Source organism: Empidonax traillii, unplaced genomic scaffold, assembly GCF_003031625.1.
Source record: "Empidonax traillii isolate 1590-97213 ecotype Southwest subspecies unplaced genomic scaffold, ASM303162v1 scaffold386:size1297806, whole genome shotgun sequence".
Taxonomy (NCBI): domain Eukaryota; kingdom Metazoa; phylum Chordata; class Aves; order Passeriformes; family Tyrannidae; genus Empidonax; species Empidonax traillii.
Genome location: NW_020955579.1, coordinates 1,169,971 through 1,242,059, shown reverse-complemented (window position 1 = coordinate 1,242,059; position 72,089 = coordinate 1,169,971). Strand labels below are relative to the sequence as shown.

General features: G+C 39.0%; 1 protein-coding gene across 2 annotated transcripts; it reads left to right on the top strand.

Moving 5' to 3' along the window:
• Positions 1–11,819: 11,819 nt before the first annotated feature.
• Positions 11,820–70,368, top strand: EGF (epidermal growth factor). Of its 2 annotated transcripts, XM_027893318.1 has the most exons (25): positions 11,821–12,450; positions 21,389–21,520; positions 24,475–24,674; positions 25,653–25,834; positions 29,436–29,666; positions 31,261–31,463; positions 34,714–34,839; positions 35,836–35,958; positions 37,586–37,708; positions 38,890–39,015; positions 39,974–40,110; positions 42,176–42,324; positions 43,911–44,015; positions 45,727–45,950; positions 48,919–49,086; positions 49,819–49,968; positions 50,381–50,527; positions 51,220–51,336; positions 52,337–52,462; positions 54,375–54,494; positions 56,300–56,450; positions 59,119–59,283; positions 62,861–62,963; positions 65,926–66,028; positions 67,522–70,368. In XM_027893318.1, exons 1-25 carry the CDS (start codon positions 12,324–12,326, stop codon positions 67,743–67,745), a joined length of 3,762 nt encoding a protein of 1,253 aa, XP_027749119.1. In that variant the 5' UTR covers positions 11,821–12,323; the 3' UTR covers positions 67,746–70,368. The 2 variants fall into 2 exon arrangements, with proteins under 2 accessions (XP_027749120.1, XP_027749119.1); XM_027893319.1 differs by lacking the exon at positions 65,926–66,028 and having other exon boundaries at positions 11,820–12,450; positions 67,522–67,649.
• The last annotated feature ends 1,721 nt before the right edge of the window (positions 70,369–72,089 follow it).

The window sequence follows — 72,089 nt, the reverse complement described above, 5'->3', positions numbered from 1 at the left end:
TTGTGGTGTTTGCCATTGTCTCTGGATTGCATCAATATTCCCAAAGCACTCCATTCCTGGAGTGCTGTGTCAGTCATTCTGAGTTAAGCCAAAAATCTGAGTGTAGAATTTTTCAGCAGAAGATTGTGCTAAATTACTGCTCAACATTAGGAGAGGAACTCTCTAGAATGGCGTAGGCATATTTTCATGCACAAAAGTGCTGCTTATTTGTTCCTTAGCTTGCTTGAGCATTCTATACTCTTTGAAAGAGGGGCAGACATTCCCTTTGGATCGGGTAATCAGAAGGAGAAACAATGCAAGCAACGTTTTTCTCAAGCCAGAAAAATAACGGCCTTTGTTCAGGTCAGGCACAATGATTGAATAGACATTATGTCCAGTGGCTATATGAACTATTTCTTTCAAACTGTAACAGGGACTTCATGAGGAGAGGTAACTAATAAAGTCTCTTGCTTGTTGATAGAAAAAAGTGACATTTTTTTTGTGTCTTTGTCAATGACTTAACTCTAGAGATTGCCTGAAAGTGAATTGATATAGATAAGTTTGGCCTGTCACAAGGTAGTTAGATTTTCAGTTTCTCACTACTGAAGATTCATGTAGAAATGAAATCTGAATCAAATGGTATGAGAGAAAAAATGGTGATTCCTAGAGCTCATTGACCATAATAAAGAAACTAGAAAAATGGTCATGAAAGTTCTTTTAAGGGATGATTAGCCAAAAAATATGCCAAAAAAAAAAGGGAATAATGGCTGAACAATTGCTTTTTTAAAATAAAAGACTGGAGAAGCACAGAATCAGCAGACGAACATTTAGAAAGGTGGTTGCTACAAGCACAACATAAACGATAACTTGGTGGCTGGAACACGAAAGAATAATTTTTAGCCTAACTCTCTGTGTGCCAGTCTGCCTTGAAAGAGAACACTAACTTGGCACCTGATCAAACACAGATTCTAAACTAAGAAAAAGGCTGTGGTGGAGGGGAATGCAGAAGGAGCAAAGGAGAAATTCCTACAGAAACAAACAAGTAAGATTAAGTAAAGAATAAAAACATTCTGCTGAGCAGTACACAATTCCCTGAGTGCAGGGACCTAATTCACTGTCCTGGGGCTCAGAAAATCATGAGTAAGAACTGCAAGCAGAAAGAATAGTGACAATTCACCAGTTCCAGTAATGGATCCAGGAAAGATCTTCAGTAGAGTTTAGAGAAATCTGGTCTGGGGGACAAAAGACTGTATTGTTGTACATGATTTTTTCTGTTGTATTCGGTGTTAATTCAGAAGCTGAGACAACTGCTTTGCAACAAGAGTTGTGGAAGAAACCTAGACTTAGGCTGAAGGAAGTCAAAAGGTTGACTTTCTGAGTCTGATGAGCCTACACAGGAAAGAAACCATGAGATTGACACCTTTGCCATTAACAGACGCTAACTGAACTGTAAAAGTTAGATGGGCCACATGTTAAGTGGGAATAGCTAGAACTGTTTTGGTGACAGGTGCCAGCTAGAAAGATATCTGGAGTGAACTTGGACAGCACTGCCTAAATGATTTTCAGTCTTACTGAGTATGATACTGAAACAGAAGAGAGAAATAAGATGTGTAGGGGATGTACTTTTATTGGATCTGTTATACTTAAAACATATCCTTGCATATCTTTCTGATGCTTCCCAGTTATAGTAAGCTCTGGGCAGAATGAGTTGACAAAACTTTAGCTATAGGAAGCCCATTACAGTACAAATAACTTGTGATTCATCAAAAGGGCAGGGGGATAGGCCTGGAGGAAGTTGAAGTCAAATGTCACCACCTAAAAATATAACTGAAATGATGAGATTTCTTCCTCTGAACGTCTGGAGTAAATTCCACAAAAGGCCATGCTCTTTATGAACTGTATGATGCCAACCTTGTGTGGGCTGGGGATAAAATATAGGAATAGGTTCTGAAAAGATGCTCTAAATGATTTATTGACCACATCTTGGGAACTGACATTTGACAGTGTTTCTGAGCCCACAGCCATTTCAGCAAATGCCAATAGCTCGAGATTTAGTGGGGTGGTACTCCAGTTACAGTGAGATGAATCCTGTCACACGTTGTTTCAGGCAGTGTTCAGACACCAAGAATAAGTTTGCATAAATAGCGAGAGTGTCTGGTGAGAGATTGGGAATGCAAGAGATTCAGAAGATGCTTCCACATCTTGGTAATTTTCAGCAATGTGACAGGTAGATCATAAGCCACTTGTGGGATTGATAAAATAGTAATAGACTAAGTGCCCTTTATTAATGTTTTGAATCTATCCCAAAAAATATTATACCAGATAAGTCTGTAAGGATGACTGACTATGTATTCAGGAAACCACAGATGATTGGGATTTTCAGCATAGCAAAGGAGCCTGTGGAGATGCAGCAGAATGGTCTCCTTTTGTCACTATACAAATCAGGTGTGTATAACTAACCACTGATGACCACAGACAAATGAAAACCATCTGTGATTTTTTGAATTAGCCTCAGTAGCCATCAGGGACCTGTGTTCTGCCTAGCACTTTTCTGCAAGAGAGAGGAGCTTTTTGTCTCTGTGCAGGAGTTTCATAGCAGTTCCACCATCCTCAAAGTTCAGCAGCTTAGGAGAAACAGCCCTGACAGCTGCCATAAAGTTGCCAGTCACAGAACTTAACATATACATTGCCTAAGTAATGATGCTGCAGAAAGGAAAAGTGACTGCCATTCACAGTGTAGCATAACAATTCCTTCTCTGATGCTGGCTGACTCCTTTTTCTAGTTTTGTAGAAATGCTGCTTCTTGGTAACTTTGCAATTCAGCTGGTCACAGAAAATTGCTTTGGGTTCAGCACTCCAGTCTCAAGTGTTACTTCAAATCCTAACCACGTTGCCTGAGCACTGGCTGCCAAGAGTCTTTTTGCTGTATCAAAAAGACTTTTTTTTTTTTTTTTCATAAGCTACTGAATAGTGACTACATTACTTCTATGAAAACTTCGGTGGGTTAGTCAGGAGAAATCCTGACATCTTTGTAGGTAAGTTCTCATGGTAAATCGATCCATATTAAACACACGAAGCTAAGATATGGCAGTATTTTCCTGTCTGCACGTTTGTCTGAATTAAACAATATGTTTAATCTGATGGATCCTGGTAAAACCAAAGAGATGTGAAAGATGAATGTTGTCATTTATTCATAGTGAGTGCAGCTGTAGCAAGAATTCTTAATAGCTATGCAGCAGTATAGGCAAAGCATTCAACCCTAAATGCTTATAACACTTTCCTCTCTTGAATTGTTCTGCACTTAATGGATTGTTTTTCATCTTATTACAAAAGCATTAGTAGTAGCTGAATACTTGATCCACAGAACACTATGACTTGAAGAACCTTTAATAACTGATAATTTTTGAAGGCGTCATTTCCTTCAAAAGATAGTAGTGGAGAAGTGCCTGTTTTTGGCGGTAGAGGAGAAGGAAAGCTAATGTCAATTGCTAGTTAATGTTTGTTACTGGAACCTCTGGTAGACTTTAGATTGAGAAAAGAAATGACCATGTTGTATGCTCACGCAGTGGCAACTTGTGTTTGGGACACGTGTAGAAGTGCATGGCATGAAAACAATATCCTGAAGCCTTAATCAGATTGTCCTCTTATTTTGCTTATTTTTTCTATATGTTTTAAAAAAATACTTAAGTGGACCCTGGAGAGCATATGATAGAGATATTCTCTTACCAAAAGACCTAATCTTTTTTGATTTCTGTGGGATAAAAGAGAAATGTGCTTATTTAAGCTGTGTTGACTGTTAAGACAAGAATCTGTCATTTCCTTAAGATAGGCTTAGTCCAGTGTTTTTCATGCAGTCAATGAGAGTTTAATTCTGACTTCAGTGAATTCAGGTTTGGTTTCTTCTTTATGTATGGAAGCAAAGAGTTATTACTCTGTTTATTTCATCCTGGAATGTCAAGATAAGCCTGTGATCTAGCAACATTTGAGGAGAGTCCCTGCCCTTGGTTTTGCAACAATTAATGGCTGTGAGCATTGAGAAGGTATGCAGGAAGGAGTGTCTTTGACTTCTGTGCCAACATACATGAGGTAGGTCCTTCTGTAGGGTTCTCTGGAGATATATAGATGGTGTTAGAATTTTACTGTTTGCCCCAGATGTTTTAGATAGTTAGGTTTATTCTTATGACACGTTCTGCCTTGCCTGCCAGCCCAGTTCTAAATAAGGCAGTCAAATGCAAACATGCAAATGGAGAAGTCTCTTTACCATTGGGAAACACATGCAGACTCTCAGAATAGATTTCCTGTGCCCCTCTCCGCTTACTAGAGTCTTATTTCATTTTGGAAAACTGGGTACCTCTGGCTAATTTTCAAAGCACTGCCCAAAAGGTACATCAAACCCTCTCCCACGGGCATTGCTGAGGAGGATTTGGGTGGATGCCCCTTTTTAGAATTTTGTCCTAATGCCCAGTTGTAATATTATACAGAATGGCCCTGAAATACTCTATTTTAAAATAAAGATGCTATAGTGGGGGGGATGTGTGTGTGTGTGTGCATCTTACAGGTGGTGATTTTGAATTAGCTACTGTGTTCATTATTATCGTGATTTTAGTTTGGTAACTTGTGAAGTGACTTGAGAGTGTGCATCATTTTTTATATAGTGTATGAGACAGTGAGCCTCAAAAAAGCACTCATTACTTTAAGCTAGCTGGTGTATTCCCACTGATGTTGTATGTTAGTTCTAGTAAAGTCATGGAAGCTTATTGTGTATTTTATCACCTACCACTAATAGGAATTTTATTATAAAACACTTAACTTGCACTTGGAAAAATAAAAGTTTCTACGGTATAGTGCAGTTAGTTTTGTCATAAAAGCAGTACAAATATTAACATACCTCCTTTGAAAGAAACATTTTTACTGTGATTTCCTGTATAGAAATAAACATATATTGCATTTTGAGAATAACAAATGATATTTAAAAGTTCTCAGTGCTTTGCAGCACCATGTGGGAAGAAGACTGGGTTTTTATTTCCAGTGCAGCCAGTGTACAATTCCAGATAATTTTCTTTTTTCCTTCTGTTTTGTGGCCTAATTTATTCTCTCTGTGTGATCTTAGTGTGAATAAATTAACAATTAATTTGCAATTTTGAATATGACCTTACATCCAAGAGTCTCAGTACGCTTTATAACAGCTATTAAATTAAATAATCCTCTTTTATGCAATAGAAACTATTGGCCCTTTTGCACTGCATGCCAAGGTCATGCAGGAGACCTGTACCAGGGATGTAGATGGAATGAAGGAATCTTTTAATACACTGGGCTATAGCATCCACAGAATTTGTCTGTGCATTCACAGACATTTTGTTTTACAAGTCTAATCGCTGTTGCTTTTCCTAGCTTAGTGTAAGGCAAAGGCTATGCCCACCAATACCTGCTGGAACCTCCGAAGGAGGTAGCTGTAGCTTCCAGGAATCTCCCTGGAATTCACCCTTGGGCTGGGCAGACATTACTTGCTGTGAGCAGCCAAGGAGACATTTTGTGAGGATGTATGTGAGCATTAGTGAGCACTTGGCTTGCTGTTTGTTTGTTGGTTACACAGTCGCTTGTATGCTGCTCTGTTACAAAGTGGTTTTCCCTCGCCTTTAGCGCTTAATGCACTTGCTTGATCAGTCCCTGGGAACAACCCTTTGTTAGGCCATTCTGTTTTCTTCCAAACTACCGTAGGAATAATACTGTTTCAGGTAATCTCAGGGGATTCCTGTAGAGCAGTAGTGTTTTACAGGGCTCCAGAGGCAAAATGGTTACTGCAAGGAACTGTTTCTCCCCTTTCTGAAATAACCACTATCAGCTGAGTCTGATCTGAGCCTCTGTATTCACCAGCAGTATGGGATCAATTTGAAGCTTTGAAGCGTTACCTAAAAGCTAAATATAATGTGGGCTGTTGCTTGTGCTTAGTACGCCTGCTTTTTTCTCTTCTGCTCTTCTCTCCTTGTCCCTGTTTAGATGGAGAATTGACAGCTGTGGCCTCAAGCAGGGTGTGTTTGGTAGCTGCAAGATTTGAATGCCAAGTTCTGGGATATCACTCGCAGCGGCATTTGGGTCTGTGATAGGCTCTGGCATTGCACTGCCTGCAGCTGTGAGGCTCTCTGAGGTGGTGTCAGGTCAAGCTGCCTCCTCCATGGCAGAGCCCCTTGCTGATCACTTGCTGCTTTCTGTGCCAAATGCTTCCTGATACAGTATAAGAAATCCCCACGCAGGACTCTTATGGCCAGTGTGGGTGGGGTCTGACCTGCATATATTGTTTTGCTTCAGTTCTGTACTGCACCTGTAAAATTGCCTCACACGGGAAATGACATTACATAAAAATCTTGCACTTCCAGTGCAAGCTTAATTTCAGAGGGCTCTGATCAAATTCTTTAGGAGATCCTTGATGCTCAGATACATATTAATCAGGACAAAGTTGATTCTGGAGGTCTCTTGAATCTGTTCTACAACTTGTAGGAAAATGAACATTCCCATCAGTTAGCAGTGTATTTTATTACACCTGCTCTTGGTTGCCCACTAGTTCACTGACAAATCCCTCTGGCACCAGCTGCATGGCCATGTACAGGAAAATAAAAAACTGCCACGAAGAAAACGTGGCTTGCAACGTGCTCAGGAGATCATCACCTCCCTCAGAGTGCTTGAGCCTGGCAGCAACTGGGAGCATCCTGCAGCCTGCTTGCAGGAGCTCAGTCCTGGGCACTGACATCATCTCTGGTAATTCCAGATTTTTGAGTTCACCTTAGGTGCTTTTGCTGTGGAAAGCTGACTCTAATAATGTCTGTTTCTTCTTCTTCTATTTATTGTCCACCTTGTTTGATTCTGCCTTTGAGATAAGCTTATGCAGATATGTGTTTCTGTAGGTATGCCAAACTGGTGTATTACATGCATCAGGTGAAATGGGGTTAACTGGACAAAGTGAATTGAATTGGTAAATGCAGTGATTCTCTTCCGTATAGCCAGCAAAACAGCCATAAAACAAAAACCATAAAATGTTTTTCTTGGTGTTTATTTTCTATGGAGCATCATGGTAAAATGAAGAATGAAATCTGAAAAGGTCTGTAATGAGGAGAAAAAAGTTGACTGAAAAAGTAATTTTAATTATTCACCTTCCCAGAAAAAAACTACCTTGATAAAAAAAGTAAAAATTGCAGTATCTGTGGTAGATGGGCTTCAAATAAGAACCTATGGACCGACAGATAAATTTCTAATCTTTTACTGGTACCAGTGTAAAAGGTCAGGAACTCCAAAAATCAGTGAAATCAGATTTCAGCCTTTGTTCTGAGAGATCTGCTAGAGCAGCTGTTCTAGAACGTGTACTAGAAATCACTTTGTTGTGAGGGAAACAGAGCTACTCTTGGAATGGAAACAGTGAAAAAAGATGGGGAGCATATATTTTTTGACCCTGACAGTGAAGTAATGTTACTAAGATCCTTTCTTAAATGTTCTCACATAGAAAGCTGCATAGACCTTATTAATGGTAGCAAAGTACTTGCTTTATCCCCAGTTTTATCTCAACTTCAGAGAACCAACTGACTGTTTCAACATGCTATTTTAACTACTCCTTATGTCTGTTAACATAGAGGCTTAATGTAGTCATCTAACATTGATAAATGTCATAAGTCACAAATGTGCTTTGTGGCTTCCCCAGAATGTTTTGCTCTTGTTCTGGCTGTCTGGATACAAGGGAGAGCATATCTAACTTTCTTTCTGGATCCTTCTGTGGACTGCAGTGTGGTCCAGCTGATGAAATACGTGTTCACTGTATAGCAGCTGGTGAAAGATGCCTGTTAAAATGTTAAATGTAAAAAAGATTGCTTAAAAAAAAGCAATGCTTAAAAAAGCATTGCTTAAGAAAGATAGTATCAGGTATGATTAAAAGTATGGCTTAATCATGGATGGTTTTGTCTTCTTCTTTTACTTAAGATCAGTTTGCAGTAGGAAAAAAACGTAACTGTTGCAGAAAAAAAACCATGGGACTCAGACCACCAAAAAAATCCCCCAATGGATGTTTGTTGTAATTGCTGCTGTGAAACAGTCAACTGGAAAGAGATTACCTACCATAACACTTGGTTTTCAAAAAGCTTGCATGATTTAAAGCCCCACTCTTTGATTATTTTCACTAGTAAATTAAATTAAAACATTCTGCTAACCAAGTATTATCTCCAAACTGTTGAAGGGATGATCAACATGCTTGAGGACAGAGCCAGAATGGCCATTGTTCCTCAGGAGGAGATTTTAGGCATTCCTGGCTTTGAGAGATCCCTGGAATATGCCACTCTCTCATGCTGTACCTCTCCTGCTCTGTCTGACAGGCAATTTAGTATTGCATAACATCTCTTTCGTCACAATTACAGACGATGCAGGCTGAACCTGCTGAAATGATATTAACAGTACTGAAACAAGCACTGTCCTGTCACAGAAAGTGTTGGTGATCAGTCAGTTATGCCCGTGCTGACCCTCAGATCAGGCTTCAGCAAGTATGAGTGAGGCACGGCATTCACCACTGATGGGTGTTTTTTCCCAGAGGCTGTCAGAAATCCTCAGGATCATCTCAAAAGCTGCTTGTGTCAATCAGCTGCTGCTCTGGTGGTGATACCTTTTCTGTCAGAATGACATGTACGTCAGCATGAATTCCCAGGGGCTGGCAGATTTCACTGGGCCATCGGAGAGGTTCTGGAAGCTGTTTTGTGGGATCTGAGTGTTCCTCGCTGCTCTGTGCTATTTGTACTAGAGATAGCCACTACACATTGCCTTGACTGTGTCAGTGAACTCTCACATTTAATAATTAACTTGTGTTGGTGGTAATTTGGATTACGATGACTATAAATATAACTTTAACCAGAGTAGAACATGCCTAAGGCCAGAATTAGGCTTTCAGAGGCTGACAGAAAAAGAAGGCCAAGTGCTGACAAGCTAGTGTAATGTGTAGTAAGCAAGAATAAAAACAAACCCATGATTTAAACTGTGCTAATTAATGCAATGTAGATACTGAAAGCCATGGGAAACTGTGAGAGGGCTCTGTTTCCTTCAAAATTTAGAAAGAGCCAGAATATACTATCCTTGAACTAGATTACAGCAGCTGAATGCCAAGGTAGGGGGAAAGACTCCCTCCATTTGAATCACTCGCTATTCTTTACCAACTTTGGCAAAGAAAGCCTTCCAAAGCTAGCCAAGATAGCGGTAAACCCAAGAGAAAGGAATAAAATGCTGATTTGTTGTTAGTTCATCAGTCTCTCAATTCAACAGGTCAAATTCAACTAAGTTCTTCACACTGGATGAACTGGTATAATTTTTTTGGACTGATTTGGCAGTGAGTTCTACAAATAAGACTGCTGTGCTATTTTTGTCTAATTTATCATACGGGTGCTAGGTTAATGTAAATTACTGTACTTAATATCTGTAGGTGAGCACAACAGTCTGCTTTGCAGAAACTCATTTGAACAACTTCTCAAATGCTAAATGACATGAGGTTTAAAGGAATTATTCTGTGTGGTAGGCTAAATGACTTGGTGAAAAATAGTTTGAAAAGTGTAGGTGTGCTACAGCCTGATGCATTTCATACTTTATTGAGAACTTTATGGTTTGATGTAAGGGAAGATAATTTCTTCCATCCACTTTGAAATGGATATTTACATACTTAGTCCTAGATCATATAATATCACATTGTTTGTCTGGTAGCTTGTTCTGGTCTGAATTATGTTTAGTTTTTAAGGGTAAAAAAAGTATTTCCACTATTAAAAGATTTTTCTTCCTGTTTTTAGCCATTCTTTTAGCTCAAGGGTGGCAAAATTAATGACTTTATTAAGTGCTCTTTACCTGACTGAAGTGAAGGGATCTCTTCTTTCAGAAAAGATCACTGTGGTATTGCTGTGTCAGACAGTTCTGTATTCACTTTTACTTTAGAGAAAAGAAAAGAAAAAGAAATTCTGGGATGAGCCTTTGACTGTATTTTGTGTAAAGGCAAAAAGTGGAAATGGAGCAGGGGGAGAATTGAGGGAGATGTTCAGAAAAGACAATGTTTGTAAATGAGAGGCTAAAAGAAAATGAGTCAGACAGAAATTGTTTCTGGGTTTTAAAAGGAAAGACAGAGCTTATTCATTTTGTCTCCTTCAGTGAGTTTGTCTGAGTCTGCCCTAAAAGAGGTCAGTGCTTGGACAGCCACTCTCGTGGTCTGGCAAACACTCTGCTGGTGGCTGCTCACAAAGAAGTGACACATTCCTTTTAAACTGGTTAGGTTGCCTGCTCCCAGCTTGAACAGTGACGAAAATTGTGTGAGGAGGAACCCATGGCTGCGCAATTAGCAAAAGAGGTTCATGTGGAACATAACACATTTCTTGGGCAGGGCCCTGTAATCTTAGATGGGATGGCATTATACTGCGCTTTCACATTGTTTGCCCTTTTGTATTCCAGGGGACTATTTGGAGAAGCAAATGGTGTTTGGCATGAGTCTGGCTCTGCATAATTTACATTACTGTTATTGTATTTTATAGCATGAGGATAGAGCTTAGGTTCTGAACAGAGTATATGGAAATGTGGCTGCCATTTGTCAGTCTGGATTTAACTAGTTGCATTAGCTGAAGCAGTGAAGGCTGAGAGACCTGGAAGTGCCTGCATGCAGACAGAAACGTCAAGAAACAGTTACTTTATTGGAGAGTGGCCCAATTTATAACAGGTTTCATGGTTCCTATTTTCTGACAGTGCAAGTCTGGACTCTTATCGATTCAGATAAGTATGGGGAGAGGAAGGGAGGGAAGGGGAAAAATTCCTGGAGATGGAACTTGTATAGCTGTAGGTTACCATTTGATGCTGCTGCTGTATCCAGCTGTTGTGTTAGTATTTATTCTGGCACAACACTGCAGAAATAAAATTTAAAAAATCAAAGGAAAGAAAAAAGTGACAAAACCTCAGAATGCCTCACAGTAGTTAGCTCAACAAAGCCTGGCTCAGTCAACCATTTAAACACCTGCTTAAATCTGAAGACATTCGAAATTCAGCAAATCTTAGAAGCACGAACTTATGCTTGTGCTCCAGAGCTTTGCTGGTCTGGATTGATGAAGTGGGGAAAAGGAGATTTTTTTTTTTTTCCAATACTGAAGAATTATGAGCTTAATGCACCTGGAATTTGTCTAGTTTTCAAACCTCAGTGGAACAGGTGTAAAAGAGCATTGCATCCCAACAGTAGCCTTAGGCAGCACTAGTGTACATACAAATGACTGCAACATCCATGTGATATGCAGGGTCAGAACATGTTACCCTGGTCTCTGACAGCAGGTATTTCCCTGGAAATACACAAAGGCCAAATTGAGACCTGAGAAAGATGGTTTCAACTTTAGAATTAGAAACACATACCCTAGATTTGAACCTGACCTTAAGCTGATCTGAATTTCCAGTTGAAATATATCAGAGAAACCAGAGGGATTCTTCCCTCCCCCTCCCCCCCGCCTTTCTTTTAGCATGAAATGTTTTGATGACAAAAATTGTTCCTGGTGGTACAACACATGATATTATTAAAATGAATGCAACTAATCATGACTGAACAGGAATCATATAAACCTCCCTACAGTCTCTGAGGAAAAAAACTTAGCTGAAAGCCACAGGTACTTCTCAAGGAGGAGGGGCTGCTTTTCTAAAGAGACTGTATTTATAACGGGTGGCTGGATATCTGCTTGCTGGCTTGGTTCCCTGTAGTAAGGAACTGACCACATTACTATTTGCAAACACAGGGTTCACTCAAGTGGTACTAAAATGAGAAGAGGTGGGGCAAGCAGAGCTTTAAAAAGAAAAGAGGAGTCCGTCCAAGTTTGAATGTAAAAAGCAACTGCGTTTCCGAGAAGGACAGTACCTGGAGATCTCGCTCCCTGCGCTCCACTGAGAGCCGTGGTGAAGAGTTTTCCGATTTTTAGGACTTAAACAGCAGCTTTGCTTGTTGCAAGGAAATTTGCAGTGATCCTTGTGAGCACTGCTTTTAAGCTGTGTTAAATTTGTGGCAGGAGGGTCAGGCATTTCATACTTGGCTTCCAAAAGAGAAAAAAAAAAGAAAAGAAAGAGACAGAGAAAAAAAGCCCTGATGTGTGCACCGAAGAAATCTCCCAGGAATTTCTTCAAGGTTGTAGTCAGACACAGTAAGGTCTAAAGTGACAAGAAAAGCAAGGCAAAGATAAAACTTGGAATTGTGATAAGATGTCTGAGTTTAAAGTGGGAGATTGCAGAAACCTTTTGGGATTGCATATGTTCCTCTTATCCTGGATATGACTGAATACAAGCTAGTTTTTCTTTAGTGACAACTCAAAAAAATCCTCAAGATTATGTTTCCCTTCCTTGTTGCTTTTTTGCCAGTGGTTTTTAAAATTGGCTTTGTCAACCTCTCAGCTCTGCAGCACTGGAACTGTCCTAATGGATACAGATTAAAGCCTGAAAACTCTGCTTGTATAGGTAAGTTGCTGAACATTCCCAGACAAAGAAAACTGCATTTGTATTCTCTCAATTTAGCTTTGTAATTTTCAAAGAGTTTTTTACAGACTGCTTGTGTGTTGTGCTGGCAGAACTGATAGATCAGCTTCTCAATATCTGTTGCTTCTCAAAATGAACAGACCTCATTTTTTTTTTCCCCAGAAATCAGCACTTGTCTGTCAGTTTAGACAGTATTAGAAGTATTAGAAATCAGGATTACATTTTCATATGATCATTAAAAAATCTGAACTGTTCTCTAGTGCTCAAAACTCCTTGCTATAGCTTTAGTGTCTCTGTAGTTTCAGTACACCGGCATGCATGTATTCATGCTTCTCTCTATATATATATTTGTGTACAGGTGTGCTTTTTTATTTCTATATGTATATAAAAAGAGTATTTTATTGATTATGTATTAGTATATCGATTATATGTAAGTATACTTAGATGTGGGTTAAATAACTTTAAAAACTCTTCTTTCTGTGCTTATTGGTGCATGTAGATGTGTTCATATTAATACGTCTCGTACAATACATGAACTGCAGATGTGCTTGATACTGTAGTACTGAAGTCTGGGTGAAATGTATGACGCTGATATTACTATAATCACCTCCAGTGATTTGGAGCATGTAAAATGCAGGTTCCTATTCTTTACAAAGTTCAAGACAAAGAATGACAGAACCCTTCTCCCTTCCCTGCTGCCTTGAGGTCCAATTTTTTTAAGAAATCCATAGGTAATGAAGTGGGTTTTGCAGTAAGGAGATAAGGAAATGCTCCGTAAGGATTCAAGCAAACAGACATAACACTAGGAGTTAATGCTTTTGCTTTAGATTCCCTGGGCTTCTCTTGGCTCTTGGGCTCTGACTCAGTACTTGTCGTGACTCTCGTGATGTAATAACAGGTGCCTCCTCTGTGCATTCTGCCAAGAAATACCATCTTGTAAGCAGAAAATAGAAGTATGCATGTTAAATGATGCCATATTGAGAGAGGAGGAGCTAGCAATTTTTTGTATACAAATTATAAACCTGACTGAAGGTTCATCTGAGAGCCAAACACACCTAGGGTGCTTCTACACCGATGCTTCAATTCAAATAAGAAGCATACTTCTGAAATTTATCTCCATATTACCACCTCTCACACTGAAAGCACTCAAAATACACAGATTGGATTCTCTTTAGGCAAACCTAAGCGAGGGGGTGTTCCTGAAGAAGAGCATCTACCCTCTCTGCTGTTAATGGCTGTTCAGTCCATGGGGCCAGACCAGACCCTGTTGTCTGAAACCTCAGTCTGAAATATATGCGGCCTGTATGCCACATCCTTAGCAGCTGTTGCACTGTACACAGCCTCTCCTACAGATGATGCTATTTACTAATATGTACTTTGCTTCCACAAGGTAATTAGGATGTTCATGACATCTACATTACTGAATTAAGAGCTCATGTATAACAGGAGAATCCTACTGAGATGAAGGGTGTTACTTGGCTATTGTTTAGAGTCAAAAAAGGACTCTAAATATTAACATGCGAAGTGCTGCAAAGACTTATTTTTTTATTTCAGTAAACATATTTTGCATATTGATGCACATTGCCATTTCATTAATGAAGACATAACCTGTCCTGCATGTCTTTTCTGTTGAAAATCAGCTGCTGTATAAGTGGAGGACTCTAGGTAAAGCACCAAAACAGATTGGCCAGTAGCTCAGCAAACTCTCCAAGAAATAGCAATAGAAGAAATCTTCTGCATAACAGCTAACGTTAACTGTGACATACTCTGAGCAATTCCATGACTCAGAATAAGTGAAAAATGAGATGTATTACGGTAATTTTTCAATTACAGACCACTGCATTACAGGGGATAAAAAAAAAGGTGAAATTTTGACATGAAATGTAAGACTGAAGGATGCTTTGGTGTAAGGGGTTTCCCTGGCTCTCTCCTCTGTGTACTGGATACACAACTGGTGTTCTGACCAGAAGACCGGACGTATGACATTCTAGTTCAATAATTATGTGAGACAGTTTCACTTGCAGTGAAAGCAAGTGGGAGGAAGCTGGAGGCAGGCTTTGAAGGTAATACTGGGGATAAAAGTGGTGAGTGGGAGATGTGACTCATACCACTGACTTCTGAGCAATGACAGCAAGCTGAATCGTGGCTTGGTGACCGTTCTGGGTGAGCTGTAATAGATATCCCAATTGTAAAATATTATTAATCATCTGTGACTGTGGTGGCAACCTGCCAGCCATAGGGACTACCCTGAACTGAGGAGGTGTCTGCTCTCTGTTACAGGTGACTTGCTAGGAAGTGTGTAGGCTTTTCTAGATTTGTTTTCCACACTGCCTCTACAGATGAAGGTCTAGGCTGTGCTCTTCTTATATTGCTACATAGCTCACTTCTTAATTAGTTCCTTTTATTTCTGTAATATTCAAAGATCCAAGACCTCCTCATCCTGTGGAAGTGTAGTGAAATATAACCCTAAATGTCACATAATTTTATACAGTTATTTTAAGAGAGATTATTTGAATCCTGACTTTGTATGTCAAGAGAGGAGAAACTTTTCAGAGGGGCTATGTCCTACAACAGCAGGGTTTACAGGAAACAAAGTATGGGAGAAGAGATCACAAAGTCAGAACAAAACTAGTCTGGTGAATGAATGCATGGATTTATTGAGAAGTTAGGGTAGAATTGGAAGCATTTCTGCATATTTTGACATTGCCATTTTGAATTAATAATTTATTTTAAGCTGATATTGGGACTGAGGACTCAGTCACCTTTAAATAACTCAAGACAAGAACATAGAACCTTCTACCGCTGAAGAAAAATTGTCTGGCCTACAAAGGATCCTACAAAGAAAAAAAACATGTGCATAGTTGGTTCCGGGAGAGCTTTGATTTCCAACATATTTGACAATGTAAGCATACATGGTACACCAGGGGATGGGCCTGTACCTGTTGGAATCTGTTGCCTGTGCCCTCCTGAAATACCACTTTAACAGCAGTATTTTTTATTCTCTTATGGTGTATAGATGCCTCCCCTACTCAAGACCAAAAAAGTTCTCCACATGGCACAGTTTATCTTAAGAAGACCATAGAACAGCCCCTTGCATTATCAATTTTAGAGTAGATACTAATGCCTGTTAGTCTTGGGCTACCCAAGGTAAATAAATTATCCTCTAGATACTGCAATACTAGAGGTATACTTTGGTTTCAGGGCTGATATTAAATATTTACTTTTTAAGTTTTAAAAGTGAAGAAAGATAGTTATTTTTAAAAAACCCAACAGTATTGAAAAAAGTCCTGGAAGAAGACAAACCAAAACCCACAGTATTGAAGTTTTGCCTAATCATAGGTTCTCTGCACATCTCTATCAGATCTTGACATTAACTGCTCAGCCCTTGTCACTTCTTCAGGGCTAACATGCTGCACATTCCAACAGAGCTAGAGCCTGCAATTGAAGGTGACAACTGCAGCTATCTAGGTCAGCTCTTTTGGTCAGATACTTCTTTCTGTGTCTCAAACTTTCCTCTTTTCTTTCTTACTGTTCACCTCTCTCCTACCACGGAGCATTGGAAATGAGGAATATTAAGTTATTACTCTTTGTTTTACATCTTTGAAGATGAAGACATACATACTGTTGAAACTTCTTGGCTGCATTCTGAGAAATATGAAATGCCAAAGCCTTATTATTTCACAGCTCTCCTTTCTTTGCAAGCATCTCATAAGGAGCAGTAAAAGCCAATAAAATGGGGAACTGCTTTTTCTCCCCCTGTCATGACAGGGATAAACCTGATAAGATGCCACTGTTTCCCTCTGTATTTCAGAAGAGCTGCATTCAAGGGGTGTTTGTTTCCTTGTTTTCAGTATTGTCCTCCAGCTAGCTCACTTCACATAATACTGCTTTGGGGAAAGATGCTTGTATTTTTACCAAACAGTATTCAGGAATTCTTGAGCATGGGTCTGAACCCAGAGACCAATTAATGAGAAGATTCATGAGAAGATTCACACTGAATTATCTGGAAATTGGATCCAGCTGAATGTGGAAAAATACTGTCTTCAGCTGTAAAAACTCGGATCAAAATAGGAAAGAGGCAAATATGTTACAAGGAAGGACAGAAATAGCATCACACATCACATGATGCTTAATATTGAAAAGGGCTAAGGGACAGACTCCAGGACCAATAACTAATACTACAAGACTCATTGTTTTCTTCAGAGGAAAATAGGAGTTATTCTCTTTAAAAATAAACTGATTACTTTCTAGTATCTAATTTGAAATCTGATTTTAAAGGGAGCTGGATGGCAGCATTTCATGGATGCCTCATGAACTAGGTCTTTGAAAGGGAAACCAATACTAGTATGTTAAAAGTTGCATGATCCAGGAAGTGAAGGTCCATATTGTGGTTACTGATTTACACATAGAATTTATTTTGAAGATATTGTAATTCCTGGAGATCTTTTGTGCCCTTTCTCTTTGAGATGTCTACAAGTGGTTTCTAAATTCTATTTCAATTCTAAATTTGATTCTATTTTATACTTGATAAATAATAAGCTTGCTCTTGCTGTCATATCTGTGACATGATCATTTCTGTGGCTCTGGGCTGGAAGAGTCCAGGAGTTGATAACCACCTTATTGTATTCATATTTTATTTTTTACCATAGTATGGAAGCATTTCACCACCTCTATCCTCTCAAAAATTGTGGGTGATAAGGTTGTATTTTAAGCCTCATTTAAAAGTGGAGAGAAAAGATACTGAGCTATGCATCATCTATTTTATTGTGGTCTGCTGGTAGCTGGAGTATCTTTTTCCATTTCTAGCTATTTTCTGTTCTTTGAGCTGTATGCTTTAAACAAAATAGATAAAAGGGATGGGCTGCTTTTTTTGTCACCCAGATGAAATTTCATTTTCAACTTTGTTGAAAAGATTATGGTGGTGCTAGATACAGTGGATTGAATTAACCCCCAGTCCAACTCGACAGGAACTAAATTTGTGTGAGGTTATTTGAGTAGACGTATCTACACGTATGTATGTATATAATGTATGTATTTGGGGCTATAATGAAATGCAAGTTCTAGCTCACTGTGGTTTCTCTGTATCCCTGCCAGGCATACTAATGCTTCAACCTTCTGCAACCAGAGCCTTTCTCAGGACTCTCAATAAAGTAGTATATTTGTATGCAAAGTCATTGAGAGCTGCCAACATCGTGATGACATGATTCATGGTTTTCGCTGATTCTCAAGGCATTTTTTGCATAAAGAAGCCTTTGAGAACTGAGCAGAACCTCATTCTTCCTTTCAGGGCTGGCTGTCAGGGCACTGCAGACAGCTTTTGTGTTCACTAAGCCGATTTCTTTCACAGGGTAAAGTTCCCACTGGGGGATGTGGTTGCCAGGACACGTAAAACAGCTACAGCAGGATGCAACTCCATGCTTTCCTTTGGCACTAAAAGTGCAGATGAAAGCACTGCTAGTTACACCTGATGGATAGTTTTGGGATCGAGTTCTCCTAAATCTTAAGAAACAGCTTTGTTTTGTTTTATGGGGTTTTTTTAATTGTTGTTTTGGGTTTGGTGTTTTTGGTTGATTGGGTTGGGATTTTTTTGTTTGTTTGTACTTTAAGCAAAGAAGAGAGTGTGCGAAGCATAGGATCCCCTTCTATTGTTAATTCCATAAAAGCCAAACATTCACAATACTGCTGCGTGTTTCACAATAGCACTGTCTCGTGGTTCCTCCTGTTTACCGCTGGAAGGGGCATTCTCTGGTGGCCGACATGCCACTGTGTCCCTGGCCTTTTATTGGGCAGTTATTATTCTTCCATGATAGCTGTTCTTCAGCTGGAGGGATGGCTTGCTTTTCAGTATGTGTGGGATTTTCTTTATTATGTGAGTGTTGGTGATGATGAAAATGGACAGGTCAGTAACCCTGAAATCTTCTCTTCAAGTACAGTTACTGGGGAGACAGTGTAAATTCTTGTAGCCTGACCAATGAGCATGCTCTTTCCTGTTTTGTACACTCATATAAGCTGGAAAATCTATCCTGTAAATAAAAGGTCATTGTCCTGTTACCTTGGTATGTAGCTCAGTAACCTGTGCTTGGTTAAAGCATGTCTTCCCAGTCTGATCTTGACTTTAGAATATCCCGCGATGTTTTCCATGCCTTCAGGGTTTTTCTGGGTAACTAGTTCCCTTAGTGAATTACTCTTCCTGTTAAAATGTGAATTTAATGTCTGAATTTGAATTCCCTGGCTTCAGTTCTGAGCCATCAGTCCTTGTTAAATGGTTCCTGATTATAGTATCTTTTAGAAAATATGCTACTTTTTCTGTGTGAAGGTATTTATTTATGGAAATCAATCTTCTTCCAAATTTCTTTGTGATATTCTAAGCATTCTGAGCTCTTTAAGTGTCTCACAGAAAAACACTTTTCCATACATTTAAATCAGGATTTTTATCCTTGTTGTATACACCTTCTAATTTTTTTTGGATCCTTTAATAACATATATCTGAGAAACACAAAGAGCATGACAGTATAGTCCGACCACTGCCATACACAGAAGTAATTTTTTTTCCCCACAGTCAGTATTTTTTCCCGTGTTTTTATGTGTTGTAATTTGAATTTTTGTACCCAGTAACATGTTAAGATGTCAGCTTTCTATCCGGTATGAACACAAACCCTTCTCAGAAAAGCAGTTCCTTATATAATCTGTAGGTCAGACCTATCATTTTTTATTCTTATTTAATGTGCTCTTTAATATGATTGAAAAATAGCTCAGCAGTGTTTCTCATTGCTTAATCAAACAACCTCTCTCTTTAGCAATTTCACATCTACACAGTTGCCTTTATCACCCATACTTGTCATTTCCACAGAGGAATAACATCAAGTTCATTTAAAAGCTACTATTGTCATAAAGGTATTTTGACTAACATAAACTACATTACAGCCTTTATCAACACAGTCTTGCAGCTGCTGCACACTGCTGACTCCATCAGGTTAACTCCATGGCTTAATCAGTCAGGTACATGGTTTGAAAAACAGTGCTCAGAGAGAGAGAGACAAGCAGTCTTCATGTCTAATATCGAGAGCAGCTGGATAATGAGCTGAGGTCACCAAAGCCCTCCCGTGTGGGCTATCAGAGAGCCCTTTAGTTTTAATGCCATCCAGGCAATGTTAGCTAGGAGTATCTGGTTTTAAAATGGTGACCTGGAGCTCGTGGTTTCTGTAGCCCATTAACACTTCTAAGCCAGCCAAACCTTTCTAGAGGGGATTTGGAGGAGTTACTCCTTTAATACTGTGGAGAATGGAATGTACAATCCTAGTACATGAGGGAAAATATTCTCCTGAAAGCTGATTGTTTGAAGAAAATTGGGGTTTGTGGAATTACATTGCTGAAAATGTTTCTGCTTTACCTTTGTAATCTGTTAAACAGAAATCAGTTGCATGTGCTCTGACTACATTTCATGCATTGCCAAATTAGTTTAATCTGCTATGTGGAACATAAAGTTGTGGGAAAACTCTAAAAATAATATGAAACCTTCCCTAGTCTGTGCCGACACATTAGGTGACTGTAAAGAATTTACAGTATTTTTTAACAACTTTGATACCTGACAGAGAAGAAACTTCTAAGCACTTCAGCTACATATAGTTTCTTAAAGCATTTAAAGGATACAGGACCCAGAACCATGGCATATCAGAGATCTAGTTGCTTAGCTCTCTCTAGGTTAGTGAGCAAGTTTCTTTTAAAGTTTGGTGAGTTGGTTAAATTTCTATTCCTTGTAGTTAAGGTGCTATTTATGCCCTTCTTTAAACTAAGCAAATTCTCATATAACACTCGCAGTCCTAGTTTTAGTTATGAATCCACATCTTTTAGTGACTTAATCAAATGCATCTCTTGAAAACAAAATTTGTTTATTCTTTTATTCCTGCATATGCAAAGTCAGCTGATAAAACCAGAACAAAATCCACTGACATCTAACAGAACTTGGGCAAGAAAAAAGCTGCTCCTTATTGCAACCTTCACAATAGTTGAAGAAAGTATACAAGAAATATGCCAGCATATGGTACTGCCAGATGTCAAGTACCTTGGGAAGTTGCATCTGTTTTCAGTAGGCACTAAAATTTATCTCAATTTTGTGGGACAGTTATCCATGGTACTGCCAAAGGGATTAATTTCTTTTGCCCTGTAAACCATGCTCCTCAGTAGTAATATTTTTTTTAAAAAATGAATTCCTTAATTTAGGACCTAATTAATAGTTACTGCCTCAACCCTGATAAAACACCATAAATACGGCAAATATCTTTTAATTTCTGAGGGCTCTAGCCTAATCTGCCAGCTAAAACTCCAGTTTTCTAATTAGTTTGCTTGTTGCCTTGGTTTTGGCTTGTTGCTGTCAGAATATAGCGGGAGTTTTAATGTTTTGTATGTGTGTTTGAGATTTGATTGAAACCACAACAAGCTCAACGTTGAACTCAGTGCTGTGTCAGTCTGCTGCTTTGCTGTTTTGCAAAGTCTGTTAATTTGTTGGCAAAATTATTATTGTTGATAAAGGGATAAAGATTGAAGGAAGCAGCTGCAAGCAGCATTTGCATAGCAAATAAGAACACAAATCAAGACAAGTCTGTTCCCTGTGTTTGGGCAATTAGAGACCAGAGTTCCCAGACACAAGGGAGAAGGGTATTTTCCCTAGACAGTCAAAGAAAACTCAAAAAACCCCCAACGCCCTCCAGAATCACTGTGAGCATGATGATGGACAAAACAATAACTCAGAAGCCAATGCATGAAGGAATACAGCCATCCTCATTTTGGTTTTTTAATGATGGGATATTAAATTTCGTAACCAATTTATTATTAGATAGCTATGTCAAAGACATTCTTTCTCCTTGCTCATGCTGTTTTTGCAAGCTCAATTTTCCTAATCTTTTTCAAACGCCTGTTTCAGATATTGATGAGTGCCTTGAAGGTGGTTTTGGAACCTGCGGCCAAACCTGTATCAATATTCCAGGATCCTACATCTGCACCTGTTTGCCTGGCTACTCTTTGGATATCGACAAACGGTCTTGCTATGTGAATGGTAAGGTTACTTTCTTTTTTGATGACTGAAGAAGAGCTTTAGAGATTTAGTTAGCTTTATTTTTCAAAGTGAACCACACCTGCTGGTCACTGCCAGAGAGCAATGGGTGTGCTCTGCTTCACTGATAAAAAAACTGTCTCTTCTACTCTGTGGGTAAGTGGCAAGGCCAAAAGTGGATGCCACAGAAGAGTGACGGTGAAGAATGGAAAGTATGGTGGTGAAAAGAGGAATGAAAATATAAAAATATGGAAAGAAATAAACCCAAACAACTACTTCCTTTTTAGCTTTCTCTGCATGCTCAGAACTGTACACTCTCTTAGCTCATCCTAACTAGTTCCGGGAAGACATGGCATTACAAAAGATTTTGCTGCCTTTGCCTCTTTCAGTCTAGTGGTGCTGGTGTCTCTCCAGTGTGTGTAGGTTTTAGGGGCAGTGAAACTGTAAGCAGGAAGCCCTAATTTTTGGTTTCATCCATCAGCAGTGCCTTAAAAAACATGAATGCTACTTTATTTTTCTCCCTTGCTCTGTCCTTATTTAAAAATAAATAGATTTTTAAATGTGGGAGATGCATTTAAATTTAAAAGTTTTTAGCTCTTCTAAGAGGAAAATATTCACAGTTATGGCCTTTGAATAACTTTCATTTTGCACTCAACTGATGCTACCCTGGGAAAAAAAAAATCTAGTTGGATTTTACTGATTGGTTTAACCCTATATTTGCATCTAGAGTATGAGGTGGGAGTGCTTTGGAGTACACTTCTTACCTCTCCACTTGGATTTACTGAACGCCTGGCTTTAATTCATGTCTGGGATATGCCACAGCTCCCTTCTGATCCAGAATCTCAGGTTTTCTTTTTTTGACTAATATTTACCTGGGACTCCTGCTAATGCAGAGATGGGATGTGATAAGGCAAGTTTCTGACCCAAGAAGTAGAAGATAGACTTGAGTCCCTATGCCTGTAGCCTTTGGCACCATGAACATGAAAAAAGTATTCCGTATAGCTCCCAATTTGCCACCAATGCAATTACTTCAGTTACCCCTAGAATCTTCATAATTATCAGCTACATCTGACTTGCAAAAACCACAACTGGATTTTTTATAGTCCTGCCTAAACATCTCTAGTCCCTTGAATAGATTTTTCCTATTTTTAAAAATCAGATCTTTCATGAACTCTTCACTTCTGAACTCAAGTGAAAGCAAATGTTACTTAACTGCATTATTTGTGCACAAATATCTTTCAAAGAACAATCCTACCTTCATATTGGAGGACTTCAACTTTTTAACACGTTATTACTAATATTTATAGCAACAATAGAAAGTGACTGATAGAAACATGGTGATGGATAAGGAGCCCTTATGCTAGCTATAAACCCTTCTAGGGGATGCACCAAGTGAAATACTATCATGTTTTAAAGATAGGAAACTCTTTGGTGTAGATATTGTTTATCTGACCATTAAACCCTTGATAAAATTAGGTTCCAAATCTGACTGCTGCCTCTGCAATAAAAAAAATTTGTTTCAGTTCCTGTTCCACTTATAGCCCTCATTCATAGGCACCTGATAGGAAATTCAGAGAACGGAAAGGACAAAACTGGAGTGTGTAAATGCTCTTGATCAACTAATTGGCAAAAATGCAGGTACTATCGCTGCCAAATTCCTTAGATAAATCAACCTCACTACACTTCACAGTTCATTTACCATTTACATGAAGCAAAGCTTCATTATTCAGATACGCTCACGTAGGGTTTCTCAATGTAAATAGCAGCAGAAAAAGGGAGTCATTACAATCCTAGGAGCAGCTGCTATAACTGGGTGATAGCTTTAAACTTGAGATACAAACCATTGTTAGTACAGAAACAATGTGCTGATCATCTTCCCTGGGTTTCCTTTTGGAAACAAAAGAAAATTACATCTTGGGTGCTTATCAGAACTTGGTTCACTTGAAGAAATCAAAATTGGTCTCATTCCTCTGCTTTGAAAGGAGTTGAGTCAACCAACCTTGCAACTATGACGAAGGTGAAACATCTGTCTAATATTTGTAAAGTGCTGATTGTTGAGTTTAAAGCATTGGGTTTCATGCTAACAGTAAAGACATTTAGTTAAAAAAGATGTGAACCTGGTCAATTAAAACCTATTTCATTTTCAAAAATTTATGTGCAAGAAAGCTGGTGATAGGGCAGTCTTGGTGATATGGTGCTCTATGGTGATACACTAAAAATAACAAAGGGCTTGACAAAACTTGGAGGGGTGTAATCAGCAGCCCCAATAATTATGCACTACTAATTGTATTTCTATACATATCACCTGGTTTAAGGATGTGTCAAGGGTATAGGGACCATCCTAGTTTGTTTGATTTTAATGTATTTTCAGTTACCCTTCACTCAGTATGAATACAGTTTTTGTCTTGAAGGAGTTGATGCTATTGAGTTTTGAGTATAGGTCTTTTGCTTTCCTTCAGCCCTCTGCAGCATAAGAAAAGTCTAAAGTCTTTAGCTTCTTCCTTTGCCCTGTCTTAGAATGTTTAATTTCCCTTCTTGGATAGTTAAACTGAGACTCACCTCTATGTGATGAATTCTTGCTATAGCACGATTATTTGAAGTGGTCTTCCACTTGGAGACACATGCATGGCAAAATTCTTCCAACCTCAGCTGGCAAGCATGCAGTGATTGTTCTGACCTCTGACTAGGCTGCAGGATTTGGGATTAGTGGTAACAACCATTGCAGTTTCAGTTTTCTAACTCAGATTTTTGACCTAATTTCAGTATTACATATGAAACGATCATTACATTTATATCTTATTGGTTCTCTGTGATGGACCTAGAAAGCTGTTATTAAAATATGAGATAGGTATTTCCTGAACTTTCTGTTTGACTAGTATATTACTGATGAGAACTTAATGCAGCAAAAATGCAATTCTTATTAAATAATTGGTCTCTTTTTGTTTTCTCCACACCAGATCCTGCACCATTCCTACTTTTTAGCCATGGAAATGCCATCTTTAGAATTGACACTGAAGGGACCAATCACGAAAGATTGGTTGCTGATACTGGTCCATCAACGCTTATGGATTTTCATTATGTAGAAGAGAAAGTGTATTGGGTAGACTCTGAAAGGAGACTACTTGAAAGAATTCACCTGAATGGCACAAAACGAGAGGTAGAGTACTCAGTTCTCTGGAATTCTCCGAATTAAAGGGCGTAAAACCCTCTATGGAAACCACCTGCTCTTTAGGTACAATTCTGCCTTTACTGTTCGCTGATTAGCACTTTATTTTTGCTGTTGCAGTAGTTCTGCTCCTGAGTCTAGGCTGTTTTACTGGCATTCATGTTTAGTGCATTCAGTATTTTCTGTGGATCAAGTGAAGGAGAGTTAAAAATGAAGGCAAGAAAATTCAGACAAAGTAAGGCTTTGTAGACATTAATGTTTCTATCAGTTTTAAAATAATCTCTGGCATTATGGAACTTTGTCTTCCAGATTATTGTAACACAAGCTGACACAAATACTATGAGAAGAATGTGCTTCAATTCCTGGTCATTTTTTTCTCAAACCTTTCATTGGTTTCTATGGTTGCATAAATACTTCTTTTGGCACTTCATCCTTTGTTCAGAAAAAGCTGTGCAGTTGATTGCATCTGATTAAGAAGGGCAGACAAGCTGTTGTGGCTGAACTTTAATACTGTAAGGGCCTTCTTTTGTTTGAGAGAGATTGCCAGTGTTAGTGTACCCACGCGGAGTCTTCACTGATGTACTTTCACTGACTTTCAAGGACCAGAAACCAGCAACAGTGTGTTAGGAAGTCTTCCATCTGTAACAGTACAGGTCTGGGTGCTTCATAGTGTGTCAAATGCAATAAGCTGTAGTGAAAAGATTACTCCAGTGTATTTCTTGGGCAGGACAGTTTCTCCTTTTGCAGGGAATCACTCTGTTAAGAGGAGGTATATTTTAGTACAAAGACCTAATGAAAGTGATGAAAGAATAAGAAAGAGAAATAGCTACAGGTCTGAAAGAAAATGAAGCAAGCAAGGGAATGAAAGTTTCAGTCTGGCATTTTATTCCCTATAATTAAAGCCAAGTTTGGAGTAGTCCTTAGGATGACTCTTGTTGTCAACTCTTTTTTTGTTGTTGTTGTTTGCAGAGACTATGCTACATAGACAAAGGGATTTCAGGATTTGCTATTGACTGGATAAATCAAGACATTCTCTGGGCCAATAGACAGAAAGGAACCATAGAAGTGACAGACATGAATGGGAAGAAGCGCCGAGTTCTTTTAAGAGATGTTGGTCATCCCACAAGGATTATCATTGATGCCGAACAAAGGTAATTTTAAATGGATTAGTAATTTCATTAAAATGGACTCCAAATACATAAAGTACTATGACTGCAGTTTCATGGGATCACAGAAATGGATTGTAAGGGGACAAAAAGATCATCTGATCATCTAGTTCAACCCCTCTACCATGAGAAACCCTTCACTAGACCAGGTTGCTCCAAGTCCCATACAGCCTGATCTTGGAACACTTCCAGGAATGAGCATCCACAAGTTCTCTGGACAACGTATTCCAGTGCCTCACCACCCTCTCAGTAAATAATGTCTTCCTAATATTCAATCTAAACCTGACCTCTTTCAGTTTAAAGCCATTCTCCCTTGTCCTGTCACAACATGTCCCTGCTAAAAGTCCCTCTCCATCGTTCCTGTAAACCCCCTTAAGGTACTGGAAGGATGCTACGAGGTTTCCCTTGAGCTTTCTCTTTTCCAGGCTCAACAACCCAAAATCTTGCAGCCTTTCCTCATAAGAGACCTCTGATCATCCCTCTGCCCATCTCTGTGGCCCTCCTCTGGGATCAGTGCAACAGGTCTATGTTCTTCTTAGGTGGGGTCTCAAAAGAGCAGAGTAGAGGGGGAAAATCATGTCACTCTACCTCCTGGTCACACTTCTTTTCATGCAGCCCAGGACATGGTTGGGTTTCAGGGCTGTAAGTGCACATTACTGAGTCTCGTCAAGCTTCTCATCCATCAGCATCCCAAGTCCTTCTCCTCAGGGCTGCTCTCTACACATTCTCCACCCAGATTGTATTTGTGCTTGGGATTGCCCTGACACAGGTGTAAGACCTTGCACTTGGCCTTGTTCTACTTCATCAGGTTCACACGAGGCCACCTCTCAAGACTGCCAAGGTCCCTCTGGATGGTATCCATTCCCTCCAGCGTGTCAACTGCACCGCACAGCTTGGTGTTGTCAGCAAATTGTCTGAGAGTGCACTCAATCCCACTGTCCATTACACCGACATTGTCTATTATACACCCAATCCCTCAGAAGCGCCATTTTCCACTGGTCTCCACCTGGACATTGAGCTACTGACTACAGCTCTTTGAGTGTGACCATTCAGCCAATTCCTTATCGACTGAGTGTTCCGTCTGTTAAATCCACATCTCTCTAGAGAGAAGGATGTCATGCTGGGTAGTGTCAAATACTTTGCACAAATCCAGGTAGAATGGCATAGAACACTCTTCCTCTTACTCCCTCCCTTGGAGTAGGAAGTTATCATAAGTATATTCCAGGAACCTCCTTGATTGGTTATGCCCTGCTGTATTCTCCCTCCAACAGAAATCAGGGTGGCTGAAGTCCCCCGTGAGGACCAGGGCTTATGAACGTGAGGCTGCCCCTATTTGCTTAGAGAGGACCACATCCACTCAGCCTTCCCACTCAGGTAGCTTGTGGCTATAATGTCACCTGACCCTCTACACCTTTAAATCCTGACCTGTAAGCTCTGCATTGGCTCCTCATCCATCCCCGGTTCTAGCTCCATGCTAGAACTGCCAGAGTCTGTCCAGCTGCTCACTGACAGAGTCTGTCTCCCCTGCCTTTCCTTCCTGAAGGTCCTGTATCCTTGCATTCCAACAGTCCAGTCACAGGAACCATCCCACCATATCTCTGTGATGCCAATATCACAGCTCTGCAGTCATGCGCCCATGGTAATAGCATGGGCTATAATCTTCACAGTCTTGCTATTTGAGTGGGATTTAAGGCCTGGACATCAGCCTGTGTATTCTCCCCCCCCCCCCCCCCCCCCCCCCCGGATTTACTTTTCAACGTAGCATTTATCAGTGTTGAAAATATTCACAAGTCCTCACACCCACTCTCAAACGCCACTGAAACACATGTAGCAAATGGAATTATAGGGACATATTCTCTGAACGTATGTGAAAGTTTGGGGAGACTCAAGTGTGGATATTCACCTAGGTGTGATTTACTGTGCATAAAAGTCTTCCTCATGTGCAAACAGGGAGGCCACTGAGACAGTAACAAACTGTAAAGAAAGTAGATTCCAAGAAGTCTAACGTAATTTTTATACCCTATGGCAATTTGCTTGTATGAAAACTATTAAGGGCTCTGTTTTTACTGAGAAGTGAAAGAAAACCCCCAGTATGTTTACATGCACAGGCCTAAATGTGGACTAAATCTGACATCAGCAATGTCTTTCTCCAAACATGTGCAACTCTCAAGTAATGAGAAACTCTCAAGAATATCAATGTGATACCCTAATAATAGAATTTTTCTTAGAATATGTGCTTAGATATTAGCAGTGATAGGATTTTTTTTTAAAGCAAATATAATTATTGCTATAGATTGCTTTACATTTTAATGGTGTTTAGAAATGCCAAAAAATAAGGATTAAGTCTAAAGAAAAATAGAGGACAAATACAATAAAGGCTGGCAATTACTCATGCTGTTTTCTAATCTTAATTATTCTTCTGTCTTTCTATTTGTTCTCAACATATCCTATCCCTACACTGATTTGCAAAAACTGTACACAGAGACTGTAACTTCCTTTGCTTCTTAGTTTCCTTATCTATAAAAAGTGAATCCTCACATTTGTCCAAGCTTTCAGAGTAGTGACATTTCTTAAATGACGGGTACTAGAAAAATGCAAGTAAATATTAATAAATATTAATAAACTGTTTAAAAATGGCAGAATAAAACTAGGCTGTCTTTCTGAAAAAGTGTTTTTGCTTATACACCGATACCTGTCATTACTATAGACTATGTAACAGTGAGGAAAAGCTATGAGGCAGAGACTAGTTCTTTGCCAGATCTAATACATTTGGGACCCTTAACAAATCATTAACAGTAAAGATGATTTTATGCTACATTGTTTTGTACATATAAATCCTGGAATTTTATGATGATAGGTAAAAACAATGATGTTTCTTGGAATTTTTGTCCACAAGGACCCAAGGGAAAGAATCTAAACCCAAACATTAAAAAATAAAATAAACATGAATTAGGGATAAGTTGCTGTTTTGGAAGAACTGCTGTTACCCTTAATCACATCAGTAAATCTGAGTTCTAATCTATGAATATCTTGACATACAATTAGCTTTAGTGCATAACTGGTTTGAGTATTGGAGCTGTATTTTGACTGTGTCTGCATTTAATAAGAGCATAGTCTGTCTGCTATAACCAGCAGGAAGATAGAAATGAGAACAATAATAGAAATTGTTTTTGAGTTAAGCACTTAAGCGGTGTGTTCAACTAGAAATTCTGGAGGTAGATTCCTTCCCTGGGGCAGAGGGCAATGCAGATCTACCTCAAAGACCTCCCTGTCCTCAAGTTTGCAGGTGTTCCCCATGGACTTGAGAGGTTATTCCAGTTTCCTTGTCTGACTGCATGGCTGAACAAAGCAGAGAGACAGACAATAGTGGTTAAGCTGGGCTGATTCCTGCTTGACCTACATGAGAGAATTCTAGTATCTCTAGCAGCACTAGTAGTTCTAGTACCACACTGAGAAATTTTGTACACAGGAGCAGCTAAACAAGGAGTGTGTAGCAGTGATGTGGTTGTGCAAATGTAGGTTTTTTTGTTGTGGGGTTTTGTAGTTTTGTTTTTTGTTTTCTTAACATGCCTCTCTTGCCTCTCAGGCTGTTATTTTGGTCTTCAGATGGTACGGTTTCCAGCATACACCGAGTGTCCCTCAGTGGAAGTGATATGATAAATGTTTTAAGAACCACAGAAAAAATAAAGGCCATCTCACTAGATTTGGTTGACACAAGGCTCTACTGGATCCAGCATGACCACCGGAAAGAGATTTCCCATATTGGATCATGCGACTATGAGGGCGGAGCTGTTCGTTTGCTCAAAAGTTCTGTTCGGTGAGTTTTCCTCAGCTTGTCAGAAGTAAAACACTCATTTCAGGGGTGTTGTTAAATTCTCTTCCTTGTTCTCCCTTTTATTGTGTCAGTTCATAACATGAGGAGTATGAAGTGTAGTGCAGATGGCCTGTAACTATAAATATAAAATTAATGATAGGAAAATGAAAAATGTCACAGTTGTAAGGATAACACTGCCACTCAGTACCCTCTATCTTCCAAGCTTTCTGCAAATGATAACTACTTAATCCTTAGAAATCCTCTCTGAGTGTTTATTAGTGGCCTTTTTCTGCAGATAGGAGAGCCAAAAGGAGAGATTAAATGATTTATCCAAGGTCACAGTGGGTGAGCTCAGGTGTCTGAGCTGTGCTCAAGAGACTGAACTAGTTCAGGTCTTTCTCTTCCTCCTCTGAGCCTGTCGTCATCCTTAGCTGCTGGGTGGGGAGGCTCAGCTCTGTGCTCAGACTCTCCAGCAAGCATCAGCAGATGTGTTGAAAACTGTCCTGTGCAAGAGAATTGTCCCGCTCTGATCCCCAATGCCAGGGCTCAGGGACTGGGTCGAGCAGCTGAGGGGGCTGTTAGACCATGTGCTTTGGACCTTCATGCTCTGTGCTGGTCACTGAGGTGCTCAGGAAAGGTTACCCTGTATCACTGTGACGTCTGTCTGTACCTCTGGGTGTAACAGGTATAATAGGCTGGGTGTAATAGGCCCACGTGTAAGAGGGATTGCCAACAGCAGAATGAGAAAAATACATGGTTTCGCTGCCTGCTGATTTAAATATGCAGCACCCTGTGTATGATGAACACACAGATGGTTTCTCCCTACACTGCCAGCAATCTCACTGGATTTTTCCTTACCCTCTTCCTCTTTCTTCCTCGAATTGGTTGTCATTCACCAGGGCATTGACACTTTCCCTTTAGCCTGGATGATACGGATTCTCAGTTTTCAACCTGTATTATGTGCTGGAAAGTGGAAGACAGAATTACTTCTTTCAGTGTCTTTTCTGCTCTCTCTCTTACTTAAAACTGGGCCTTTTTGTGGTTCCTGCTAGCTGCTATAACTGACCAGTGGGTGGAAACTACCTTCCTGCAATAGGAAAAGCAGCAGAACATGGATTTCAGAACACCCTAATCTTACCTCTCCATCTCCACCTTGATTTCCTTGGACAGTCAGAATTGTCAGAGCAGGCTCTGGGTATTGGGAAATGGTGGAACTTATCTGATCTACATCCTTCAGCAAAGCAGGTGACTATTTTAGTTGCTGGGTTCACCAGAAGTGGGGTGATACCTAAGCTTTCTCTTCCAGTTGAGTCAGTCCTGATCAATAGCTCATAAAACCTGTGAGAAATGCGGATTATCCATTTTGTCTTTATTTTTTTGCAAATTTACAGGATTATGAGTGCTGAATTATTTTGGGAATGTCTCCACACCTCATCTGATTCTCATAAGTAGACGATAATACGATATATTATAAATATGTAAGAATACAGAGAAAGATTATTTACAGTGAATTAGACTGAACTAGATGCTCAGAAAATGTTTGAATGAGTAAATATATAGGTAATGTGCCACTTTATGTTATCTTCTCTTGTTGTAGACATCAATTGCTTGGTATGTCTCTCTTTGCTGAGCACCTGTATTACTCAGAGTTGAAATCTGGCATGATATGGAGAGCCAACAAATATACTGGAAAAGTTGTAGTCACAATCAGCCTGAAGCCATCATTTTTTCCACCAGTGGAGATAAAAATAGTACATCCTTTTAAACAGCCAGGTGCAAGAACTGATTCTCAGGATTTGGGTAAGTAAAATGAAATGGTACAGTTGTATGCGTGAGAATAATAATGTCATACACTCTGATTCCCTACAGTAATAATTTTCTGTGGCAAAATTCCGTGCTTCAGTGAAGTAAAGGAAAAAGTTTCCTTTAACTTCAGTGATCCACAGTTCTGCTTGGTGTGTGTAAATCCAGCTGAGTACCAGGCTGGAGGTGTGCCAAGCATGAACTGCTCATTTCATTATTCTAAATACATATGCAGATAAATGTGACTTTCTCCTTCTCATCCCTTTGTTTACACAAAGGTGTTTTTATACTGTCCTGCTTGATGCACAAAGCGTACAGCTTTTTAATCCTCCACCTACATTATCTTCATCAAATATCTGCCTAATTCTGGAAGGTTTAATCTAGTGTGCATTTAAACACTTATTATTATGGCATTGAAGTATTTTAAGAACGAAGCATGTCCTACAGGGGATATTTTGGATGTCTCAGCTTGGCTGTGAAATGACTCAATTAAGGGTCAGCCTGTCTTAGAAAGGCTTGAAGTTGCTGTAGTAACTGTGGAGTAAGAGCTTCAAGTCTCTTTAATTGATATCGATGGCAGTATGAGTTGGTCGTCTTGCTGCCTTCCACTATATATCCAAAAATGAGGGTAGTTGACTATCAAGAGCTCACCTTCCTTGAGGATTCCTGCTGAGACAGTAGGAAGTGGGGGATGTCCAGGGGAAATAATGTCTTGTTGTCTGGTCTCTGGAAAGCAGACAGAGCATTCTTGCTTTAATGGAATAGCTTTTGTAACCAGTTTACTTAGATAACAAAAATAAGAAAACAGCATAGAGGCACTTCTGCATTGAGCAATGGTTGCAGAACTCCCAAGGGAAGATGTCCAGGGGTTTCCAGGGGTTCCCAGAGGCTTAAGTGATATAAAGACATGAGGAGAATGTAGTGTTTGTTTTTGTTTATATGAGCCAAAATGAAACTTTAAATATCTCTCTTGGACTATTTTTAAATATCTACTATAAAATAGGCTTTGTCTTTTTGCATGCCAGCCAACAGCTTCATATGGTACCATGCCATCTCTCATTTTGAAGACTGATCTGAGTTGCAAAATCAAAATCTCCAAAGGAATTTTTCTTTTCAAATGCTTTGTTTTCAGAGCAAAGAGCTGTTGAGATGCAGAAGATAAAATGTTGCTATAAATCAAGCTTACACTTGTAAGGAGAGGGAGCATCTATTCAGATATTGTCTAGAGACAATATCTACTGTGTGCTTACTTTGAGGAAAATGGTCATCCTGGCAAATGGAAGCACTTTCTTTGACACTTGACATTTGGGGCTCTCATACAGAGTAACTAGGGCAGGATATGTTTGTGGTGCAGACAGCAGCATCTCCACACATGTCAGGGTTGTTACACTGAGATTCAGAAGGTCTTATGAGGTCTCTTTGGGTGTCTGTCACAATGTTTGCCTATGCAGGAAGACAGAGAGGAAGCGACCATGACCAAAAAAGGTAGTTCTTGGTAGTGATCTCTTGAACCTCAGGAACTGTTGGTTGTGTTATGTGTCCTCTCCACAAGAATGTGCAGCATAATTTCATTGAAAATTTTCACTGACTGTGGGCACTTAGCTTCTATTCTTCTCTCAGAAGATTAACTACACTTCTTCCACCAGAGTATTCTTTTCACTGCAAAAAGGCTTTCCCCAATTTTTTTTATATTTATAGACCACATATATATATATATATATAATATATGCCAGTGTTTTCAAATGCCTTGCAGTATATACTCCTATATTTCCAATGTTCAGTGAATTTTTGTACAACAGTAAGCATTGTTGACAGTAGGCTTTTCTTTAAATTCCAAATAACTTCTTGTAAAAATGTTTGAGAAGTGATGGAGTAGAAAGAAGCTTAACAGCCTGAATCCAGATGAACCTTTTGGATTTTGCATGTACGTTGCTTGGCTTATCCAGCGCAAGAGTGGGGATGAAAGGAGGACTAATGAGCCTGGAGTTCAAATGAGATTTATAGCTGATCTTACAACAGAGAAACCTGGAGATAAAAGCATACCTAGACTAATTGGATGCTCTGTACAAGCTAAGAAAATGTACATTGAAACGTAGTGCCTGCTGTGAATTATCAAGACTTCTTTAAAGCAGATAAGTAGTGTGTTCCTTCAGATGAAAAGGGAGCTGATGAGAAGTGTGCAAGTGATATGATGTGATTTTTTTTTTACTTCAATTTGAATTATTTACTTTGGTACCTAAATTCCTCATGTATCCTCTTCCCTTTCTCTTTCAAATGATTTCCCTGGATTGGTCAGGGCTGACAAGTTCAGAGAAGAGCATTAATTCAGCTATGGGTTTGAGGTAACCCCACAGAACAACTTTGGTATGGCAGCATCACATTTTTATTAATGACTAATAAAATATCTTAATTGCCTCAAAATCTCAAAGACTGCCTCTGGAATTTTTTAAAGTATCTTTTCTAACAAATTAATGATATTCAGTACACTTCATTCCCATGAAAAAGGATACTTGAGCAGCTTTTTTTGTGAAGCAGAAGTAGGAAGCTTATGGGGATCTATTGGGCACTTTTTTCTGCTTTCTTTGAAGAAACTTTGAACATATCTTCTTGGAAATCAGAAAGAGTCTGAATTTTAAATCTGAGCTCAGCTGTTATAACACTTGTATTTCTCACAGATCCATTCCAGTACAAAGATTCTCTAGACCGTGCTGCTATTTTTTGTCCAAATGAAACACATGGTCATTATCATCTGTCCAGCTATTCTTTTTGTTAAATGATGGGGCAATAATTCTTAGTCTTCATATGCTATATCTCTGTTATATGCTATATCTCCTCTCTCTTTTCTTTTGCATGTGGGCTCTCTCTGTCATTCTCTAATTTCTGAGTGTTTTACGGAGTAATAATATACTACTGTGCAGGAATGGTGGAACATGAAACCTGCTACGCAGTTTTCCCTTTCAAAATCACCATAGGTATGCACCCAAACCAAACCACCCCTTACTTCAGGCTTTCTCTAGATCTGCTTGTGCAGAAGTAAAGCTGGAAATGATCATTTGCACAGACCTACTCTTAGTCTTCCAAGTAATTTCATTTATACGGTGATTTTTTTTTTTTTTGCCTGTTAATAAGAAGTTCCTCAGGTTGAGCAAGCAGACATTGAGAAGAAAATACGTCCATGATCATCCTTCTACTTGAAGGTTGGTATGGAAAGAACTCCATTACGCTTACACTGTATTTGTTCTTCCAGAAAAAGGAACCTGTGATTTGAATAAAGAAAAGTGCAGAAGAAGAATCTGCAGGCCAGACTCAAGGACTCATCGGTGTAAATGCCCTAGTGGCTTTATTTTAAGTAGAAATAAACAGTTTTGTGAAGGTAATATGTGAATCTCTCATCAGCTTTATTCCATCATGTCGTGGGTTTATGATGAGAGAAAATTCTTCTGTTCTTTTACTTTATCTTGAGTATGAAAAAACACTATAAGATTTTAAAAATTTCAGTTGCGTCATTTAAGTTTTGTGTCCTTCCAGGTTCTTAAATAGTCAAGAAAGAAACTTACGAATGTGTTACAGGTGCCATTCTTTTGAGAAACTTTGATTTTAGCCTGAGTAGGTAAAGCAGCTTCAGTTAAGTAGATGTTCTTCTCTGTGCTAGTTTAATTTTTAAATAAAAATGAAAACAGATATATCACCAAAGGTGAAATATTGAACAATCCTGCAACAAGATTATTACGACTTTCAAAAAGGACAGAAATTCTTAACATGTTTCTAAATGTTTTAATCTGGATTGTATTATTAAAAATCTAAATTTACTATTAGTAGTAGACAAAATAACACTTTTGGAAGCATCTTTTTCACTACATGACCAGATTTAATAAGGCATAAAGGCATCAAAATTCCTAGCTTACAGGGTTTACAAACCTGCCTGAGCAACAGCATTCCAGTTCTCAGGAAATTCACCAGGATTGCTTTCTGAATTTTGACTTCTAATATACTTCTATGTTTTGAGATTTCTACTTAAGTCATGTTTAAGCCAATTTTTTTAAAAGAATTTTTGTCTGAAGAAGGTGCCTAATGTAATTTTTTGGATGCACCACAGGATTTAAATGGCACTAAAATCTGTATGGAAAGGCAGAACTTTTGAAAGTTCTCTAGGCACCTATGCTGGACACATGCAGCCTGAGTAAGTTTTGCTAGGAGTTTCTTAATGCTGATTTCTTAATGCTTTTTTGTAATATATTAAGAAAAACATATTTTTGTAAAATGAATGCAAAAAAAGAGGTACTTTTTGCAGACTGTTTCTTTGTTTCATTAATCTACTCCCTGACACAGGTTGATGTTACTTGGATGCAACAAGTGTTTCTTTTGGCAGATATTAATGAATGCGGCTTCTGGAATCATGGCTGTACTTTGGGCTGTGTGAACGTCCCTGGTTCCTATTACTGCACCTGCCCGAGAGGTTTTGTTCTGCTGCCTGACAGGAAAACGTGTCATGGTAAGGAGCCATAATACATAAACACTCGGAGCATCACATTGGAGAGAGTCCTCATTTAACACTGGAACTGCTGAAAGTTTTGTGTGTTGTGTTGCTCACTTCTGATCCCTTATTATATAAAGTAGGATCAGCTTAAACTGGGTGAACCAATTTCAGATGTCATGTTTAAGGAAGTATAAGTTACACGTGAGTAATCGTATAGGCCTCTTCAGGGCAGGGGGGGGGGAAATAAAAAGATATCCAGAGAGACCTCTTTACTCACTTTAGGCTCTGTGACACATTCCAGGTGGATAAGCAATTATATCTTTTTAAATGTGGTATCTGTATTTGACTCACCGTGGTTATCCCCCATGAGAATTTTCCCGCTCCCTGAATGGGCAGCTTATATCATCATCCTTTTTCTTTTCAGCTCAGGGCCAATAGCATTGCTAATGTGTACGACATTAGTGGAATTAAATGCGTATACTCAGCCTACAAATGAATTAAGCCTTTCTAAATTAAAGTCTAGAACACCAAGTGTGAAAAGCATCCAAGCTTTGAGGTCTGGGGATATTCCCAATCACTTTTGAAGTGAAACTTATGCACAGACAAAGGTCCTTCTACCTTGTTTCCTTGGAAATAAAATACTGGTATAAGCTCCAAGTAGGAGTGCCAGTGCACACCAGTGAGTTCGTTCTGGACCATGGCAGAAACCACAAGCTCTGTTCAAAAAGAAACTCAAGATAGTTTCTTGACCCTATTCCCTGTACTTAAGCAGTCGCAATAGTCCAGTCCAGATTGGAGTTGCCCTGGAGAAGCAATATTTGCAACAGCTATGCACCACTGAAGCCAGTGTAAGCAGCTGATTCAAAGAAGCAGTTGTGGGAAACTTTCATTAGTTCCAGTCTTCCAGTGGGTGTTGCCATTTGGCACCAGAACTGGAATAATGAGGTGGAGCACTGCAATATGGAAGGTGGAAGGAGCATATCCTGTGAAATTGCATGAAAGAAATACTCAAAAAATTGTTGTCACTGCAACAATTCTAATGGAAAGTAAAGAAAAGCTATTGCCAGGTCCTTAGATGGTTTTGCCCTTACAGCTTCTAAAATTGACACTGCGGAACAGAGTTTTGTTTCAGGAAGGTTCATCTCCTGTTTTCATTGATTCTAGCTCTGTTACACCTCGAGTAGTAGAACAGTATTTTTTTCTCATTCTCTTTGTGTTTTATACTTATTCTTTCAGTATAAATTCCTTGTAGTTTTCAAAACCTGATCTATTTTTGATGAAATGTAAGAAACGAAGTTTTCAAAATTACTTCTATTTTGATAACACCTCATCACAGAATTTTGGAAAATGTAAGGCTGATAAGTATAATGGCTTCAGGGCTCAGCAATTTTGGCTTTCTCCTGTGCTATAATTAGGAGACAATGTGGGAAAAAAACTTGGAAAAACAAAGAAACAAAGGAAAACAAACCTCAGAAACACCATAGAGGTGTTGTACTCACAACACAACACTTTCATTTATTTCATTTCCTCCCCCCCCCCCCCCTTTTGTTATTTAAGAAAGAGTTAATATCCCTTTTTGGGGGCTTACTAAAAATTGTTATCATAATTTTAGATTTTTTTTCCCCTCTTTAAATTACTGTAGAGCTAATTTCCTGTACCAGTAACGACACTGAATGTAGCCACGGTTGCCTTCAAACGTCTAAAGGCCCCGTTTGCTTTTGTCCGGAAGGATCTGTACTCAAAGCGGATGGCAAAGCATGCACGGGTAAGTAACATTTTTTCTAACTGGAGTGACTGCCAGACTCTCTTTATTCTTAGCACTGAGAGCCAGAAGTGAATGAAGGCATTTTACATTCATTTTGCACAGCTGTAAATGATTGTACAAGATAGGAGGCAATAGAATGTCAGGTGCTCTGAGTGCTGAGATGAACAATATTCATCTTCATTTTTTAATAGACTTTTATTAGCAGCAACATCCAGTGTTTGCAGGCTAAATTCCTTTGTTGCCAGCACAGATCAAGGCATGTTACAGATTATTATTGCAAGAGACATCTAAAATTTATATTTGAAGGGAAATACATGCACAAAATTAAGGCTTGGGTGAAATATGAAGGAGACTTTTTGAAATCACGCAGCCCAGGTTCACAGTCACTTACCCCAAAATGGAATTTTTGTAGTCAGAATACTTGAAGCTGCTATGTTCACTAATCTGTCATTCTCCATTCCAGCAATTTTCCATATTCAGGGGACTGTAGCTTTTCAACTGTATCTTTTTAGTCTTAGGGATCAGGATGGCTCTATTACTGCCAACCTCCAGCCTTGAAAAAAACCCCTCTTTCCCTTTAATCCCTTTCATACATGGACAGTACTATATGCAAAGTTTCAGTCATTATTGCTGTTTTGCTAGGGACACTCCACTGAGTAAGCTCAGGTTGGCATTGAGAATATAATAGAAAAAAAATAAGAAAGGAATAGTTTCTTTTTATATGAACTCTTGGTTTGCTGTATCAGGAAGTATCAGTTTTCCATTCTAGCATAATTAACTGCTGGGGAGAGAATTTCATTAATTTGCTGTTTCTTTGCATGGAGTGCCCAGTCTGATAAAATTTATTACTCTGCTGTAGATGGGATGAGATCTGCATGGGAGAAGAAAGAAACAACAAACACATGGAACATGTCTTCATGTGTTCCACCCTCCCATCCCCTATCTTGTGTTGTAAATTTTCAGGAAAAACTCAGTGACAAGTTACTACTAATTTGTTTTCATCTCACTGGACTTCTGCTTTCAGCAGGAGGCCTTTTGGTAAATCTACCAGTCACTGAGATAGATGATTTGGACTGTAGAAATCCTGAGCAGAGTGGCTCATTCTCTTATACCTCTGATTGTGTTGTATTTTATTTTTTTTTAGAACGGCACAGTAAAATTTTACAAATGCTCTGTTTAAGGTTGTACATCTCCAGATAATGGTGGCTGCAGTCAGATATGCTCTTCTTTAAGCCCATTCTCCTGGGAGTGTGCTTGTTTTCCTGGATATAAGCTTCAGCGAGACAGAAAGCACTGCACAGCTATAGGTTGGTGTCTCGGTATGCCTGCATATTTCTGCCAATAAAAGCAAAACCATTTCTGAGTCCTTTAAAGTGGATGGCAAAATGAGGATCCCTTTTTGCACTGGTTTTAGGTTACTTTGTGAAACTTGGGAAGTATTAGTTTTCAGGAAAGATAACCTGTTTTGGAAATAAACCAGAACAAGCACCAGTACATGGTTCAGTCTCCCTTACAGAAGGTTCAATCTATGATCAAACTTCAGCATTTCACTCTGGGCTCCCTTACTGCAGAGGTCCATCCTGAACGTGCAGGTTTTTGTGCCTTCAAATAAATATGGGCATAGTTTCTGGCAAGTTTTACAGAACTGGGGCTGAGGTCCCTACATTTGGCAAAGAGGATAGGAAATAGTCTGCTGAAGGACTTTTCCTACAAGGATATTTCTCCTCCACTAGCCCCAGGAAGCCCAGGTATTGGCTATGCACATTTGGGTTTCAGACCCTTCTATTCCTTCTAAGAACCTGATGAGCAGCAAGGTATAAGCAACTGTCCGACAGAGAGGAGGAAAAAGAAGTTTGTGATTTGTTTCAGGAATAAGGGAAAAACTTTATATTTTGGAGGACAGCATTTTTCTTACTTTTAGTGGGAAAGATTCCCATGTGCAAAAGTCAAGCGTTCTGGCGTTTATGGTGATGCTGTGAAACGCAGAGATGATTTTGAGGCTGAGTCACTCAGTGTGAAATGCAGTGGGGCTAGTGACTGCCTTTATCAAAAATTTTGAGGCTGATGATGAAAATTTATATTCACATTTATCTTCAATTTCTGAGGCAAGTAGAACAGAGGAAAATTGCCATAATTTCTTTGTGATTCAGTTCCTCATTTTGTCTTTTACCATTACTTACTTTCAACGCTATCTAGGCAGTAATGCAAGTTAAAGATCACTTTGAAACTAGTGCAATTAACATACTGACAAATTTTCATCAACAGGTCCTAAGCCATTTTTGTTATTTGCAAATGGCCAAGATATTCGCCGGATCAGTTTTGATGGAACAGATTATACAAGTTTACTTGACTGGCAGATGGGAATAGTCTTAGCACTGGACTCTGACCCAGTGGAAAATAAGGTAAGGCATTAAAAATGAGAGGATTTTGAAGTGTTGCAAGGACAAATGGATTGGGCTTTTATGTGCCTTAACCTTTCTGCTGTCAGTGATCTGGATTACACGTTGCGCTGCTCATTGTTCTGTTGCCTGTCTAGGAGCACAATTGGTACAAGCTGCCAAACACTAGCTGAACAATTTCATCTTTTACACACTTACTGAATGTGCTTTGTACATTGTCAATGATAATTCACAGAGAATTTGGATTTCTAAATTCGCTTTGGGCAAGATTTCAATTTCAAAGAACTACTGTGTGATTGATAAGTTTTCTCCATTAAGATTGCAGTGTTGTTTTCTGAAAATACATTGTGGGATTTTTTTTTTGCTGTGTAGCGTTAAAAGCAATAGTATCTTTTTTTTTTTTTTTTTTTTTTTTTTTTTTTTTTTTTTTTTTTTTTTTTTTTTTTTTTTTTTTTTTTTTTTTTTTTTTTTTTTTTTTTTTTTTTTTTTTTTTTTTTTTTTTTTTTTTTTTTTTTTTTTTTTTTTTTTTTTTTTTTTTTTTTTTTCCTGCACAGGTAAATCCCTCGATCCCTATTAAATGTAGGAGTAATCTTAACACAAATTACTTCCCATGTCCTGACATTATTCAGCAAAACTGCTGAATGCTCACTGAGTTTATTGCTCTTACAAAATATACTCCTCGTGTATAAGATATTGCTGTTGGGAAACAGGATTCTTCCCTGCAGAAAGAGCTGTTTTTCTGTGTGGCTGTCTCTTTTCACCCTACTCCTTGCCTTCAGAGTTGGGAATAATAAGAGTTCAGCTGTGCTTTGCTAAACCTTCTCTGGTAGATAGTTATATTTGCCTGTGATGAGATTTATTTACGTGTAAAAGTGTAGAAAAGAAATAGTGCTTGGTACAGTGAAAGTTGATGATGAGCTCTGATAAGTTGTTGGAAGCATCTCAAGGCCCAGATGGACACAGATAAACAAATGTAAATGTTACCAGATCTGCATTTACAGGAGGAGCCTTTCAGGCACTTCTGGAACATGGCCACTTGTTCCTGAAATAGGGCCCTGCTGGAGCACTGGCAGTTGTTCTGTGCTGTGCCAAGTGTAAATCAGCTACCCCGGTGACACTGGGTGTGCACCCGTGTTCTCCTCCTGTGGGGAGCTCAGCGTGGTATGGGGTGGGCAGTACAGAGGTGAGGGGACATGCAGGGTGGCTGCCAGGCTGCAGCAACCTGGTCTGGTCAGTGAAGAGCAGAGCAGCAGGAAGGCATCCCTTTGTGCTCTCATGGTATTAAACTAGCTGGTTTAATGCTAGAGGCTCCCTCCTGTTTTGTTTGACCTTGTGGTTAGCATCGAAACAAAGTTATTTGTTTTGCATTTACCATTTCCAAGGAAAGCGTCAGCCCTGTTTTTTAATATGATTCTGCCATACAGTGTATAGCTCCCTCTGGGTATTGAATACAAGACAAATTTTCTTTCCTCATCCTTGGAAACCACAAGCCTGGTTTCCCCACCAGCAGAGAACCTTTCTTTCAACCCAAAACTAAGAAACCTCTTCTGGAAATTTTAGAGCCTTACAGAATAGACACCTGGTAAAAAATTAAAGTAACTGCAGGCTGAAAGAGATAAAAGAAAAAAAATAGAAGCAAATTATATAACTCCTTTTCCCCTTCTTAGCTCCTTGACACACATAGACTGCTACTATCTTCTCTCTGCTTCTCCTTTTTCAACATGAGCAGCCAGGGAAATAACAACACGTTTCTTTTTGCTTCCTCAGCTGTGCTTCATGTGAGGTAGCTGCTTGCTGACACAAACCCACAGGATATTCAGAGGGCTGTATATAGGGCAACTAGGATTTACAGCTAAGCACAAGCTGCCTGTAGAAGTCATTCTGGTTGAAGGACAAATGCCTTTTTATTCGGTCAGGGATCACAGGTTACCTGTGCAGCTTTTTGTGAATAAGCAGTTTGGGAAACTTTCAAGATGAAGAAGTTTTGGAATTTGAACTACTGGACAAGGGGAGTGGAGTAGAAAGTGAGATGGGAACTAATAACACCTTGCCTGTTTTTTATTTACAGATTTACTTTGCTCACACTGCCTTGAAATGGATAGAACGAGCTAATCTGGATGGCTCAAACCGTGAAAAAGTTGTTCATGAAGCTATAGACACACCCGAAGGCCTTGCTGTGGACTGGATTAACCGTAAATTGTATTGGACAGACAGAGGGTACACGCTCCACAGTGCATTTATGTTGAAGCATGCCATAAAATATTTGGAATAAATGACTGGTGATACAGAAATAGCTGAGATATCACTCTAATTCAGTAGTGCTTCACATTCTGATTGGGTAGTTTTAATCTCAAGTATATAGGGTTGGAAGGTTCTTTAAAACTGAAATGCTGGAAGTTCCCCTTGAGTCTGCTATTGTATTTTTATCTTTGTCTTTCCAAGAAGCAAGGGTTTGGATTCAGTTGCAAGGAATCTAAAGCATGTACTGCATATATACATATATGTATGTGCACATGTGCATGTGAATATATGTTTACAGTCTTATTTATTTATATACACTCTGTGTGTGTGTGTGTGCATATATAGGTATATCTTTATATATAAAAAAGAATATTACTGGATCAAGTATGTCTTGGGCAGAAGTCAGTGTTGCTGGCAGCTAGAATCATGCCTCTTTAAGCTATTGGAGAGTCTCTGTCAATTATCTCTGCTAAAAGAGGAATGACAGTATGACTTTAATTTCAGCTGAAACCTAAAACTGTATGCCGGGAGAAACAAAACTGACCTTTGCTGAAAAGGCAGTGCCGGATCAAAACACACAATGAAGACTCCTCGAAGAGCGGTCATGATGTTTCAGTATGATCCATAATTCATTAGTCAATAGAAAGTAATTTTGAATGTTCAGATCGCCCTCCTTCTCCCTCATAAATATGCTGCTAGTCCACTTCCTTGCTAATAGGTGCAATCTTGTCTACATGATTGTGTTCCCGTAGAAATATGCCAATATTTCTTGTGAAATAGAAAATTACGGTGTTTGTCTCTGTAAGACAACAGTCCAGGGGGGGAATCTGAGAAATGGAATTGGTAACTTCCTTTTCACTCACTGCATTTACCTCTTTGTATTGCATATTTGAAGGAATATATTTCTTCTTCCATCTCTGTGTGTAGGTCTTTCTTTGAAGCTTTAGGTAGGCACGGAAGGCTGTAGGCTTGCTTTCAGGTAGAGGTTGGTATTTGTTTGGCAAAGTGAAGGTTGCAGCAATTTTAAAATCAGTTTTCTGGAAAAAGGGTGAGTTGGAAGACTGGCAAGATAGATTCTATACTTGACTTGGCCATGGATTTTACGAGTGATCTTAAGAACCTTAGCCTCATTCTTTCCTGCAAAATAGATGTAAAATGATTGGGGATTTCTGGATGAAAAATGCTGCATTTAAAAAAATTCTTTATACATTTGATAATGGCATTTGGTTAGGAGCTGTTTTTCCTCATGGCTCCCTTTAGAACTAACATTTATCTATTAGTGATCATACTTCCAACTCATTATTTGCCCAGAGAAGGAGAACTTAATGTCTTCTGTAGAGCAGTAGGTATTTTATCATGCCCTGGACCAAATAATGAGGCTGTAACTTGAATTACTGGTTGATAAAACAACTGGACTCCCCCCATCAGCGGGATTATTTTCTGTCATTGTAAATTTATTTATTACAGCTAAACTAATGTGATGCAAAATCTCAGTACATTCTGCCTGAGAAGGTAATTAAAAAGATAGCAGGGAGGACTTAACCATGCCCTGTGTATTGCAGGAAGGCATGCATCGAAAGAAGCAATCTGAATGGAATGCAGAGAAAAATGATCATCTGGGAGGATATCTCCCAGCCCCGAGGGATTGCCATTCACCCATTTACTAAGTAAGGAGTGAAAAATGCAGTTAATCATGTAATACTTGGGGAGGGTTTTTAAAAATGACGGTGCCAGTCTTGCCCTTTTGGCAGTCAAGATGTGCATTAGTCTCCTGCTAGGTTAGTCATTGCCTTGCAGAGTTGTGTGAACTGCATTGTTTCATTGCTGGGTTTCTTTTTTTGAGCTGGGACATGTTCATTTCTCATATAGATTTAAAAGAAAAAAACAGAAACTTTAATGATATTGTATGCAGTTTAAGCTAAAGTTGCATGAGCAACTAAAGTCACTGTGACAGTTTGTAAGTGCCACACTACAAACTTTGATGATTCCATATCTATTAGTGCAAAGAAGGTAGTCACTTTTAACCAATAGTACTTACAAAGTAGTTTTTTGGCCATGGTTCAATTTCTTAGGAAACTAAACCTTATCTACTGTTGTGGAGGTTTGTTGATTTAAATGCACCTTATATCTTCTTAACTAGTGTCAAGATGATCACAGAAGATTTGGGTGTTTAAACTCTTGATGAAATTCTGTCCATTTTAATCAATGGCAAAGTCCATGGATTTCACTTAGTATGTCTGTGGAAGGAGCATTTTAAATCTGTTGATTTTTTTTTTTTTTTTTTAATGTTCATATCCTGCTATAACTAAGTACCCACAAATCAAGGAATGAAGCAAAGTTGGTGAGGGTGTTTTGTTAGTTTCCCTTTGGACATAAAAGACCTGAAAGAATTTTTTGATAGAGGTTGAACATGATAGAGACATTTTGCAGGAAAACTTCGTAGAACGAGTAGGTTCTGGGGGATTATTTATTGGAATTATTGGTAGATGCAAAGGGTACAAGGGGAAAGGGAAGAAGAAACATCACTAAAATCTTTGGTTTTACAAAGTTAATGGTGAAAGGATGAACAGAAATTATGGCAATGTCAATAGTTGTAAATATTGAAGAGAGATCTGAAACATAATTAAGACTATTGAAAATACTGATGCCTGCGTTGGCTACAGCAAAACTACTTTGTTAAGTAAAGCTGAATGAATTTGTGGGTTATTTCAGTAAACCTGACAGAGGCAACTTATGCCTGGGAAGACTAGAGCTCAAACTTCAGAAGTCATTCGTGGTTTTGGTATCCCCATTTTTAAGTTGCCATCTAGCACTCTCTGTTTGTTGAAAAACGGTAAGCACTCAGTGAGTAACACACAGGACTTTAGAGGGAGATTCTGACAATCATGATTTTATTAGAAGAAGAAAATATAGTGGTTTATTTTTTAAAGCCAAAATAACGGATGTACTCTTGCTTGTTTTCCACGGGTAATGGATAATTTTGGTTGCATTTGTGTATTATTACACCATTGTTTAGATAAGATGCTGGCTGATGCATTGTCTTCTATTGTCTGGTTTTGATAAACCACTATCAGTTGTCATGTGGAAAAACAAAAAGCAACTATAAAGATCTGGCAATTAGTATCGGTGGGAGTTGTTTTTCAGAGGTTTTGTGCCAGTGAACAGAGGATTCTGCATAAGTCCTCATGTAATCACCTGGAGTCTCATGGCAAGTGTGAAAAGACCAGAAGCCAATATGTTTGCTTGAAGCGTGCACTTTTCCTCCTGTGACTCAGGGCTGTATTGCTCTGATCTGACCTTTCTGCTTTGAAAGAACTCCATGGAGAGGAGGACAAACATTTGCTTACTGACTTCCCGTATTCATTTTGTTTTCCAAAGGAGATTATACTGGACTGACATGGGGGTCAATCCCCGGATTGACAGCTCTTCATTAGAAGGCATCGATCGTCGGGTTATAGCCAGCACTGGTCTGGTGTGGCCCAGTGGAATAGCTCTTGACTACTTAGCAGACAAAGTGTACTGGTGTGATGCTAAGCAATCAGTGGTTGAGAGCGCAAATCTGGATGGTTCTGGTCGTCAGATTCTTGCACAGAATGATGTAGGTGAGGTTTTGGCATTGATAATTACCTACCGCTGCTTGTCAGTCTGTGTGTGTACCTGCATACGTGCGTGCAAATTACAGACCAGAAGCTGTGCTGTATATCCCATACAACTCTGTGTGGAGGTTTATGGCCTCACTTTTGTTCTTTATTCTGTTACCCAGCTGACTTTTATCCATTTTAGCAAAAGTATGTCTTTCTAACACTCTCTGCTTTTACTAATCAGTTGCTTTGCATTGCACAGAGGATTTCTCTGCCTTCACAGAAAAATGAAAATAAGGAAAAAAGTTAAAAATGTGGCTTGCTTGTTTCATGCATGGCTGCTTAGTTTAATTTAGGTTTTGCTGTGTTTATTATAGCAGTGAGTTATTTTGACATAAACTGAAAGATAATTAATCATTATTTTTAAGGTTCTAGAGCTGCAAACCTGCATCTGCAATTTGAACACTGGAAAGATTCTAAACACAAAATAGATATCAAATGGAAAAGTTATTTATACAGTTTGCTGGTAGTTGTTATGGCTTGAGCAGAGTGAGGTCTTGGATGAATCACTGTTCTCCAGTTCAGAAGACCTCAAAAGGCCTCAGCACAGTGACTTTCCAGCCTTCCTCTCTTTTCCTCTGCTGCACATATTCTGCTGTGTGCTCCACCTTGCAACTGATCTGCAAAGAAGGACTTTGAAGCCTCAACAAAGTTTCACTTCATTCCTCCACAAGGAGTGAGACAATGCCTTACAGGGAGAAAACAGAGAAGGAGAGTTAGGAGCACTGTAGAAACATGGGCTATGACAAAAGAGATATGCTTGGAGCAGTGATACAGCTGGTTTTGAGGTGGGAGAAAAGGAATTTTTGCTAATGCTTTTAGTGAGACCAGAATTCAGCTTTTGTTCTTGGACAGCTGTACACTGGAGGATGGGAAGGTGGCACTTCTTCATAGGCGTTCTGCTGTAATGTGAATTGTTATTACAGCAGCTCCCTCTAGTGCTCCGGTACTGAGAGCTCATTCAGCACTGCTGCATGCAAAATCGGTAAATTAGTTCTGCTCTTCTGCTAACGCTGTTTTCAGCTGTAAGTAAAAGAGCCTGCAAGCACCTGCACAAGGCAACAAACAATGCAACCATTCCTTTTGTTTATGCAACAGTTTGGATTTGCACTGCTCTGGAAAAGGTTCATGAGATTATTAATTTATTAATTTTTTTTGTTGTTGTTCTTGCTATCTCCATCGATTGACACCATGCTTCTAATTTTAATCTTTACTGTATTTGTAAATTAAGAGGTTAAGGAATTGCTGATCAAAGCACAGTGCTGTTTGTGGAAAGTACAAGCTATAGATTCTAAAACTATGAGCAAATATTTGGGTGGGGACGGTATCTAGATCTTGGGCTAGTTGCTCAAATTTCATGGAAAGAAAAACTAAGAACCAAGACCAGTGATTAAGCATGGTTCAGTGGAGATAATGAAGTGCCAACAATATGCTCTTCAACTTAACACATAAGAACACTTAAACAGTGTCTTAGAAATTTTTTTTTATATAGGACTGGTTTTTTTCAGTTTATTTCCAAGGTGTTGTTAAGATATACCAACACATACTCCTTTTCCAAGGTTCTAATTTATCTGTTGTTTTGTTTGCCTGTTTGCTTAGCTTTGATTTTGTCTTTTTATTTTTTTTTACACTAATACATTTTGGCATCCCAATTTCATTACTGAAATTAAACATCACCTAGTTGAGGTCTACATCAAAAACAAAAACACAGATCATAAAAATCACTTGCCTACAAACACATACCTTTCAGAGAGGCTCAGACTGCAGCACTATGGTGTGGTGCACATGCAAGCTGGGAGGAAGGGCCAGCACAAATCAAACCTGCTCAAGCCAGGAAGCACCCACTCTGAAACCTGGTGGATATCCATGGAAGAACAGCATGTGCTCTTACCTTCCATTGCCAAGGGCTTGCCCAAAGGCTAATTTGAAATCTGGAGATTTCTAAGTGTACAGAAAGTCCATATTAGTCCCATGTGGACTAATGACAATTTCCTATCATGAAAGAGACATTAAAAAGAGTCAGAACCATTTTGTAAAGATCTCTGTGACTGCCCTTATACATGAAAGTGTCCTTTGGATTCTGAATTGCTGAATTTATCTCTGGAAGTCAAATTTGGGATGTGAGTTTTCCTAGTGCAGATAATGTGCTACCAAGGAAAAGTTTTTGTACTCTGAACTTGGGGTGGAATTTCTCGCATCTACTGCTAGTCGTGTTAGAAGCCTGGTTGAAGCTGTTGTCTAGCATCCTGTTGTCATCAGTGAAAGGAGAGGAAGCTACTTGGATAATCCATTGCCTCCTGTGGTTTGTGTTAGCTGTTTCTGTTAGTTAGCTGGCTAACTGTGGCCCGCTGTGCTGCACTTGTGTGTGCTTTTGGCACTTGCAAAGACCACACACTGGGTTTGGGGTCCTACTGTGGGTCTGTGGATACAGTGTCTGTGGCTCCCAGGCTGCCCTGTATCAGTAAACTTATCAAGATGACAGATGACAGGAGTTCCTCTCCTCCTTGTTGTGTGAAGACTAAAAAAAGGAGCTCTGTACCTCAGCAGCTCTGTGCTGGGCCACTTACTGGCAGAGGAGGGAGTTACTTCATTTGTGAAAGGCTGGTCCCAATGCTGCCTCAAGAAATGATGGTGTCTGAGGTAGAATGATTTTTGTGAACTTGATGTTATTGGAGGTCACCAGAAGTATAGAGACTGTACTGAGCCAGGCAGTTGTCATAACCTCCTTTGCTAAGAGCATAAGTAACATGTGCCCATGGTCCATTGTTCACAGACACTTATCCCTGCCCAAGGGCAAACAAAGTGAAGAACTGACTGTGGCTATGCCCCTGTGTTAAAAGCTGACCTGTATGCAGACAGTGCTTTTGTTTACACGGTCTCTTGTTTATGTTCTGCAGATGTGGAAATGATAAATCTAATGTCTTTGTAGGCCACCCTTTTGCTGTAGCAGTGTTTGAGGACCACCTTTGGTTTTCTGACTGGGCTAGACCATCACTAATGAGGGTGGATAAGAAGACCGGCCAAAACAGGGTACGTCTTCGAGGCAGCATGCTGAGACCCTCATCAATGGTTGTAGTGCATCCTTTGGCGAAACCAGGTACACTGCAAAAGCTCAGCAGTCATTCCCTTCCAGCTTCCTCTTGTTCACTGATGTCAGTAGAATAGATGTCCTTGGGGAGATGACTGTCTTCTCAGAAATCAGCCTTGCATGGCCAGACTGGCACTTATTGAAAGCATCATCTGGGCATGTGATCCAGGAATGCTGACAGATTTTGTAAGTTTGTGTTCATGCCCAAGAATAGATGCTGGTCAATTGCCACAAGGCTGCACAGTCTTTAAATTCCTATTTGTTCTAGTTTATTAGCATTCGTCTCACACACAAATAATAACAAATGACATGGAGAAAGATTTTGTAAGATCTATTAGTTTTGGATGAAATAATTTGATTTTCTTTTTGGAACAATTCCCCTGTAAGCGAAAAAAGTAGTTTAGTAGACCAGGATTGAGAGAAGGTAATCACAGGTTCCCTATGCTCTTGTAATGTTCTTTCAGGGAGTGTTAGGACTCTAAGTATTAAAGGAGAAATAATGAAGTGAATAAAATAATAAAAAATGTGGCACGTATATTAGATACAGAGTATATGAATCTGATTTCCTGCCAGAGGCTAAGTGATAATATCTACGCTTTACTATATGCATCTGTTGTTAAATAAAGAATTTTAAAAAGTGTTCTAGTTTTTGTCAGTCCTTAGTCCTTTTCCCAGCTTTGCACTAAATGGAGATGCTGACTAGAGAAGTAGATTGTTAGGTTTCCTGTTTTTCTGCATTAGGTGCAAATCCTTGCCTTTATCAGAACGGAGGCTGTGATCAGATCTGTGAAAACAATTTTGGAATTGTGCATTGCAAGTGCCATCCAGGATTTGGGAAAACTCAAGATGGAAAAGCCTGTCATGCTCTGGATTCTTCCAACTCAACAGAAGGTACAATCCTCCAGTTCCAAAAAAGACCCTCCTCAAACCTTTGAGGATCCTGACAGATAGCATTGAAAAAATTCACCTTGCTCTAACATAAGGAATGGTGGGGTGTTGTCCTGGGACACGTCTGACCATGGTAATTTTTGCCCTTGGCATTTTAGCAGTGAAAGAGAAGTGTGGAGTGCTGACAGCTGTTGTGAGCAGTATGTCATGTTCCTTCTCTTTTGTATTTGAGGAAACCCAACACTGAGTGATTTTAGGAATTACTTGAGGTCAGAAACAGGCTAGTCTGGGGGAATACTGATGTTTATTTTAAAAGGAAACCACCATGATTATTGGAAAGTAGACGGGGGGTTAGAAAATCAGAAGGCTATTTCAGTAGATTTAAATTGTGTCATTTTTTTCTTGTCTTTTTCAGGAAGTGTCTCTGTGCACAAGGAGGTAGTTCCAATGCCACCACCAGAGATCATGCTCCCGAACACACAGAGCAATGGGATTTTTAAGGATATGGACAGTGGGCAAAAGCAGAAAACCATTTTTTTGATGGCTGAAATCATGGTATCAGGTAGAGTCTGATGACTGCCTTCCTTATATTTGCTGTGAGGCTCTGAACACTTTTATAGAACAGAACGAAATCATAGATCTTAAATGAAGAAAAGCTCAGTGTCAAGACTGGTGGCATTCATGCTCTTAACCTTCTTACAAGAAGTTGGGTCTATGCAGTTATGCCAGGTAGGACTGCTTTTTTTGTTTGTTTGTCTCCATGTTCCTTTGCTATGTCAAAAAAAAAAAAAAAGAAAAGGATAATATTATCCTGTCTAGAGAACAAACATTTCTAATTTGGAACACTTGGGAAAGTCTCTCCCTTAGATTTTTAAAGTCTATTAAGTACCTCTGAACAAAGCTGAAGTAAAATCATTGAATTCTACCTATGTTTGATGACACTAGATCATTAAATTTTCTGGATTTTGAATACATTATTCAGAAATCCTTATACTAAATGACATGTCAACTCCATCTAGACAAAGGGAACAGCCCGAATGATTGCATTGGCTTGTCATCAATAATCCTGGAGAGCTAAGTTTCAAACCTTGACTGTATGTTCTGGTTTTCTTAGTTTTTTGTTTGTTTAGTTGCAGGGAAGGGGGTGTGGGTGTTTTTGTTTCTCTTTTCTTTGATACATATACAGTACCTATTTTGATTTTTCCAAATACATCTAGTGCTTTTTTTTTTTTCTTTTCTTTGTTTATGCTATAGATCAAGATGACTGCACTGCACTAGAATGTTACGTCAATGCAGAGTGTGTTTTGCTGGAAGATGGTGCTGTGTGCCAGTGTTTGAAAGGATTTACCAGGAAGGGGAACTCATGCTATGGTAACAAAAGACATTAATATAACTTTTGGAAAACTGTCGACTGTGGGAGAGGAAGAAAATCTATCTTCTTTCACATTGGCAGCTCTGCTGTGTGAGCCATTACAGAAAGGTCAATAGTATGAAAGGGATGATGAGCAGAGAGCATGTGAGTTGAAATGGCTAATTGTCACATGCTTGGTTTTTCCCTGAGTCATGGAAGTTAATCCTAATGATATTAACACGAAATAATGGGGATAATAGGAATAAAAGCATCATGTATTCATTTGTAAAAATTACCCAATTATAAAAACTCACTCCATAGACATGATAGATGATGTATAATTTAGACGTTTGTATTAAGGAATCTCTTATAAAATTAGTATTCCTGATGTAATGTTTATATGAAAGTGCTGCCCCCCCCTTTTTTTTTTTTCTAGCACTAGAAAGAGACTAACAACCATACAACACATTGATTAGGGTGGTCTTTAAATTTTTGGACTTGCATGCAACATAAATGGAAGAACTTCGTCCTCTCACAAAGTGCAGGAGAAGGGGGTATTGGAAAGAGAAAAAAACCCCACTTGGTGGCTAAGCATGAAGACAAGAGGAGTTTATGTTGCTATAGAAAGGAAAAAAATTTGTAAGCTTATGTGTTCTTTCACAAAACAAAGTTTCTCAGTGATCTTAAAGGTCTTTTTCATTGTAAAGGATTTTTTAATGTAAGGCTTTGTTTTGAATTCGCTTATTTCCTTCAAATAGATTTTTTTTTTTTTTTTAAAGAAAGTGGTATTTACGGAGCCTCTAGGTCTCCAGTTGACTGTCTTAGGTTCTTTAAGACATGCCCCTCAGATTTCCTACCAAAAAAGACCACAAAGTCATTCTCTTTTGATTTTGCCTCAGATGCATAAATTACAAGTGATAGCACAGTCTGAGGGAGATTCATGATGCAGATGTTTCTTTTAATTGATTTCATTAATGGTTTCATGACCCATGTGTCCTGCCCCCTTGTTTTGTCTCACAGATGTTGATGAGTGTGCTGTAAATATGGACCGCTGCGATCGAAACGTGTCGAGCTGCATCAATACGGAAGGGAGCTATGTCTGTAAATGCCTGGAGGGCTACACCGGGGATGGAATCCACTGCTACGGTATGGGCATGTGTGAGGGCTCTGCTGTGTCTGGAAGGCTGGGGCAGGATGAATGAGCAAGAGGCGTTACCTTATGATAAGGGCTAGCCTTCCAGCAAGCTGTGAAGCTTGTCATCTGAGCTGTTCTGGTTCATTTTGAATAATCTGGTAGGGGCATGGATACTAAGAGTGGCTTCTCCAGACAGCTGACATTTATCATTTCTGCCTTTTTGATTTTTTTCCTCCCTGTTTGAAGTGTGGTAGCCTCAGCAACTGATCAATATGCAAAGCCTGTAGTTGTCACTGAATATCTTCTCTCATTGTTTGCACTCTTTTTAGTAGCTATAGAAGGAGAGAGAGAGGAAGAGTGAAGGGGAGGAGGGAAGTGGAGGTGAAGCAGTAGAGCTTTATTGGAAATCGTTGCCATGAATATAAACGAAAGCAGGTATTGAGTGTGTCATAATACTCATCAAATAATTCCAGGTCTGTTTAATAGGCATGAGGTTCAAGGTGTGACACTGACAACTTGAGTACATTTAGAGTCTTGTTAATAATCAGACCCACTGATTTTCCCATCCAGCTCTAATGCCAGGTCTCTAGTTCATTCCTTTACATCTCTTAAATTCTTAATCCATTTTAGCAGTAAATATGAACAGGAAGCTTTATCTCTCCAGTATTTGATTAGCACACAGTTTGTTCAGAGCTTTATGAGAGTCTTGGCTTCTCTTCTGTCCTTTTCTTTTTCCTTTTTTCCCTTATGGCCTCATTCAAAACCATTAAATTTGAACCAATTCTTATATAAACTTTACTGGACTTTAGTTCTTCGACACTGGTTAGGATGGCTAAAAAATTAAAAACAATATCATTATTATGGGCAGGGTTTGGAAAATATCAGAGACAGAAGATTCGAGAAGGTCTTTTGCCTGCAGTGGTTAGAGACAGAGGTCATGTCTTTGAGGATGTTTGGAAGTGGAGATGAAAGTGCACAGAGAAGTGGCAAACTCCTCTTTCTGTCCCAGCACCAGGCATTGAAGGCATGCCCTCAGGCAGCCCTGGAATCATTCTGTTGTGGTATAGTTACACAGCTAGAAGGATTATGTTACCTTCCACTATTGTTGAAAAGCAATCTAGTATCTTCCTGAAGTCTTTAAATCCAGAAAGTGGTAAGATTCACAGCATTTTGTAAAAGATACAATATTATTATGATGTAAGCAGAACTGGAACTTATTTTGTGTTTGATGAATTGAAATGTACTATGAAACCCAGAAACTGGTAAGTGGCTTGGTACTTTTAGATGCCTTCCTGCATTCTCAGTGCATTCCTGCATTCCTGTGTTCCATTTCTATACTGTTTTGAGCCACATCCTGTTAATTTTACCGTAGAAAAAGTCCCAGTAGTTTAAGCAATCATTTCACAAAAACTGGGGTAGCAGATCTGTGATTCCCCAAAGTAGATCTGGCACATGCATTCTGCTGACAGTTCATAAAATGAATCTGAGGCTGCCAGACTCCGGTATGTGAACCCTTTCAAAGGTTCCACCTTTGAGGGGTGTGCTTAGGCACTTAGGAACATGCAGGTGGCAGCCTGGCAGGAGCTACTGCCATGGGCTTTGCTAGAATAGGCATGGAGGCAGCGTGAGGGTGTGCAGTAGGATGGAGGTGAGAGGGATATATGAGCCTAACACTGGCTCTGGGCCTGGAAACTCCTAGAAACTTCACAGTAATTCGGATCCTCACTCACTGAAGTGTTTACACAAACTGAATAAACCTGTAGTTTTCTAGACCCTTTCCTTCTACCTAAACTTTTTGTTTAGGCTGAACTAAGTGGATGGTACAGGGGTGGGCAGCTCCCCACTCCCAAACCCTTCTGCTGCCCCTTTAACTGATGCTCTGAGTCATTTCATTCTTCTAACTGCAGACTGTTTGGGTGACAGATATTGATGAGTGCAAGACGGGGTCCCACACCTGTGGAGAGAACATGACCTGCACAAATACAGAAGGAAACTTCACTTGCTCGTGTGCTGATCCTGCTTCTGGAACTGGCATCAGCTGCAGTGAGTAAATGCAGTGAGCAAATAAAATGAAATGGCCCTACATTAAGAACTGTGTTTGTGGATAAATTGTTCTACCTGGAAACTAAGGTATCCATGTATAGTGATGTACCAGTCAGACTGTGAATGCATCTAGCATTGCTTTAGGAGGCTGTTTTGAGGTGGACTAAGGAGACTAGATCTGGGTTTAGTTTGGAAATATCTACATTAACGTTCAGTGTCTGAATGTAACAACCAATCTATCTAATGATAGATTGCCTTTACAATCTATCTAATGATAGGTTACCTTTACAATCAACAGCAGAAATTCCTTGGAAGTAGCGTTTTTGGAGGTAATTTCTGTGTCCTTTTTTTAAATGCTCTGTGCTTTCCTTCGCTCTGCAGAAATCTAGCACAGAAACTGTACATTATTCAAGCCCCACTTGATTCTTCAGAAAAAGCTTGTCTTTCAGATCCAGTCACTAATTTTTCAAAAGGGCTCTAAAACTCTTTAGAAAATCTGATGACCTATTTGTTGCAGAGAGCTGCTGAAGGTTCAGCACTAGTGACTATCTGACCCTCACTGCAGCGCCTCTGTGGCAGCAGCATTCTTGGGAAATGTGGAGCTAAGTGACTCGTTGCCTTACTCTGTGTTAACCCCATTAGCCAGGGTGAATTTTACTCCAAATCGAGTGACTGTCTGATGATGGAGGGACACTGTGTGATTGTCACAAATCTATTTCTGCAGAAAAACAGAAGGAAATTATGTCTTTCTTAAATAGAACATCTTTTCAGTTACTTAAGCTTTCAGTAGTTCCAGGTGTCACTCAGAAAATGATGATTTTAAATGATGCATGACTTGGAAGTAATGCTTTCTAGGTCCCTCATCTATCAGCCTGATCACATGCCTTCATGGGTGTTAACACGCTGGTTTTGCTCTTTTAGAAATTTTAGCAAGATGCAATTTTCTTTGCAGAATGCACACACACCTGGGGTTCACTCATCCCTTTTCTATTCAGGCTCTTTTCCTGGCAGTTCTCCTGAAAATGAAATTTTAAAAAACAAATGTCATTGAAGGTCATGTTGCAATAAAACTGGTGTGTGGCATAAAATTGATCCCATAATAGTATGAAAGCCATTAGGCATGTTTCTTCTAAGCCATACTGACAGAAATTCTTTGCCATGTAGCTGTTTTGTTCTGACCTATAGATTTGATGTAGCATCAGTGTAGGCAAGAAAACACTCCTTTTCTGTAAGAGTATGTCTGCACTGTAGGTCATGCTGTGCAGAGGTCATAGTGCTACTTTTCAAACCAGTTAGTTTGGATAGCTGTGTAGGTGACAGCATTTGTGATTCAGAGCAGGAGACAGAACCCTTTGGAGAACTGGGTCCCTAGGGCTCCCTGCTTCCCCAGTCTCCTTCTTCCCCTATCTGTAGCTGAGCTAGCCCTCTGACTGGTACTTTATGCATGGTAGAGATTTAACATACCCCAGAGCTGCGTAAGTAGCAAAAATCACTTAAGCGTAAGCACCTAGACAAGTTGATGCAATGTCTCCTCAGAACTGGGACTCACACATCTAAATAGACAGAATTCAGTCTGTGGCTCTTTCATTGCAAATCTAAAAACAAACATATTTAGTAATTTGATCTCAATTTCTGTGTGCCTAAATTTGATAACAACATAAGCAAATAGGTAAGACACAAGTAATTACTTGAAATTAGATATTTTTACCTGCATTTGCACCTTGAAGTTCTGGAACTCTTTTGTAAGATCACATTGCCAATGTGGCCAAAAGCTTGAAATGTCCTTGTGAAATCCTCTGTTTCAGAATCTACCGTTCCCCCAACTGTTGTCAGCAATGAATACTCTACACACGCCGTGCAAGGTGATATTGTAGGATGCCCTCCTTCGTACGAGTCATATTGCCTTCATGGTGGAGTGTGCAATTATGTTTCTGATCTACAAGACTATGCCTGCAAGTAAGTACAGAAATTTGTGTTTTCTGTTCTAATGAATGGCACCCTTATGGTGCTATCCTTAATTAAGTGCAGACAGTGAAGAGGTTGTCCATATTATCTGTTCATCACTCATTCTAGCAATTAGAATTAGTCTCTCCTCTTTTCTGTAAGTGATCACTGTGAGTTTCATTATGGAGCCATTCTGTTCACACCCATTGCAATTAATAGTAGGATTGGGTTTGTTCCCTAAGGACTTGATTCTTTGCTTTGGAAATGGGAGGTAAGCTGTTAAATGACTTGATGCTCATGGTCTTATAAAAGAGGTGCTTGCTGTCTCTCCTGTACATATTGTTCTGACTTGTACCTCCCTGTTGGTCTTGCTGTTCATGTGTAGCATTCAGTGGGGTGGAAGAGGACATCTCTGTCTTGTCTTCTCTGATTGAGATCAGGAACCAGAAGTGGTGTCAGCATCTTCCCTTACAGTTTGAAGAGTCTTGGTCCTCGGCAGAAAGCATACAACATAACAGCCCTCTTAAAATCGGAGAGAGTAGCAATGAGACCTCAAAAATGAGACCCACTTCTTCCCTCAATATTTTTGTGAAGCCTAAGTCTGGGTTCCCCAACTGCAGGTACTGATAAGAGCAAGGAGAATCATCTCATCTCTCCAGAAATCAGCCTTGGCTTTTTCCATGTGGCAGCCTAGTCCTACTGGCTAATAATTTCTTCAAAACCTTTAATGCTGGCGTTCATGTCTGTAACTTGACTATATTTGAATCTGCACTGCTATCTTTCTTCAAAATCAAGCATAAACATCTTTACAGTGGGACAAATCCAATGCCTGCCTCCTCCCCTCAGGTCTCAGCGGGTAAGTGAGGACCTGCACAGGGGATGGATGCTGTTCCATAGTAGGCAAATCTCCCTCTGTGTCTCAGTAATTCAAGGGGTCCTGGTATAACTCTGGAGCGGGGAGAGCAAGCTTTATGCTGAAGGGTTTCTTTGACCCACCACTGCACTGCAGGAACCCCTGTGCCAGTCCATTCCTGCAAGCAATGTGACATCCTAGGCTTTCCTATTTTTAAGTATGAGTGGTCTCCCCTGCCTACAAACAGTATCTTCAGAAATATACAGAGTATATCTCATGTGCATACAAGGGAATGAAGTAGATGCTTTGTTCCATAGATTTCCTAAGCTCACCAAAGACATTACATGAGATGGACTCATGGTCATCGCTAGTGTCTGTTGTGAGTTTTTAGTGTAAATTTTAAGGCATTGAAAACTATTTCTTTTTTTCACCTAATTTTTCCTATTGAGACTAAGGAGTCCAAAACTGCAGGACTTTCAAATTGGATCACGTATTTTTTTCTTTTATTTGCTAAGTGCTAGTGCATAATAAGAATCCAAATGTACATATTATTGAGTTCTAGAAGTGGAAGTGGTTAAAAAAAATAAGGAGCGACCATGCTTAACGACCATGCTCTTGAGGGCAAAGCTTTGTATGTGGACCTTCCTGGCTTCTGACCTTGCTGAATTCTCACTAGATGGCAGCATTCATACATGTAGGCTCCAATACATTAACTAGCAAAAGGAAGTAAAGGAAAAATGTTATCTAGCAAAATATCTAGCAGAAATCACATACCAAATGTGAGTTGTGTTTTAATTAATAAAAGATCTTACACTAGAAAGTAGATCTTCTAGCATATTTGAAATTCATTGTGATCTAATGTTAAAAACGTAGCATTTTTTCTGCCTTTCTGCATGTATGTGTTCTAAATTGTGACAGAATTAGAGTACTTGTGCCTGATTTAATAATGAATGCAGATATAATGATTTCAGAACATTAGGTAAAAGCTGCTGCTAGTCAAATCCTGCTTCTTTTGCTTGTTTGACTAGATCTTGGACTTAAGCAAAACAAGACCAGTAAGAATTGTGAGAAGGAGTTGAGGTCATATTGCTGAGAGATTGTTATGAATTTAATAGACTTTTCATTTTTTCCATTTATTATTTATTGTCTTGTCTTACATAGTAAACCTAGGTTGGAATTCTTTTTGATGTATTTCTCACTTTATAGTAATTTTGATTTCAGACTTTCATGCATTGATGCTTCTATGTTGTGTTTTACAATAGTAAAACCAAATAAACAAAAACTGCCTACAGAAGAATCTTATAGTAAAACTAAATTTCAAGGATATTTATATGAGGGGTTTTGGAAAACACTTTAATTCATCTTTCATTTTAAAGATTCAGATTAAAATTCAATTCCCTTAACCACATCACTCTGAAAATATGAGTAATTCCTATATTGCCTACTCGAAAGAAAAGAGAGCTTGATGCTGGAAGCAGTTAAATGGAAAATCTTAGGGAAAAGCTATCCACACATCAGGATTTAAGAGAAAATGATTTTTTTTCTATTTTTGTATCCATTGGAATCTGGAAATTGTAATTTCTCTGTATAATTCTGTAGGTGATTCAATAACAGTAAAAAAAAAAAAAAGAAAAATACCTTTAATATTGAATTATACTGGTTTTGACAGCTTTCCTTCAGTGTCTTTTTGTCTTTGCCGCTGCTAAATTCAACTGGGTATTTCTGTAGTGGTTGCCAATGGTAAATCAATATGCAAGGTGACTGAAGGGATAGTGGGGAGTTTTTCCACTGCTGGCAGTTACAGAGTGTGCTCATTTCCTTTGGCAGCTGTGTGACGGGCTACGTTGGGGAGCGGTGCCAGTTCAGTGATCTGGAGTGGTGGGAGCAGCAGCAAGCCGAGCGGGTGAAGATGCGGAATATCACCATCACAGTGTGTGTAGCAGTGCTGGTCCTTCTGCTGCTGCTGGGGTTCCTGGCTGCCTACTGCCACAGGTAGTGCTTCCAAGCGTGTGCTGTGACTGTGCAGCACAGGGGCTGAGTTGTTACTGACTTTCACAGAGTGCTCATGGTGGAGAACGTGAGCTGTTCCTTGGCTGATGGAAATCACCATATCATCCTTGCTATTATTTTGCTTTGCAGTTATTGGTTGTATGAATAATGCAGAAAGTTCTGGCATGTCCCTTGCCTGTAGAACCCACACTGGTGTTAGTGAGCAACACGTGTCTTGAGGGAAGAGGAATAGACCTTATGTTTGCAGAGGAGCTGTAACTTATATTGATGAGAGAGTTCAGGAGCATGCAATTTGCTTAGTCCTTCATTTCTCCTAAAAGCTCCAGATTTCTGAAACTGTCATGATAGGGTTTGGCTCTCAATTGCTACCCATCCCATTAGTTTGCTTTTGTTTCATTTTCAGTGTAGAGTGGCACCTGAAAGTTTCCCTGCCGCTGAGAAAAGTAGCTTATTAAGCTTCCAAAGTAAACTTCCACACTGATGATTCCATCAATGAACATGAAAGCAGTTTTCCTGGCAGTAGAAAGAGTAAAATCAGGGATGAGAGCCTAAACACATCTATTGTAAAAGTACTCCCTGGCATTTTCCATGACTCTAATGAATTGTACAGGTTTGGGATTCTTCTTCTGGTAAAAGAATCCCTACAGTCACTATTTAAGAACGCAGTCTGATGTGAAATTAAATGTCATCGATGTCCCTTAGACTGGGAAGTATTAAGCATTTAATAAGTTACAGTCTTTTGGCCATGACCTTGGCAGACAGCTGTTCTCCGAGGCTTGTTTAAATGCATATTTATATTTAAAAGTAAACATGCAAAAAGCCAGACAGCAACCAAATCAAGAGTCTCCTGCTGCATGCTGACCTGCCATCCTTTGCAGGACTTTTGTTTGTGGTTTAGATCAATTTTAAAATTAGACTTTCCTAGACATAAAATATTAAGTGACAAAAGAAGTTAACTATGGAAGCTAATATTTTTGTTCTTATTTAATGCTTCTCGGCATATTTAGTCCATAAGAATAGAGAAGCTGCTAATGTTTCTTATTTGCTATTACCTAGTGATAGAGGTCCAGAATTAAAGCTAAGTGCAGCCTGGTTTGTTCTCATAACCTGGGATTCACATTTTAATCAGTGGATACATACAGAACAGAAAGATTGTGAGATTCTATAATTTCCCATATATTTCATATATTCCGTCATGAAAAATAGCCAGAATATGACTCATTTTAAGGTGTGAAGATATTAAATTTCTTCCTTCCTCTTTCTTTTGTCCTTTCTCCCTGATTTATGTTTCTTTCTTGCCAAATGCTTTTGATCAATATAACTATTTACCACAACAACAACTTTTTAATTACACGCTCGACTGAATTTGAACTGCAGCTATTACCAGCATAACTAGATCATAATTAGACCGCTGATCTAAAATCCCTGTTTAACTGGAATCTGGAAACCAGTATTTGGGTTGAAATTGCTATACCACTTTTTCTGACATAATCTACTGTATTTTGAAATGTGCTGATTAAGTCTGTAATAGTCCTGTTCCTTCCCCTGTAAAATGGAGATGCCTATCTCCTTTTAATTGAAGGAAATGAAGCTGGAGGTCTGCACCTGCCAATCTGAAAAATGTGTGAACTGAAGGCTGAGCATTACTGAAGTATTGTGTTGGTTTGTTCAATGGCTATTGTCTGCAGAACAGCATTGTGTTATTCTTAATATTAGCTTTATGTAGTCTGACTGCATAGTATGCTAAGTTTCTTATCTTCTTTGGGAAGCAAGGAAACAACACTTTTCCACCAAAAAACCCACAAACAAACAAAACAAAAAAACAAAACCACAAACAAAACAAAAAACACCGAAAAACCAAACAAAACCATCAAAAAAACCTGAATCACAGATTTAACACTGACAATTCCTCCACCTCAACTGGCCAAGGCCACACAAAAATCAGCAGTAGGACTGGGATTAGGACTGAGAAGTTCTCTGCCTCTTGGCCATGCTCAGTCAGCTAGATTTCACTGCCCCATCTGCTTGTGCTCAGTTGAACCCGAAGACACCCCTGCCCACCAAGTCTATCTGGCATCTGTTACTCTGGACACTCTACAGTAGGATGCAGAATTAGTGATCCACTTGAGCCGAGCACCCTGCCAAGGACTGTGCCTATGTGTGAGCTCTGCAATGGATTTTACAACTCTTGAGTAACAGGCTCAAGTTTTGTAAGCACTGCGAGCTGCAATGCAGAATTTTGCCAAGAGGCAAAATTTAAACAGCATGTTCAGGATGTTAGGAAAAGTCAAAATGGACTAATCTGCCTTATTTCTCAGCATTCTGCTCTGTAGATATACCCTCAGCTCTGACACCTGTTCGATTTCATATTAACAGTCCCTGCCTTATCCTCTACTGGAGACAGTTACCTTTTTTTTTTTTTTTTTTTTTTAAATGTTTGAATACACAGAAATATGTTATAGAGAATCTGGGAGAATATCAAGGGTGGAAACAGGCCTTTCATATTCCCAGTAAAAAAGCAAAATGTATTTACATGGCATTTTCAGGAAGGGAGCAACATATGATGATTATGGCATATGGCCTTTCCCAGTTAGTATATAAGAGTTATGTAGACAGAAAAGGAAAATTCCTAAAGAAAAGTCCTATTTTCTTTGGTACATGTCTATGAAATTTTATTTAAAATAGATCAAGTTTGGAAGTCTTAGGTTATAACATCCTGAGTCTGAAGAGTGTAACATTAATTTTTGTAGTTGATTCTTAAGAGGACAAAAAACCTGTTTGCAAACTGAGTAATGATGTAGTGATCTCAAGCAGTGTAAACCAAAATTTTATGTTTGGGCCTATATGGGCTTTCAATACCACCTTATAAGTGATTGCTGTTTAACTGGAAAAATAACAATTTTTGAATTTATGGAGCTAGCCACTTATAGCTGATTATTTTCAGCCTTTCCAACTCCAAATTTTACTCATGCTTTCCTCTGCTTTAATTCTGTTGGTCATGCATTTTTCCTGAAAGGTCTTAGTTCCAAACTTTGAGACTTTCAATTTGTTTATTTCACAGTAACATCTGAAACTGTTGCTTTTCATAAACAATGCAGATGAATACAGAAACGACTTTCATAACTGTAACTACCATTAGAGTACAAAAATACAGTCAGTCTTTTATTTCTGAGCTTTGCCCACAAATGCTCTTCATTGTATTGGCTGAAACAAATCTTTATGATAAGAATGTATTATAAATAGAATAATACAAGAAAATTGAAGGGTCTAGTTAAAATTATGAGGCCTATTGTTCATTCTAATGAATGATCCTTTACAAATGGCACAAAAGAACAAGTATTTGTTCACTTCTTACTGGCTTTCATTTTTGACAAGCTGTTTGTTTTAACCACTGTGTGGTACTTGAAATTGTAGTAAGAGTAATGCACCCTTTCAAACTAATAAAAGAAAACAAAATATATGTCCCTTCTGTAAATACTGATAGGATAACGTGTGACAAAAAGCATCATCTGTTCCTCCTAAAGCAAACTAATTTGTTTCATCTTTTGTTCTGTTGCAGAAGTCAAAATTTGTATAAGAAGAATCTCCATGCAGAAGCGATAAGAGATGCCAGCAGCCGTGCTGACAATGAGAACGTGACACCTACTAGCAACAAGTCTCTGGTAACTATATTAATGTGGAGTGGAAAGGGAATCAGGAAGGATCAAAGAGTGTTAGGGATCCACTTGAGATTATCCGTCAAATAATTCACATCTTAAATACATTAAATAACTGCTAGAGTCATCAAGTGCTTTGCTGTGAACCCTAGTTCATCTTACCTCATTGTTATCCCTCAAAGTTCACAGCTGCCTGGATGTATTGCAACCATTAGCCAGTGTTATTGTTAGCTTTGAATACAACAGTTGGGGAACTGTGTTCTAAATTAAGGAAATGGCAATGTGATGACATGGCATATCACAGAGTTATTTTCACAGGAAAGTATGCCCTCCGTAAAAAAGGCTTCTTGGAAGCCAAGTATTGTTTGTGCTACACGAGATGTTGAACTTTATTTTGGGGGTTGATAAAATTAAATGTTCTGTATTAGAAGCTGCTGCCTTGTAGAGAAGAACAACCAGGATTTTATTGGGTAGTTTGGGAGGATATATGAAATACTAATTTTACAGTGGTGTAGGTAAAAATGCCACCATGCTCTGGTTGTACAGGCCTTTTTCTTTTGTCATTTTTTAAGCTGCATTTGGCCCCATAAAATCTGGTCTAAGGACCTGATTCTCACTGGCATTAGAATGACATTACACTGCTGGGTGATTGGAACTGGAACTTGAAGTTGACAAGTGACATAACTGGCATCTGTGGCCACTTCTGTGCCCAGTCTGAGACTCCTTTCTCAGAATGGCCTCACAAATGGTTTAGGGAGTGTCTGGCAGGAATTGTGATTGGGTAGTCACTGAAAGACACTGTGGTATTCAACATATACACTGTGGTACCAACAACATATGTTGGTAGTGCTGAATTGATTTGACCCTGATTATGACATATTGTTCCTTAGCTGGTCAACTGCATACCCTGGTGGACCTTTTATTATCAGTGTTTTTCCTCCAGGTACTTGATAGCAAATGTGCTGAATCATGGCAATGTCATCATTTGTTCACAGCAGAGGCAATATCCACAGCTTGCAAAACACATAAGGTTGGGAAAATCAGAAACATTTGCTGGGTCTGAGAACAGCTCATTGCCTGGGAGCAGTGCTTTAGGAGGCCTGCTGCCCATCAGCTCTGTTGCCACCTGCTGCTGACCCTGCAGTCAATACAAGTTGCCAACGACATTTTTGCTGAATACAGGGGTAATTAAACAGCTAAGCAATGGACTGAATCAACAAAAACAAATCCAACCTACTCATCTATTACACACTCGTGTTATATTTCAGCATGCACTGGGAGATATCAAATCCATTAATAAAGTAATTTATTGCAAATGGCTTGTGTCAGATTGGAAGAGGAAATCACTGACCCTTTGCTGATTATTCCTGCTTACAGAGTAATGGATTCCTCTGGTTTCATGCATGTGATTTTCTCTGTGCTGATGTAGCCATTAATTGTTAAGTTCACCAGGGCTTCATGCATGAATGCACTCAGGTTAGAAACTGTAGATTTGCCAAAAAGCAGTGGAAGCAGGGAAGTAGTCCATTTCTATTGTTCACTTCAAGTGGATTATTGGAGAGCTATATGTAAAAAAAAGAGATTATACTACATTAGAGACAGAAAACTCTGCATCTCCTCAACTCCTAAGGTGCTGGAACAGTTTTTCGGGTGCTGTTAATCTACTCAACATTAATGATCTTAACAAAGGACTTCATACTGGGACTGGATGATGTGTATGCAGTAATTGTAAAGAACTCATGAATTTCACTCATTTGGTACTCCACAGAGCTACTGCTCCTTTGTGAGACTGGTGAAAGAGAGTGCAAAGACTTTCTCGTTCTTGCCCATTTAGGTTAATGTAGACCATAACAAGCTTTCGTGCTATCACACACATCAAGTGTTCGGTACCATGATACTGAAACTATACCTATAAATTGTCCAAGTGTCATTCACTTTTCCATTCACTTCTGTTCTGCCAACTGATAGTACATTTAGCTAGGGGTATGCCTATATATATTTTCCACGTTCATTTTAAAGTTCCATAAGCCAGGTCCTACTGATATGTAAGCCTCGGTAAACTTCTGCGTGTGCCTGGATTTTGGCTATTCTGAGACTTTTCATCCTTTGCTTTGCACAGCCAAAGATATTTTGCAGATCTCAGTGTAGCTGAGTCTCCTCTGGGGATCTGTCATGTGTGGGTTAGCAGCTGTAAGCCTAGAGATTTTATGTAAATTAACTGATACCTAAACAGGTATACCTGCTACATCTGTCCTCTATCCACATAAATCCACCAGTTATCCATCAGAACCCCCAAATCTGTCAGTCCTTCTGTTGGAACATCTTATTTAAAGACATTTTCTCTTCTTTCCTGTTTCTGCTCTTTAAACCTCACCCCTTTACTGGATTTCCCTCTTTTACCCTGTACAATTTCAGCACAGAGCTTCACATGGCTTTCCGCTACCTCTGTTTTTCCTGTTTCCCCCCTGGTCTTTTCAGCACATTTCACCAGAGGGTCTCATCTTCTGACTTCACTGTCACTGTGGGGTGATGGAACCACACCCCTCAGGTGGCGCTGAGAGCCAGAAAGGGAGACTCGCTTCTTTCTTTCTCTTTGATGGTTTCCTGCTGTCTGGATTCCTGTGGATCTTTTTAATACTTTAAAAATGGCCCTCAGTACTATGGAGAGGGTTGATTTTCGTGCACTTTTCTTCTTGCACCTGGAAATGTTGATTTGCAAGGCAAGAGAGTTGGTAGTTCTTTACTGGACTGGGACTGTGTGTTCTCCAAAGAAAGATGGGCTGTCATCAACTCAGATGTTTAATTATCTGCAGGGGAAGGACCATCCCTGAAGCCAGGATGACCTTTTTCCCTGTTCTGTGACTGGAGTGTGTGGCCCTTCCAGTTTGCCTCTTGGGTTTCAGAAAACCAATTCATTTTATATTAATTTGGGCTCTGCGTATTTTGTACATATTGTATGTATTTGCAGTTTGCGGTTGTTAAGGAGTGTAACAGTTCTCTGGAGACTAAAGTGGTTGATCTAATTGAGTGTGAGACAGCAGATCCTCATCCTGCCTGTCCTTCAGAATCTGGTGAGTAGGATTACCTACCTTATTAGATCTCTCCTCACCTTGTACCAGCAGGAGCAGTGGCTGATAAAGGAGATGGAGAAATCAAAATTTTATTTCTGGCCTGTTTAAAGCTGCTGTGCACAGCAGGTGCCATGTTTGTATTGCTGTTAAGAGACCATTCAGTCCTTCACTTTGCAGATTAGTCATGAGAAACTACACTACAATAGTGCTTTCACACTCAAAAGAAGCCATATGCTTCTTGTGATAGAATAATATTGGATTTTTGCATCTATATAGACCTTCACAGGTTTGCAAGTGAAGTTGTGCCCATTTTACTGTTGGGTAATGTATATCTGTGCAACAGTATACTTTGGCAGTCCTTATTCATTCAAACAGGATAACTGAAAATGTATGAGGAGTCCAGGTTGACTCCTGTGGCAGCAACTGCAGTTCTGCTTCTTGTGTTAAACAGATGTTTGACTGCTTGGGGTGTGCTTGGTGCTTAAACAAAGATGAGATGAATGAACAAGATGTACCTCCCATCCCTGATCCAGAGACAGCAGGTAGCATGAAGCACACAACAGGCTTCCACGGCCCACAAGTTACCAGCTGGACTATTCTGAATTTTAGGAAATATTGCCTTATAGATGGCAACTGAATCACTTAATGCCCAAATGGTGAGAACTGATGGAGAAAGACTGATATCCTTCACCATTTGTCTCATTTACCATATACACCTCCTAAGTGCAGAAGTTACTAGAGAAGCCAGTTTGCCTCAGTCACTTAGAGATAGGCAAAGGCAAATGTTTGAGGATACTGGAATGGGCAGGCATCTTGCAAGATTTTCAAAATTCCCAATCCTGTCCTTAAACATTGGGTAGTCACTTTATTCATCAGTAGAAAATATGCCTCACATTGACTTAGTTGGACTAATGTTGTGAACATGTTTATAACTGTACTGTCCAGCACAGGAAGACTGACGTTTCCCGTTAGGAGACTCTGTTTTCATTTACAGTTTTATCACATGCAGCTATTGGAACAGAAATTTCCCATGACGGGTGTCTGATTTTTACCTGAAAAGTTTAGCAAAAGTGGTTCAACCATCTTAGACAAATAGACTGGTAAATAATCTGATATTTTTTCTAACATGTTAAAAGAAGTTCTTATACCATGCCAGAGAATAATTCTAACATCTTTTGACTTTGAAGCAGGGACTTTAATTGTGCCAGGTGGGTAGTCTCCCTGTTCTGGTCGTGCCTTTTCCTGTTACGTATTAAAAGAGAAAACCATGAAATTTTCCTGGGACAAGTAATTTCTTAAAATCTGAAGCAAACTCTTGACTTTGCCTGTTTTTTTGTTCTTTGACATGAGTTGGTATTGCAGTTTTCTGAACCTGATTCTGTGCTTTCTTTCATAGCTTTCTTCTCTCAAAGCTGCTACTACTTTTCTTTTAGCTTAATTGTGGTGAATCTTCTCAAATGGCTTTCAGTAACACATATCTGTTTTTTCTCCAGCGGAAGAACAGCCTATAACACACGACAAAATAGCAGAGACTTTGACAGAAGAGAAGAAAGAACAAGGACATCGGGAAGAGGTTCCTGTTGGTGAGAAATCGTGCCAGTCCCCTGGAGCGAAGAAGGGCCCTCCCCAGGTTCCCTGGAGCATCCATCCCAAACCCCTGCTGGAAAGGGAGTGCTGCAAACTTGCCCCAGCCAGTCTGCTGATGCAGCCAGACTAGAAGCAGCCTGGATTTGAGTGGGAAAAAAAGGAAGTCAGCAGAGAACGGGAACTCACAAAACACTGAAACAACACTCATTTTTTCATTAAAATTTGCTTTTGGAAAAAAACCCTCAAATCAAAACAAACCAGAGAAGTCCTTGTGACTCCTTCCCTGTCATCTCCGCTTGGAAGAGTTACTATGAGCAACATGTTGGCCATGAGTACTCTATAAATATCACTGCTGCTAACTTCATTAACTGCCTGCTAAAAGGACGCTGAAAGGAAGTAGACAAGTGGGTGATTTATGAGTGATAAATGTTTTCAAATGGAGCTTGTTGTGAGTAGTGGTCTTTACATATGCAGAGTCTAGAAACTGCCTAGAAAATGGGTCACAAGGACAGCTGCAGAGAAACAGGAATGGAAGATGATGCAGAAAAATTAGTTCAAAATGAATGTTTTTATTAAAATATTGTTCATGGACATTATATGCCTCACCCCAGTGCGGCTGACAGGCCAGTGTAACTTCTTGGACTTCACCTGAGATGTTCTTGTATCTGCTTCTGTGAGAAAGCACCAAATGGGATCTTGAATTTCTCAGGTTTGGTGTGCTGAAGGATAAATTGTGGGCATATGTTATTAATGGTGGATGACATTTGAGGGAAAAGGTGATTCTTCCATTTTATTTCCCAGTATGTGATGGTCCTTCAGAGCATAACAGGATTATCTCTGGACTGAGGAGGTGGACCTGTGTCCACTTTCAGCCCTGTGAAGAGGAATGTCCTGGAGCTGTCCTGGCCTCAAAGAAGTGTGTCTGGCACCAAAACCTGGTCCATTATATACGACTTAGTGTGAGAACAGAAGTGCAGCCAGTTGCTGTTCCAAAAGAACAGGAGGAGTGGATCAAAAAACCAAAAAAGTCACCTCAGTTTGGATTGACTTCCACTCAACTTATTTTTGCTGCCTGTTAAATTCAAGGGAACAACTGGAAAACTAAACAATTTTTCTTGTAACTGGCTTTCTAACAGCTACAGTTCCCTTCCAGTTATTTACTAACTCTCTTTCTTATAAAGCTCTGTTGTATACAGAGTTGTAGCTTAATTGTTTAACATAAGATCAGCACAGTTGGTCAGAGCATGGTGCTAAGAATGCCAAGGTTGTGGTTTTGATCCCCGTACGGGCCATTCACATAAGAGTTGGACTCTTTGATCATTGTAAGTCCTTCCCAACTCAGAATATTCTGTGATGTTGAGTGATTTTCAGCACTTGTCTTGACTTCCTAGTGCCATTTTCAGAACATTTTGGAAGATATCTGGAAATCAACTAAATTACTTTTTTAAAATTTATATTTATTATTTGTGGGGGATCTCTCAGTCCTCTGATACCTACTACTGTAACTATGGAACACCTCCTTTAAAATCTGCTACAGTGCCTACCACTAGTGTTACCTAATTCATTAGATGGATAATTGTGGAAAATGTTATTAATTTGTGTGTTCCCTATCCTGCTTTTCTGGGTTTTTTTTGAATCCTGCCAGAAAAGTATGGAATGTTTAAATTTTTCTACCAGCTCTGTAGGCCAATATGGGAAAGAGTACTGAAAGGCTCTTACCCCTTATCTATAACAGTTACACACTTGAGTAGCTTTGTGAAGTCAGTTCTGATTTGTGTTGGTGTAAACAGTAAGAATATTGAGTCCAAGGTGTCAGAACTACAAAAATTATAATGCTCTGTTATGTAGATGGTTGTCATTTATCTTCTAAAATGGTTTTCGCAGGTAGTTTTGAATTGTTGAGTCTGTTTTCTAATCATATTCATTCTGAATTCAGAATAAATTTGTATAATAAGCATTTCCAGAGTTTAATTGGAACTAACAGCTATGAAGACTCATTCTCCTGTGTGAATAGCAACAAGGGTACTTTCACAGAAAGAGAAGTGGTTTAGAAGTGTTGGCATACTAAACTGTGTTCAGGAGCAGGCAATCACTGCGTTGAATCATTAGTATTTGGTAGATTTGATTTTAAGTTCAGTATAATTTAATTTAATTAACATTGTTAAAAGCATCTAGTTTGGATTCCCTGGTCCTTCAGTTCATTACTGATCTTATGTATTTTGATGGGAAGAGAGCCCAGTTGTAAAAACCCCAATTCAGAAAAACATTTTATTTCCGTAGGAGCTACACAGTAAAAAGACTTTGATCCCTGCACTTTGAGTTTCTCTGGTGAAGTATGTTTGTGAGCTTAAAATCGAAGTAGTGTGTTGAATGACAGTCAGCATTTAGTTGGAAGTTTCCCCAGTCAAAGGAAATAAAGGTTTGTAACTTTGAACCTTGACTAAATAAAGATGTTTCAGATTCCTTAAAAATTAGTTTACTATTCTATCCAGGGTTTTTGTTTACTTTTCTTTCCTTCAGTCCAAGGATCTAATTTTAAGTTTGATAGTATTCTTTAAAGAATAAGATAGGGAAACCTATTTTTTTGTAATTACAGTGTTTGGACTTTTAAATGTTTCCTGAACTCAGCTCTAAATTTCAAAATAATCTTTAGTCTAAAACCTTGAAATGATATTTCAACACAAATATAATATATTTGGTTTATTTGTATGTTTATAAAGCTATTGATTTATAAAATAAAACAAACAAACAAAAAATCCCTGATGTCCCTCTTTTTTTTTTAAGAGAAGAGAATGCACAGTTCTGGTTTCAGTTAACCCATGTCATGTATGTTGATAGATTCACTGGTTTCATGAAGCCAAGAGTGTATAATGTGTTGGTGCAGCATTGCAGATATCATGGGATTCTCGTTCTCCACTCACAGAATCTATTCTAATGAGGATTATCTGCTGTAGCTCACAGGTAAATCCAAGCTTGAATATGGTAAGTTTTTATGTATTATTTTAGTTATATATTCCCTTAAACAAGTAAAAGCCACATTCTCCTTTTCGTGCGTATTTAAATGACTGTTATGAAGGTTGCTGCTTGTTTGTATAGAAATATTAACCATGGCTTCACTACGTTTTTAAATTGGATGCCAAGATGTCATTCTTAGGCTTTACATGTGGGTCTGTTGAAGTAAAATAGTTGAATCCTTGAGGTTTTTTAGGCTAAACTTTCTTCTCCAAAATTTTTTTGAATTATTAGAATTTCTGAATATGTAGCCAACTTAGTATTGACCTTAAATTGGTGTACTCTGACTTCTAAAAATTAAATTAATTTGTGTTATATTAAGCTGTAAAAGAGGAATTTAGAAACATAGTGGGAGAAAAGCTTGACAAGTCCAAAGTAAGAAAACTATGGGCAATTTTAAAGATCAAGGGAGAAAATGAGTTTGTTTAGTTTAGTAAATCTTGACTTTATTGAAGTTCACCTTTCAATTCTCTAAAACCATATTTTTATTGTAAACAAGTGAGGAATGATTCATGCTAATTCATAATGGATACAGGTGATGCAATGTTCTCTAATTTTAAGTCCCTTTTGCAGAAACTTGTAGCTTTGCAGAGGTTTATCAGTTCGGGCAAAAATTTTTCATCTAGGTAACCTCTTTCAGAATAAAAAAAAAAATTAAAAAATTTATAGAAAAAAAAGTTATTCAGAATGGGATTAATTAGGGGAAGCCTATGCTTTCTTAATATATATTGTGGTTTTGTCTTATTGAGAGTCATTTTATCTCACGTTTTTTCAGGGTGATGCTTACACTGTTTCGTTAGTCTTCAGGACACACTTGGTGTTATTGCTTCATTCTCTGACAACTTGCCATCTTTATCTCTGTGCATGTGAAAAGGAAAGAAGTTAGTGGCACTAGAAGCCTCCCCCAGAGCCTCAGGAATGCACCCCAAACACAATCTGCAAGGGTGATAGCCTAAGTTGGCTCTGATCTTTTATTGAGACTGCTGTTTAATGCCAATTTTGATGTGGACCAGAACCAGCCAACTTTGTGAAGACCATTCATCATGGGATTAACTTTCAGGCACTCCTCAGTACTAAGGTGGACGGGATTCAGGCCAGTGAAAAGCCTTAGTCCCTTTTAACCAGCCTTAGGGATCCTTAATATCCTGCTATTTTCAAGACTTTTGAGGAAACTGCTGCAATAGTCATGTATAAAGATGCAGAAGCCCTTTTGTACCAGGACCCTGGCCACTATCACATCTTCCTCCTCAAGCCTAGGTTTTACAACCAAAATGTCTTCTCCCTGCCCACTTTCTTTTTGGAGGGGATGGTTGTGGCTCTTCCATTCTATAAGGTGCAAGCTGAAGATAAACCAAAGCTGAGAAGGAATTTCTACACTTCATAGATCAAGAACCCGTAGTCTGGCAGCTGTCTATTTTCCAGGTAAGAAGTTAGGATGTAATTTCAAGTTTAAGAATGTCTG

What these genes read in the sequence shown, in the direction of transcription:
- EGF (XM_027893318.1), top strand. Translation starts at nt 12,324, where the DNA reads ATGTTTCCCTTCCTTGTTGCTTTTTTGCCAGTGGTTTTTAAAATTGGC. An exon ending in GCATCCTTTGGCGAAACCAG is followed by an intron (nt 49,087 to 49,818) that starts GTACACTGCAAA and finishes TTTCTGCATTAG; the next exon opens with GTGCAAATCCTTGCCTTTAT. An exon ending in CTACAAGACTATGCCTGCAA is followed by an intron (nt 56,451 to 59,118) that starts GTAAGTACAGAA and finishes TTCCTTTGGCAG; the next exon opens with CTGTGTGACGGGCTACGTTG.